Source organism: Apaloderma vittatum, unplaced genomic scaffold (genome assembly GCF_000703405.1).
Source record: "Apaloderma vittatum isolate BGI_N311 unplaced genomic scaffold, ASM70340v1 scaffold11882, whole genome shotgun sequence".
In the NCBI taxonomy this organism is placed as follows: Eukaryota; Metazoa; Chordata; class Aves; order Trogoniformes; family Trogonidae; genus Apaloderma; species Apaloderma vittatum.
In genome coordinates this window covers 1-67,361 of record NW_009704217.1, presented here as the reverse complement: position 1 = coordinate 67,361, position 67,361 = coordinate 1, and the positions used below count along the sequence as shown (strand labels likewise).

Genomic DNA, 67,361 nt, shown 5'->3' with positions numbered 1-67,361 from the left:
GGGAAAGAGACATAAGGGAATATGATTACCAATGCTAAAGTAATTAATTTTATGTATAAAGAAAGCTCTGCATAAACCATACAGTTTCTGAGATAAACAGGCACATGTGATTGTGTTGTAATTTGGAGAGAGGTGGGAGAGGTGAAGCAAGAATTTCTGTCCCTCAGGGAACTGCTCTTGCAGCCCACATCAACAGAGTAGTCATGTGCAACAATGTGTAGCCTGACCCATCAAAGGAATAATTTAATCTTTAGAACTTTCACCTTCTTGTCTGTCTGAACCACTTAAGTTCAATTCTTTTAATTAACATTTAAATGAGTTTACAATTCCCTGTTCGCATTTTCAAAGGTCATAAGGACTTTACTGCACTAGGCAATGTCCCTTTCACATCAAAGGATTTGAGAAATCTTCTCACATGCAGGCTTTTATACTTTCTTAGTACTGTTGATCTGGATTTATTTTGCTTCCTCTTTAACTGCTGATTGTACCTGGGCTTGACAAGTAACACAGCCAGAAAAATGTGCATGGTCCAGATTTCCCCAAAAGTTAAATAAATAGAAATTTCACTGTCAAAATTATTTCCCACATTGCATAAACCAAAGCTTAGAAGTGTTCTTTCTAAACACTCTGATCTTTACCGCTTTTCTCATTTCTCAAAGACTGTTTATGTTTCCCCCATTGCCATCTTTTTATTACATTAGTAATATGCTCTGTGTCCTCATTTGTCTGTTCCTTCATCCTCTGAGCATACATAGTATAGTAATATTTCTAGCTAAGATATAAGCTTGTGCTATATGGTACAAGTTAGCACGTAAGCAAAGAGCTGCACAAAGAGTCGTGGATGCAAAAGCTGTGGGTGGCACTCAGCATTACAGTCAGAGGGTATTCAGCACTGCTGCCCTTGCAAGCCGTCTTTTTACTATCACCCATGTCCTGTCCTGCTAACTGATGTCCATATGGGATAGCTCAATGAATGTGTCTTCTCTGTGCTGCTGGCTCTGATACCCACATGAATTTCAACAGTGAATCAGCAGACATACCTTCCTTACAGGTCATAAGAGAGACTTAACTAAACCTAAATTTTAGTTGACTCAGACAAAAGAAATCAGGAAGTGGTTGCATTGGGTTTGCACAGCAGGGTTTTAGTAGCAGGGTGGTTACAGGTGTGGCTTGTGAGAAGCTGCTAGAAGTCCCCACAATGTCCAACAGCCAATGGCGGCCAGCTATCTACGTCTACCTGAAAGGAGGCTGTAGTAAGGGGGGTGTTGCTCTCTTTGTCCAAGTAACTAGGGATGGGATGAGAGGAAATGTGCTCAAGTTGCACAAGGGGAGGTTCAGATTGGATATTAGGAAAAATCTCTTTGCTGAAAGATTGGATAAGCATTGGAACAGGTTGCCCAGGTGGAGTCAGCATCCCTGGGTGGCACTTTGGGAAATAGTTTAGTGGTCATGGTAGTGTTGAGTTGACAGTTAGACTCGACGATCTTTTCCAACCTTAATGATTCTACAATTATATTCTATAATTAAACTGATCTACAATTATATTCTATGATTAAACTGACTGCAACTTCCATTCCCCATCCCCCTGTACCATTAACTGGGCATAAAGTTAGGATCAGGAAGAAGGAAGAGGTGGAGGAAAGGTAGTTTTAAGATCTGGTTTTACTTCTCATTACCCTTCCCTGGTTTGATTGGTAACAAATCAAACTAATTTCCAAGGTTGAGCCTTGTTTGTCCGTGATGGTGATTGGTGACTGGTCTCTTCCTGCCCGCCCTTATCTCAACCCATGAGCCTTTTGTTCTACTTTCCTTCACCTGTCTTGCTCAGGGGGGGAAGGATAGAGCAGCTTTAGTGGGAACCTGCTGCCCAGCCAAGGCCAACATACCACAGTGGTACACCTGGAAACAGTGTATCTCTGCCTGACACTTGTAAATGGGAGCCTCAGGATTGTCTTTTGCCTGTGTATTGTCCAGTGGTAGTATGCAACTGTAGGACAGTCGGGTGTGTAAGCACATGTCACATATTTAAAGACCAAGAAGCATATGTTGTGCTTCCTTTCCATTTTCTGTTTGTTTTTTTTCTTTATTTTTTTTCTTTATGCTGTTATTCCTGGCAGTCCTGATATACCTCATTTCTTTTTATTGTGTGAGATCTCTAGGAGGTGTTGTTTCCAGCAGCTTTTTCTGTTGTCTGCATCCCTGTTCCCTTAGATGATTGGTGAAAAGGATAAAATTAATGTAACTTACACGTTTTATCAGGAGAAAGAGTCTTAATTTAATTCCCAGAATTAGCTGTCTGTTCAATGGAGAGAGGAAACAACTTCTGAGGGCCACCAGATTATTCAGGTAGAGCCCTTTTGTGGTTACTTTAGGCACAAATTAAGAGCTGCAAATTGGCAATTATGTCCTACACTAGACTTTTAAGGGGCATTTTAGTTCCAGTATCCCAAAATGATTTTCTGATGGACTAGATGAACCCTGGAGGAACTCTAACTTTTCTTTCCTTTTAAGTTTCCTACAGTTCTGATTCTAAACAGTGACTGACTGGTTGTCAGTCAAACAAGACTTGCTGTTGCTCTAACCAAATTGAACTTTTTGTGAACTGTGAAGTTCAGTTTCTTTTTGAATGGAGGTATTTTCAGGACATGCCTTATGCCTAAAAGTGCACGATACATGCATCATACAGAAGGGATGATGCTGTCTTATCCAGTATACCAGAATGATTCCTGGGAATAACTGCCTCCCAGAAGAAAATACAAGTTTTATTTGTAAAAGACCCAGGTAGAGCACTCCAAAAGAAAATCTGCAATGCATGCACACTGTGGACTGACGGGAAGGCAGGACCTGGAAAACATTTGCGAATGAAGTTACTGACACTGTCAGTATTCAAGTACTCTGTATCTTCCTTGTAGAACTAGTCATTCACAGACAATACAATATTTCCTCAAAAAAGAACACCATGAACAGATTCAACCTGCCTCTGTGACTTTAATCAAGGTGTAAGAAAAGACATGCAGTGAGTAAGAAGCTGGCCAGTGTATCAAAGTAGCAACTTCTCTGTGTAGAAATAGGAGAGTGCAGCCACACTTGTCATTTGTTGTGGTGAGAATGTCTGACTGACGCTGAAAATCAAAGCAAAAATTATCTATGAACTGCAACACAGAAGCACAGCACAATGAATCTCCTATCTAGCAAATAGACAGCAAGTGAGCAAGTCATGAATAACAAGGATGCCTCTACATGTCACTTCAGGGGAATATTTAAAATAAGAGAATCCTGGAAAAGTGAAGAAAGGTAATCAACATAGTGATTAATGAAAGTAATTTCACACAAACATCTGGGAAATTAAGCATACTCTTCAGGAGTTGTTTCTTGCAGTGACTTGTGAAGGGATGAATGAGTTGCAAACAAAACTCCACATCAATATATTGAACAGTGTAGCAGCAATGATACTTATTTCAGTTTGGAAACTTCGCAGAAATTAAATACTAACATAAAATCATATTAAAAAAATATCATTTTTTCAAATACTTGTTGTTGTTGTTGTTGTTGTTGTTGTTGTTGTTGTTTTCTCAGATGTTTTACTTTTATAGCTTAGCCAGTCTGGTTCTCCTGAATTATAACTTGAATATTTCAGATTAAAAAAATAATTTCACAGGGCAAGTGGCACTTAAATGAAAATGTCTATATGTGGCATTTAATGTGGGACACACTGAGGTAAAAGAATATGTTTTTTTAAGTCTTGGAAAAGCTTCTTTGCATTCTGAATGTTTGTGCAGAGGATTATAATGAAATTGATCTGAAAGTGACTCAAGTGAACATTGGTCAGGCATTGGTCAGGGTCTAGCTTTCTGTACTGGTGAAACAGAGTTCAGATGCACATCTAAACTTTGTATATCTATTAGCAAAAATCTCTTTACCAATAAAACTCATTTTCACCAAGCAGCAGAGCAAGGCCAATATATTTGGTGAAAAGGCAGTTTGACTCACGTGTAGACTTTAGTACTGAATAATGTTCATTAAAGTGCAATCCTCAACTCATAGTAAGCACTCAAAGTTTTACTGGTTGGCTTGGTAAGTAATCTGTAAAATATTTGGATTTTTATCCTTAGCTTGAGTGAAAAATAAGCATGTTCCATGCTGTTTGGAACTCAAGAAAGTCATATATAATATATTCATAAGTTTTAATTCCATTGACAGCTATTGATGTCCAGATGTTTAGTTAATTTTGTTCACTGTTTGTAATAATTCAAACAAGTAGCATGAAAGTGATTTGTAAGCAGTGATTCAGAATATTTGATATTCATAATCAGTTTTGTCTAATCGGTTAACCTAGTACTGAACATGTTTCTTGATCAGAAAGATTTTTAGAGAAGATAGTTCCAGGATGCTTTATCTTGAATTTAGGCCCAAACATTAAAACAAAAATCTAATTATGTGCTGCACAATTATGTGAAAATAGGTCTGAAAAATATTAAGTTATGGCACCAAATTTCTCATACATTAACTGTGATTGCTAAGCGTTTTCTAGTGAGTCTTCTGCCTGTAGCAACAACTTCACCTATGAAGTGAATAATATTACGAAGATGTATATCAATTTGGAAGTTGTTTTAATTCATATGTTTCAGAAACAACACACTTCCATGAATTTAAGGTGCTAAGACATGTAATACATGCCCCAAACCCTTCCATTCAGAGCTGCTGTTTTTCCCATCACCCACCTGCAGACAAGGCACAGGTTAGAGACCTTTTTCTCTCTTTTAAGAACTGCAATCAGTGACTTCTGTAGCACCTGTTTTATTCAGTTTCTTTCCCTTTCTCCTTTGATAAGTTGAATCATGGAATTTACTTTTTTTTTTTTTTAAAAAAAATAAATCACAGAATAACATGTCAGGGGTTGGAAAGGACCTCTGGAGATCATCTAGTCCAACCTCTCTGCCAGAGTGGGTTCACCTAAAGCAGTTTGCATGGGATGGTGTCCAGGCAGGTTTTGAAAGTCTCCAGAGACAGAGGCTCCACCAGCTCTCTGGGCAGCCTGTTCCAGTGCTCTGCCACTCTCAAAGTAAAGAAGTTCCTCCTCATGTTTAGATAGAACTTCCTGTGTTCAAGTTTGTGCTCATTGCCTCTTGTGTAGGGTGCAGAAAGCCTTTAATCCTCTATAGCCTAAGAAGAATTACATGCTCATTGACGGGATCTTTGTAAAACTGAGCTGGATGGCCAAAGTTTTACTAAACTGTCCTTTGCATCGTAGTCCTGCGGTCTTCTACTGTGATTCAATATCAAGAAAACTATATTTTTTTTTTTGTTTTTATTCTTCATTTATTCTGTAACCTGAATAATTAGAATCACCTTTTCTTTACATTATACTTTTCTCATTTTTTCTTAGAAACGACAAAAGAGGAAATTCAGTCACCTTTTCATCATTCTTGTAGTGACTGTGAAAAAAACCTTTAATGAGTGGCCCTTCAGACACTACTGTCACCCGCTACACCTCTTCTCAATACAAATTAATTTTTTCTTCTATTTTGATTAGGAAAATTAACTAATGTTTCCTTCACCCTGCTCATACCTCGATATATCCATAATATCTCCATATACTGTGATTATCCACTTCTGAGGCTAAAGTCAGCTGTAACGTTTTACATTATATAAAAAGTTGCAGCTATAAATCTTACAGTAATACATACCAATTAAACCACAATGCCTTTATGAAACTTTTTTCCTGTTCTCTTATTTATTGACAGATTTTTTTAATTACAACACAATGAAACGATGGTAAGTACATAAGATGCAATAGTATAAAAAGCCATTTTAACCCTTCCCTTGGTTAAGACACTTACAGCAGACAAGAACTGCCCCACCCCAATTACCCCGTTCTCAAATGAAAACAAAAAATAAATAGAAATTAATAAATATAAAACAAATCACTGCACAGCCCTTAACTCTTTGATTGCCATGGCAAGAACCATAATTATGATTCTAGCATGTGACTTTCTGTGGTTAAAGGTTGCCGCAGCAGTCAAAGGGTTATAGCATTGTAAACATAAGTACTTTGTTGAAAATGCTCAGTCATGTTAATGGTCTACAGCAATGAGATTATTATCATGACCCCTTGACCTTTAATGACACAACATTACAAGGAGTTAAAGAGATAATAGCTTGGTGAGCTGTTACATAGATTAATTAATCCATTTTGTTTAACAATGCACTATGAGGTCTTGATTTACTAATAAAAGACAACTTGTGTATAATAAAACACTGTTCAATGCATTGATCAATAAAATCAATGAAATAATCAGTCTAAGCACCACAAAATTTTGCCTGATTATATCTGACAGTCATAATACACTTTAGCACCATTTAGTCAGCCTTGCATTTGCACACAAACAAGAATTGTGTTTGTCAGTAGAAGCTACCTGAAGGAATAACATATGTCAGTTATAAAAAGGTTACTGTATAGAATGCTGTGTGAGCCAATAAAATAAAATAAAATAACATAAAACAAAACCACTAATAAAATGAAATTTAGTTGTAGAAAACAAATAAATGCTCCAGTTATTTTGTTACTAACACACATCCTGATGAGTCAAATGCGGGCATGAAATGCATATGGGGCTATGCAGAGCAAAGGGAAAAAATGAGAAATTTGCATCACACGCAGCAATCATCAGATCCATATTCTGCCTTATTTATCATGCTTTATAAATTAATGTCGTGTAGTTCAAGAAGCAGAGCTTGAAAAGACTTGATGTTTAACAATGTGTGAGTTTTATGGTCAAGTTATGCATAAAACTACTTTCAGAGATTTCCTAACAACTGGACCAAAATCCTTGTCTCTGCCTGAAACATCGATTTCCTCTTTCTCAGAGATGGAGGATAAACAGGCAAATGACAGTGTGAGAAGAGTCACAATTGTAGTAGCTTCTAGCTAACATGTTGGAACCAGAGGAATTTCTGCTGGAATTACAGGGAGGAAGGAATTGCAGCAAGATAAAAATGGAATCAGCTGCGTAAAATAACACGCAACGAGGTGAACTAAGGAAGGAATCAGGTTCTGGTAGATACGAGAGTACAGCACTTAGAGACAGAAAGCAAGGTGTGTATTATCAGAAAGTAAGAGAAAAAAGAATGTGTGTAAAGCATGGAAAACAATGTGCTCTTCTTGTACACATCCATATCAAACTCTGACTAGACACTAACAAAATGAGCTGTACATGCTTTAACTGCTAACAATAGTAACTACAGCACCGGCATGGAGTAGACATTCCCCTCCCTCAAACAGTTTCTGATCATATAGGAACACTTATCGTATACTATAAACCTAGAGAAGTCAAACGCCCCCATTTTTCTCTGCAAGCTGTGACTGAACCATGCAACGAATCCAATTCCCAGACTACAGCAGCAGATGTCAGAGAGCGGTCTTCATAAATCAGTAAGAAAACTATGCATAATAGCCAAGCATTCTGCCATGCAACAATGCCAGCATATTATGCTATAGAATTAATGTAATGGTAGCTGATGTATGTGTATGAACTGACTTGCGGTAGAGAAAGAAGTCCATCAATGCAATTACTGTCTGAATATTGATGACACACATTATAGGCATCAGAAAGTAAAGGAGAAAGAAAGGAGGTTAAAGATGAGAGCTGGAACCACTAGAAATAACAAACATTTTTGAAATGCAGCTTTCTAGATTGCTCACCTCTCACAGATTGCATAAACCATGCATGAAGTGGTATGCAATGGCTGGCATCAGAAATGATAGGTCTGATGTTGTACCATTGTAGATGTGGCTGGGCAAGTAACTTCGAAATGCAGATAGGGAGTCCATAATGGTCAGTGCTGGCTGTACCATGCCACTTTCATACAAGATTTAAGGAATGGAAGCATCAATGGATGGCAGAAACTTACTAATCTGAAGTAACTGGGAGATCACTGTTAGGAGATTTAGTGAAAGCTATGCATCGAGTTCCTCAAAAGTTTGCAGGAGTCTTTGAGAAGGTACCATCTCTTCACTGTGAACACAAAAAGCTGCATTTCCTAGTGACAAACTGTAAATGACAGAGACAACAAAATTATATTTTCTCTTTTCTCTGTAGAGTGAACAGATCATGTCTCACTTGACTACCAAGAGTATATAAAATTAAATATTGCCTTAATATTGGGCATAATGAAAAAAAAAGAGGTAGAGGGGAATCAGAAGTTTGATCATATTTATCAGTTTATATGCAGAAATAGAAAATCATAGAGATAAAGATGCATGGCCATATTATAGACTGATACAGGAAACGGCTTCTTTATCCTTCAGTGTTTTATCCAGTGGAGTTCTTCAAATGATAGAATTTTTTTTCGAGCTAACTTCTGAAAACAAATATAAGAAGACTTCAGTGTGACAAGTTTTTGCACACAGATTCAGGCCAATGTTACTTTGACTAAATCTCTCTCTTGATTTTTGATTGCAGCAGATAAATAATGCCTTTTCTCTATGTATTTGTATTCAGGTTTAGAGTAGCTATACTGAAGCATCTTTTGACTGACCTCTCTCTGGTGGGTTATGAGACCAAATATAGAATTTAGTAGACATTCTAAAGCCTAACAGGCATCCTTGTTGGAGAGAAATAATACTTTCAAAGCTCTCACCAACTTCCTCATAACATCTCCTTTATTGTTGTGATTTTAGTTGTGCAGTAGTCCTTGGCTTCTTCCCTTTCTGACAAACTAGTTTTGAACTTGCAATTATAAACCTAAGTATTATCATTCCTTTCCTTGTATTCTTCTGGAAATGAAAAATAGAAGTGTGCTTATGCTGCTTTTTCTGTATTTGTCTGTAGTCTTTGACTAAAAGATCTAGTTGGCTTTCCTGAGGATCCTAGAATTTGTGGAAAGTTCACGACTGACTTAGATTTCCTTCAAGAAAGATTTCAGCAGGATGTTCCTTTAAATCTGTATTTGTCATCACCGTGATCCAAGGGCTACCACCTTCAAAGGAATGTATATTGGCAGCAGATCATGATCTGTGTATCAACATGAAGGGTGGACCATATCCTTGATCTCTTCTATAAAATGGCTTTGAACCAGACACAGTAAGACAATACTGTGCATTAATCGACAAGAGATGTCTGCATGGTTTTGGAAACAGAATAAAGATGGATGTTAGGTATATACTTAGTTAACAACGTTTTACCAAGTGCCTTATATGGACTGAGAGTTGGGAAGAGATTATTTGCATCATCACACATTCCCTCAATCCCAGTTTCCTATTCAAGGTTATTTTATTTTTTTTCTGTTACAATAATCTCATGTATTTCTATGAGCTGTGTGAATATTGACACTGGCTATCCTGAAAGAGATTTCTAACAGTTTTCATTTACCTTGTGACACATGATCAGAATTGATAGCACTTTATCATATGAGGTGAAATACAACCATGTAAATACAGGCTGCAGCTATGTCTTGCAGGTATGTATGAACTGCAGTTGTTATGACCATTTAAAACAGTGCTATACGTTGCTGATGATCTCTTCTGAATACATGAAATCACATGTACTATTTCCTAACTTATACAACTCGTATCCAAACAGAAAATCTGCTCCATGCTGACTTCAACACTCTCCCGTAAGATACGAAGATGATCAGTATGTGAGCACTGATAATTTTGTGGCAATAGCCAAGCATAGCATAAACAGCATGTGCATCTCTGTTTAGATTCATTGTATGCCTGATTGTGGGGGCTGTGCACTTCAACTAGAAGTTTTATAATCGTGCTATCAGTTTTATAATAGTGCTTTTTGAGATATATAAAATATTGTGTAATTATGAAGACTGATAAACCATCATTTTACATTATGGAAAAACCTGCTTGCTTTTTTTTTTGAGGTTATAAAATGGTAGTAAGGGAACTAAAATTTGTTCACACCCTATAAAAGAGTTAGCACTGATTATCTGCTGGCCCTAAGAACTCTCAGCTTCCACAAGGCAGACGATTTTACGTATGGCCATGTAAGCTACAAATATGTGTGTAGACTAGGTGTTAAACTATGCCAACACATCAGGACGGAAATGTGGATTAGAAACAATGTTTTTTGACTTAGCACACTACATTTTGCAAGTGGTGAACCCATCTGGCATGAACTGACTGGCGGTGTTCCGCTGCTCTGTTGCCGGAAGGTAAGTAATAAAATACTTCACTAAAACCTCCTCAGACTCCATTGCCATATTGTTAAAGGCTAACCAGGTACGTTAGGAAGTTATTTTATCTAAGCCTTCTGTCACTAATCTCACTTTCCAGAAAGCCAGTTTCCAGAATGATGGATGGGCAAACGGATGATCTAGGACACGTGCATGCACAGGATGAAAATGATTATTTCATGTTTAGTGCCAGATGGCAAGGAGAGAATGATCAGTACATATTTTACTGCAGTTGCAAAACAAAAATAATGGGCATGAAAGGCTAAGAATTAAGATATGCTGCTAGCTCACCAAGGAGATTAAGGTTGTAGTTACAAAAAGGATGTGATGCAATCTCACAGGGTAGAAATCACTATTACCTAAACAGAAAGCTTCGGTTTATGTGGTAGCTACTGTAATTAGCATCTGTGGACAATATCATTCTATAGAAACAGAAGAAACTAAACTGTGTGACTGGAAAGCTTCATGCCATCATAAATGGCTGGCATGTGTAATGACTATTTTTTATGCAGTTTTACTGTGACAGCAAGTAGCACTATGTTGCATGCACATCCAAGAGTAGAAAATTGTCTTTAGCATGCTAGTTTACATCAGCATTTCTCCATTTATGTCTTCTCTGCCTCTGAAATTTATTTCATCTATACAGTGGGCATAAAAAAGCAGTACTTATGGCTCTCTCCTCAGGGCAAACATACTTTATGTACACCTCTCGCAGAATCTCACATTTCAAATGGGCAGCTGCAACTGTAAATGTTAATAAACTGGCTATAATGTGCAGATGATATGCTAAAGCTTATGTATACTGGGAAACAAGATCCGTTTACAATGCTTGTGTTTAATGCTGTCTATGCGCTTTGTTGAAATACACTTTGATTTTAGGAACAGATGTTTGCTGTGGTCACATACTGATGATCCTTCAAAATATGATCTCCTGATTATTACTGAGCTTTCCTAGTTACACATATACATCAAATAATGCCACATCATATAGGATCTATACTGACTAACATTAGAAGCTACCTGAGATCAAGCATCAAATGGAGCCAGTCTGCGCAAGTGATGGTATGCTTTTGATGCTGATCAGACATTTTCAGCATTGATGGCACTGACGACAATTTCTTTCTCTACCAGCCTCGGACATTTGAGATGGCAAGTCACAAGAATGAGTTAGACAGATTTGACTCACACATTACATTTTTTCATGAGACCAGTGGCAGACAATTAATTGATTTACATGCAAAAATCAAAGATCAATTTTATGAGTATATGGTTCATTTACACCTTATTTTGTAACTGACATATGTTTACATGGTCTTATCCTATATGAACCACCTCGTTTGTCTGCAGTCTACATAGTGTGAGCTAAGGAAGTACGCCTGAAGTTACAGCACTGATATATCAGTCACGGCTATACCATTGTGTTCAATAATAGGTTATCTGTTCCTCAGCTCCTCACAATATCATTCGATTTACAGCACAGCTGAGTACCTAAGTGGCCAGCGATATTTCTTCCCTCCACTGATAATAATAACTTTCCTTATAGGTCATATGGCTGCAGTCAATGACACTTCTGGAAGCAGAGTTGTCCAAAGTCTTGACAACAACAAAAGGCAACAGGGAGCTATTGTTCTGTAATGGCTATTTCACATCTCCTAAAGCCACAGTGCATGGATTCCTCCACCTCTGCAACTGGTGATAAAATTTAGGCCATGTTGTGAGAAGATACAGGTGCCAAGACAGAGTAAGCCCCTGCAGAAGTATCCTTGCTCCTCAGCCCAGTCATCTTGTGCTATCTCCAATTTAGGCTGCTAATGGTGTGGTAGTTTGCATTTCTACTTTCTTAAAAATGCAGTGCCTGGCACAATCACTGTTCAATTTGCCATGTGTCTTTTTTAAGGCTTGCCCTAGCGATGGTTCAAATGCAAAAAAACCTAGAATAATAATGTAATGCTTCCATTGCTTATGGGCAGATCTACTTTCTATTCTATTTATGCACTTTTTTCCTAACCAACAAGCTAGAATTTGATTCTGTATAATTTGGTACCAAAAGCTACATTTACTTGACATTAAGCTTGTGAAGTAAGACCTCCCAAAAAAGTTGAAAATTCAAAAATTAAGCATTACACTCTGTTCTTAGCCCACAGTGCTAATGGCACAGGAGTCTTGATCAAACAACTGGGAAGGTGAAGTAGACTTCTAAGAAAAAGAATAAGTCTGCTCCTTATGTTTGAATCTTTTAGATTCTGTTATTTTCATTCACAAAATTAGCCTTAAAAAATCTATTTCTTTAATTATCCCCTCCCTTTGTCCCACTTTGAAAGAAGAAAAAGAACAAAAGTTCATAGGAAGATATAAAATACGTATTACATTTATTCAGGAGACTTGAAAGGGCTCCTTTGGAGCCACTTGAGTCTCTCCACCCCAGCCTATCCAGTAAATACACAGTTACATAGTTTTAAAATTTTTTTTTGATAAAAATTATTTTTTGTCTACAGACAATAACCTGTGCACAGGTTCAAACATTAAAAGGCCAGAGGAAATACTGCCATCGTCTACTCTGGCCTCCTGCATCATACAGATCATAGTATTCTGAAGATACACAACCCTGTATAGTCAGCTTGATAGACTGTAACTTATTAACACAATGCATATTCAGTTTTGTATTGTTCCACAGTACAGATCATGACAATAGCAATATGGAAATGTTTATTAAAAACTTTATGAAAATAGTTGCGGCACATGAGCAGGAACCCAGATTGCAGAACTGAAAATATTTTCAACTTGTTTTTTCTTAATTCTTATAATTATAGGCCCTGGTAGAAAAACAACTGTTTGGAAAAAATAACATTGTCTTAGAATTTTTACTCATTTGAGTTCAAAACTAGATCAGGCAACACCATTAATTTACTCTGAACTTCTATAATTTGAAAGTAGCCAGTATGTATTCCGGAATTACAGTGAACACAATTGCTCCTACATCTTTTACTTAAAGCAAACCTTTATGACTCTGTTATAACCTACTGAAAATAGGAGTACGTAGTAGAAATGCTGACACAATCTTGCTCTGCATGACATAAACATGCCAATATAATATTTTCCTCCCTCTCTCTGTATATAATATATATGCACTTTTAAGTAACAGAAAATAGATTAAACAATCAGCTTACTCATGTATCTATGATGTACCATATACCAAGCACTAGACTTATCACACTTACCTTCCTGCATAATTAAAGTTAAATTCTCCAAATACAAACATTTTTGTTATCTTATCAAAGAACAACAGTCAACATGCTCAGCACTTCATTATTGTCAGGGAAACAGTTGCACAAAAAGTTAAAGCTGCCATGAAAGAAATTTCAAAATTGAGGTGGAATTTTCAAGTGAATAAAAAAACCCAGATGAGATGCTGTTCTGACTAAAAGATAATATAAAATAAGTTCTCCTATTGTAGAGGAGAACTAAATGCAGAATAAGTAGTGCTGTTAGTATTTTCCACCAACTATCCAAGGGACAAAATTGGAACAGCAACACGAATCGTTTTGTTCCGTCTTTAGCAGAACATAAGTTACTAGCTTGTTGAACAACAAAAAAGTCTCAATGAATTAAAATATGCATGTATATGTATGTGTGTGTTTGTTTGCATTTATAAGTATACAAACATGCACACGCAAATTTTAATATGTATGATAAACAGGCATAGAATTCACTAGATGAGTTGATGTGCAGTAAATATCCTATGTTACTTAACCGTCAATTAATCTATATTTTCAGCAACAACTGAACTGGATTTACTAAATAATGCTATGGGCTGATACTGGTGCACTTCTAAACTACAGTATTCAGTTTCTCTACAAAATATCTCCAAAATGCCATCTGCATTGCATATTTGTTGTAAAACTATATCTTTTCCTAATCTTCTTTTTTGTTAGCCATACTTATGTATATCTGTTTATGCTCTAAGTTTGCAATGCTTTATAGCATGCCACATATGTTCATAAAATAAGTTGTCAAATCAATACAAAATCATGTAATCGAACAAAAAGGCATACTATTTTTCATGCTATGCTCAATATAAATATAAATTCAAGGCAGTCAAGCTATCCATTACCAAAATAATAATAACAACCATAATATATATGTATATATACCTACACTCTCTAAAAAGTGATCCAGTTATGTGGTTTAAGAAACCAGTAAGAAATTGGTTGCATGTAGTATAAAAGTTTTGTTTCATGTGAAAGTCAATACTGGCGATTTCAAGTATTTTAATACTTTCCTATAACATTTTCATTAATAACTAACTATTTGTAGGAATGATAATTTTATACTGAAAATTGTATTCAAGTTAAAGAAAAATTAACTTCTACTGTAGCTCATTTTTAGAGTGTGCATGTATACATAGCAAAATACCCTCCTACAGATCTATCATAAATATTTCAGTTTTAAGTTATTTTCTATTAAAACATTTCACTTTTTTTTTTTTCAAATTTTGGATAACGTATATCAGGCCTTTAAAGAAATAAAACTCATCTTAGTTCATTTGCAACACCAGATTCCCTTCAGTTTGTGCCACTTTGCAAGTTAAAGGTCAGAGATCAAAGACATAGGACAGTACACTTTAAGGAAATTCAGACAGTGAAGCTGTTCACAGAAGACAATGTTTAACTTGGTAATGACAGTCAACAGGTCAATAATCAAGTTCAAGGCAAGCTGTTCATTGTTGCAAAAGCTACTCCCCTCAAATCCTGGCTTTCATAAAAAACCAGGTGTCTGACTTTTGGGGTGCATCATTCTGACCATCTTTAATAAGTTCACAGCCCAGTGACTGTAAAGCCTATCACTGCAAGAAGCAGCTCCTTAAATCAATAAAGAGGTCTGTCAGTTGCTGACTTTTCTCTAGGAAAAAAATATTGATACAAACCTGCTCTGCAGGTCACATGAAAATGACAATACTGCTGTTAGCACAAATTACACAGAATGAAAATATGCTTTGGTGGTCCCTTGGCTCTGTCAGTGATATCATATTCGGCTGAAGGCCAGAAATTTGACTAACCCTTTGAGAACTATGGTGAACATGCAAAGGGGTAACACACCGGAGGATACTCATGCAATATCAGAGTCAGTTTTTTTAGCTTCCCTTTGAAACTGTAGCTTTACCTCTGCAGAGGCAAATTGAATTATCATGCAACATAGTTTAAAAGAGAAATTCAAGATGCTTAAGAGAAGAGGCGAAGCTATAAAACTGTCACCAGTTCAGAAATATTCTTGGTAAGTGGTAGAAGTTATTAAAATAGGTTTGGTTCCTTCAACCAGAAAGTAGCTGGTAGATATATTTTGTTTTCTATTTATGTTACAAACATTTTTCTATCAATAATGCAAACAATTAAAAACACTCACTTGCAGTCACAGGAAATCTGTTTTGTAATACTGATTTTCTTTTAAAACCTGGATTACTCAAACACAATCCTATAATTTAATGACAACCAAGATTAACATCCACCAGACTCTGAAAACGGATGCAATAGTTCTCAAAGGGTTACACCACCAATGTAATACCAGTGTCAAGTTTCTCTTTATCATGACTGTTGCTTTAGTTCATTGAAATCCACTTCAGAGACACACTGCTTTTTAGTATGCTTTGGAATGAGTGCTCCTGACAGACCTATAAAAGGCCTGAGGCAGTTGGCTTGGTACAGCTTGGGAAACGTTATGCAGGAAAACCAACCAAAAATCAAACAAAGCAATAAAAAGGTTCTGCTTGAATATAGTAATGAATATAAATGAGTTTAAAACATTGAGGACGTAGCCCAGAGCAGCTGTAAAAAACACAAAATGAATGTATTATTAAGGCTGTTACTATATTGCAGATATTTTGGCCCCTTGTTTGTTGGAAAATGGCTGTCCGAACAGTCTGAAGTCCTGCGTGTCATCCAAGCCTCCCACTTGACAAAACTGAAGTAGGAGTATAGGACTTTATCCATAGCAGACAGAAAGCAATCCTCTTTGGAGACAAAGCTGTTTTGGGTCTTCTCACTTTCCTGAAAGTTTCGTTGTGGGTTGTTGTGTTTTTTTCTAAAAAAATTTACTTTCAGAATAAAATTTTTCAAAGGGGAACAGGCCTTGAGAGAAAAATGTAGAAACACTGGAGATTTTTTTTTTCCTCTTCATTAGTTAATCCTGATAGTTTATAGGGCATTGAGCGTGCAGAGGAAAGGCCTAGAATCGAATGACAAAGAAAGACAAAGGACTGAAGAAACAGCAGATACTGTGTATCATGGAAGCTTCCCAGCTGAGTGAATCACCACTCATGCGCAGGACAGGCAACCCCCTGGGTTTTAGAGATCAGCTTTGTTTCAGACCGACAGATGCCCGCTCCTAGCTAGGAAACTGCATAACAGCTCTCGTGTTGAATCTCAAGTTACCACAAACTCCTGGGAGGGAAAGAAAAAAAAACAACAAAACCCTACATCACACCCACTCTTGCATAGAGCGTTTGCAGTACAGTATGTGGCGGGGTGTTCCTTTCCTTTTGAACTGGAACACAGTGTAAACCAAGACGAGGAGGCACAAGGCCAGGATGCAGGGAATGACGATGGCTATGGCTTTCACAGTGCTGGCTGTGTTGTCCAGTTTGATGACAATGTCAACGTCATCTTGAGGGCTGTGTCGGTCTTTATCTCGATCTGTTGGTCCATCACAACCCATAAAATCCTTGAGGATGGATCTGGGATAGCCAGGTTCCACCCTGAGCATCTGGTTATTAAATTTCCAATACTCTTTTCCTTTGTAGAAATATGTGAAGCCTGAGGAAGAAAATTGCAATTATTCATGGTAATATCAGATCAAATCATGTTATCAACACAACATGACCAAAACTAGTGGTATCAAATTATTTTGTCAATAAAAAATAAAAAGGTCTAAGGAATAGGCTTCCATTATAGGTCTTTCAAATCTTCTTTACAAATTTTGTTTCTTTACTGTTTCCAGAAAATCTAATGTGTGGGCTTGGTTTTTTTCTTGGTTGAGTAACTGGGATTTTATTTTCTTCCATCACTACGAAAAAATAAAGGAATTCCTGTGAATATTATTTTTGACAGACTAAGGTTTAGCTGATTTGTTCATTCACTGAAAATTCAACCAGAGTTGATATTCTCAGGGCCACGACTTCAAAGTATCACAACATCTTCAAAATCGGAAGTCTACTGAAGTAAATTGCAGTGCTATGCTAGCCAGAAATAAGAACTGACCCTCTTTAACATCACATACCCCACTGCTGTACTTCAGAAGAAGGAAACTGGATGAAATAACAGTAGCTTTGCCAAGAGAAAAGAGGTGTAACCTAATTTAAGTTTGCTGCAAAAAGCTAGTATTTGATCAGACACAATCCATTGTTATTACTAAACATGCTGAAATGGAAAAAACAAACAAACAAAACCCAACTTGACTCCTTGCCAAAAATCTACAATACTTTACTATCCCAGCTGAAAAATGGCATTGATTTGATAAGAAGCAAACCTTCAGGATGGGTTAACTTTCTCCTACTATTTGTGAACTGAATGTAGATAGCTGGAGTTTTCCTTATCTGCACTTTATAGACCTCATCTTATTTCCTGCAGTATTAAAGGCCGCTAAGAATACTAAAAGAGATTGGGTACTATTTGTCATTTTAACAATGCTTCCTGAAGAGATTGGTAACTGGCTATCTGGAGGTGGTATCAGTAATCACTTGTTCAAACAGCAGTAAGTCTCCTTCAGTTCTAAAAAAATGACTTGACAGTATATTTTGTAGCTCAAATTGTAACAAAATCATCATGTACTGCCACTTTTAAGAATAGAATATTTGAACATTTGTCTATATTAGCTACTTATTTAATTCTAATGGCTTCCTAGCCACTGGAAAGGTACTATTTTCCTTTCCTTAATCCCTTGCTGTTTTACTTTCTGAGAATGTGTTGATGTATCTATAGAAAGGTACAATACTGGTTAAGAATTAAAAAAGAAAATAAGCGTCCCCATGTTCATGGCAGGGGGGTTGGAACTAGATGATCTTTAAGGTCCCTTCCAACTCAAACCATTCTATGATTCTCTGAAAAACACTGAGCTATATCAAAACAGGAGGTGTGTTCACAAAATGCCTTATATTCTGACTGGAACAAAATGAAAAAGAGGACTGTAATTCTTTAAATACAATGAAGTTTGAAGATTTTATCATATAGGCAGTTCCTTAAAGCACTCTGTAGCTTAAACAAAAAATATTACGGAATGCAAAATTTCAGTATTTCGAGCTACAAATTACCATACCTTTGCATTTTCTATAACAATGTGTATGCAAGACAGCACTGTACGTACTCGCCCTGGATAAATATTTCCAGTGTGGATGTTTGACATATTATCTCTATCAATATTCTAATACATATATATAGAAAATACACAGATATGACATCTCTAGATCTATATTCTTACCTATATACAGAACACATATGTGTATAAATCAGGGGCATATATGTCAGAATACTGGCATTAATTAGCATTGTTATTCTACATTACAATATTAAATTAAAACAGTTAAAATCAAAGCAGCAAAGGAATCATCAGCACCTATGGCTCTAGTAAAAATTCACCAGTCAGAGCATATTTTCCACTGGGAAATTCTGAAAGTAGTTTAAACTTTTCTATCCTTTTGCTGACACAGGAATCAGGATAAGAGTCAGTAGTAGCTGAAGGGTGGAAGTTACCAGCAGAGAAGGGTACTTCTAAAAGACTGAGTAGTTTTTACTCAGAACAAGTGACTTCACACAACTGTTGAAAGAGATTTCATCTAAAGTGCTTGACTTGTTAAGCCTTCTTTGGGAGCTGCTCCTTAAAATTTTCCAGGTGCTTAGTCACTGAGAATAGTGAGAGCAGTGCCTGACCCAGACAGCATGGAAGGGTTTAGCAGTCACTACTGAGTCATACAGAAACTCAAATTAGGAGTGGTAGTAAGCACAGGGCAAAAATAGTTCAGTGGGCTAATAAAGTAGACTACATTTCGTCTTTCTCCTCTCCAAAAATTGCCCAACTTTAGCAGAATTTCTAGTTGGCAGGTGAGATTTTTCTATGCTGCTCTCAAAGCAGAAATATTTCTCCAATCTGGAAAACTTTGTGTGATCTCATGGAGCAAGAGAAAGGAAATTTCTTCTTCAACTCCTGGTAAGAGTTTCTACCCCAGCATTAGAAACCAAGTCACGATATAGGAAATAGCAGGGAGAATTTCAAACATGTTACCTGTACCTTACCAAGCTTCTAGGATAATGAGTCAGGATGTTGACTAGAGCAGTCAACTAGAGTAGTTTTTTTCTCATCTTTCCCAAGCTTCGTACTGCAAGATTACCCAAAATTTTGACAGTGAAGGAAACCCCTTTATGACCAGGCTTATTGCAGGTGTTTATTTGCATGGCTTACACAACAGAAAGACAAGAGAAAGAAGTATTCTTTCAAACAAAGTGGATTAACTGGAAGATATGCTTTCTGATGTTCCCTTCTGCAGCTATATAGTAAAGCTTCATTGTGAACTCAGCTTTGCCCAAACAAAGGAGAATAGTTTCAGGAAATATGTAATCAACTTTCCAGCTAAGCTGTGGTACTTCTTATTTGCATCTCCTCTTGCTTCTTTCTCTCCTCATACAAAAAGCAGTGGAGTTGTAAAGTGTTTCGTAAGATGCCTACTTTCCTGATTTCAGGGAAAACACCTTAGTGGTCTTATTGGGAACTTTATACTGTCATTTTCAGTCCCTCTGTCTGCCCTGGGGCTGTTTTGGGCTTTCTGAGAAGCCCTCCTCCATGATGTCGTGTCCTGCTCAACCTCCCTCCTCATTCAAAGAGTCAGAAAAACTATCAAAGCCACAGGGTTAAAATAGAGGGGTAATTTTGATGCAATCAACAGTCTTTCCTACCTTAAGAATGAGTGTTCTGCCTCTGCAATACTTTCAAACCCACTGCTATTAGTGTTAGAGTAAGATATTTTTTATTTATAATGAGAAACTTATATACCTGAGCTCAGTACAGAAAACTTATGGGGAATGCAATCAAGGTAAGAAAAAAACCACAAACCCTTACGTACACACACATTAAGTTCCTTTTGGATGTAAAGCTTTAAAAATATTCTTTAAAAGTAATGAAGGGAAGAAAACTGAGATTATATCCAGTATGTTTATCTGTTCATACATAATATTTGTGCCCATTTCCACATATACATGCATTTACAGAGTTATTTGGTATGATGTATGCAGAATATCATCCTAAATTACCTACTTTCCAGTTAAAAACAAAACACACACAGACCCCCCCCCCCCCCAAGTCCAATCTAGCCAGAATCCAGAGAGGGTTTCTGCTTCTGGATAAAATGGAGACAAAGCAAGGAAGCAATTAAACATATTCCCGAAAAATACCCCAAACATTTCCATGGTAAATTACTTAATCAAGTTAGAGGTTGAAATAGGAGACTAAAGTGGTTTACACAAGGAAAGAAATCTTTTTATCTGCTTATTAAAAGGAAATTAAAATAATATGTCAGTATATACATGTGCTGTCTATGAAGCAAACAGAATAAGCTCAAAACCTACTAATAAATAAATCATAAATGCCATTCAACAGTTCAACAATAAGTGATAACAAATGTATATTTGTATTCCCTTCTAAGGGATCTAAATTTTGTGCAACTGTAGGCTCTGTTGGCAGCCTTACAGCAGCCCCCCTCCCCGATAGCACTGAACTCTTATAAAATGGAGATTTTGACTGCTCTCATTCATTTGCAGCTGTGGCCAGCTGACATTCTAGGTTCCTTTATGTGATGATGCACCTTAATACGTATAGTAGCAGGTCACAATAGCACCCCACCAATCTGAATTTGTGCATCATGAGCTTATGACATCTTTGGTTCACATAGATTCCTAAGGGTATTTCTGCTTAAGACAAAGATTTTGCTTCACTCTTCTAGCTGTTCTGAATAATAGTAATACCTTCTAAGCTGTTTAAATGGCCAACGCCCTGACAATTTAAACGACGTATACTATGTTCAGGAAGCTTGTTTTAAGAAGTACTATAATTCAGTAGACAAAAAGAAAAAACACAAAGAAAAAAAAACCAAAAAACCCACAAGAAAACAAAAATAAGTTAATTAAGACACAAGAAAAACAAAAGAATGGAAAGTAAGGTTTACAATACTAAATTTGAAACATTTTTCCCCACTGTGTTAAATGATACATGCAAACAGTCATTATCACAATAGCAAGTTCTGTCATAGGAAATGTTCTATTCATAAATCAAGAATTCTTTTGCTATTTAATGCGAACAGTGAATCACCTCTCTATTACTCTTACATAAAGTGTGTTAGTAAATGATTAAAACAGGAATATGTTTGCATACCATTTTCTTTGTGGACAAAGGCTCCCTGAGGAGATTCTGGGATACCTTTCCAAATTGTTATTGGTTTTGGGTAACCAGGGTCCATGGATCTCATTTCTTCACTGTACCTCCAGTACCTGTTTTTTTTTAAAGAAAAAAAAAAAAGAAGAAAAAAAAAGTGTTTATAAGATAGCAGATGAGTAACTACATACTTTTTTCCTTCTAACATTCGTTACACACATTAGCCACAAATGTGAACACTTGACCTCTTTTCTTTGAACATACTACTAGATTACAAGGAAATCTATTTGCTGACTGCACAACAGTTTCATTAAACAGAAAGAAGATAAAAGATTTTTCCACTTTGACAACTAAATCAGCATGCATCTCATAATCACAGCAATTCTGATGTCTAGGACTTCCGCATAGTGACACAGGAAGAAGTAACATATGCAAAAAAGATACACTAATGTTTCATTTTAATAATGAAAATTACAGCAGATTTAGAGTAAAATATTCCCAGAAATTTAACTCCTTATATGTGTGCATTACAGTAGCTTTTCATTGCATTATCATTAAATAGACATGGTATAATACAAAATTCAACTTGCTTTTGTGCCTTTTTGCCACTCCAGTTCAAAAAACTTCAGCATGCAAATTCTAGACAACCTGAACATGTAAGTATTTGCACTTGTGATATTATTTATACTTACAGATAATGTTGATAATTTCTTTGTCCTTATGCAGCTGGCTAGATATCATAAGTTGGTTCTAAGAATTAACATACTGTAGTGTCTTATTGAATCTTGACATAACATTTGGGTTTGTCATTTCATATTTTGATTGGCTTCCTTAATTTAGAACATACCAATTTAAAGCATAGTTTCCTTAGAGAATATTTTTCCAAATCCAGTTTTATTTATGTGAAAAACTACATTACAAGGCAGACACTCACCATTTCAGGACATCAAGACCGTGAGAATAAATCCGTTTCGTTGATAATCCGGTCACTGCTAAAAACCTGACGCTTTTTACGTTTTTCACATTAGAATTCATTTGACTCCAGCTTTTAAAAATCTTTGCTACGATCACTACTGATACATTAAGAAGTCCTTAAGTGGTTGATAGTTTGTCCTTGTGAACGTACTTAAGACACTCTCATCAACACATACCTTAATCTTTTTTAAGAACAAAATTTATAAACTCCTCTGTATTTCTCCCTGTGGAGCATTTCTCTGGCTTTAAATTCTTGATGAAATTAAATCAATAAAAGGTGGCAGATTTCAAGTGGGTTAAAAGTTGGCAAGTTACATTAAAAGACATTTATTTTTTCTCTTTCTTATGCAGAAATTATTTTTATAGCCTGATTTCTTAATCCAGTCACATATGTATCAGTAACCAGCCAACAAAACAATGCTCTTTATTTTGAAATGTAACATCTTTCAGAGTTTACATGGAGAAAAAAACGACACGTAGAAGTAGTAAACAAAGCTCTGGCATCAGTAACGTTGCAACCAGTTCTTGCTCATCTTTTGACTCCATGTTTCTTCATCCTTAATTTTTCTCTTTTCACATTTGCCAATTCTCTCTGTTTTTATTCTTGCTCTTTGCTGAGCTTAATATTGTAATTTTTAATCTACATTTTTATTTGCATTTTTTCTTCATCAGCTACCTTACCTTTTCCTCTAATCCTTTTTTCCCAGAACTCTATTTCCTTCCTGCATACTTTCCACTCATTTTCTTATTTTTTCTACCAACCTTTTCCCCTTCTTTAACTAATTTATGTGTTTTTCCACTAGGCTGCATGATGGAAATAGACAGTCCTATAGGACTTTCAAAAATATCGTCACCATTGTGGCTAGGCTTCGCAAACAAAGACATGGGAAGGGCTCTACCCACACTTGCTACAAGCGCACTGATGGCTAAAAAGGCCGATGCGGGACAGGCAAATCCAGTTGCAAAAGGCACAGAAGAAAGTCTCCTTAGGCGGTATTGGCGAGGCATGGTTCTTTCTGCGCTGTCTTTTCTCTCCGGGGTCAGTCTCGAGTGACCAGTGTCCTGAACCGCCTGCATGCAGGGTTGGGTCTGCGGCTTCCAGTGCACCTTATCACCTGCCATTTCGTCCCTCGCCTGTTGCTACAGGACTTTACAAATGTGGGTGTAACCTTCAAGCCTGCACAATGGATTTTTTAGGTGAGGCTCAGTGTGCGCAGAACTGGCCCCACCTTTTACTCCTAAGCTTCATCTGCCAGGGCCTAGATGGCTTGGATGGTCCTCAGGATGTAGATTTAGAGTATCCTTCTCTTAGATGGATGGCCTTACAGGGATAAACGAGCTCCATCTGCCCTGGTTTGGAGTTAGAGTTGTCCTTCTAGGATAGTTACCGGTAGGCTAGTGAGCCCATCCTACCCATGGACACACTTAGTCTGACCCTTCAGCTGAGATCTGTCTGGCATGGGAGACCCTATCGGAGGCATATGCCACCGCCAGCATAGCTCGCAACCTCATAAGGGCACGCAAGCTTCTCCTCCGCAACAAGGGGGTGTCCGTGGAGACATATATTCAATATATATGCAAGTTATATATAAGTGAGACATATATATTTCAAAAATATAACTTGTCGTTAAAAAGTGTCTTTGAGAACACACCCAGTGCACACTCAGAAGTCCCAAAAAATGTTGTTTTCTCAGCATTGATGAGAAATCCAATGAGGGAGGGGCTGATCATGACACTATCTCAGAAATCTGTGATGGAATAATAAGCATGATAAGCATGCCTACAGGGTAAGGGAAAGCCTAGTGTCATGCCAAATGTGCACAGGCAGACTCCCCAGTGATGATTTGAGTGATCCGAGCTTGAAAACCTATATAAATAGTGTTACTGTATCTCAAAGACTGATAAAGTAGGAGGAAAAATAAATGAAAATGCTCTTTGTGGCTTTAGAAAAAGGGCATTCAGAAAATATTTGCTAAAATGTTCTTTGCCGTATCTAATCCTATTTACTTAATGATATTCTGAACTACTGGATGACTCAGCTTTATGAAGAAAATTTAAACTCTAAAGCACAAAACTCAGTCACACCAGTCAGGGGCATAAACAAGGCCATGTGTCACAAAGTGCTGCAAATCTGTTATTATCTTGTCCTACGCTACTCAGTTCTGTTAGGAGAGGAACGAGAGGCAAAATGCTTTTTTTGTAGTTGTCTTTGTCCCCTCTTTAGCCTTCATGCAATTATTTGGAATAATTATCTTTAGTGTTTAGATGGATCATTTAAAATATTATTAATAATGCTGAATACAACAGCCACTTTAGAGACAGGAAGATTACAATACTATTTAATATTTGTACTTTTAAACCTTCTTACTGTTCTTTCGTTTGTTTTGTGGTTTATTTTTTATATAGCTAATATTTGGTATTCTATTGCTCTAACTTTTTTATGTATACCACTGTTCTGGGACATTTAACTCTGCCTAGATCCTGCCCTTGAGCTCCTTTACTATAGATTATCATCAAACCAAAATAAATATACAGGTTGTTGAGTTACATAAGGAGGAACCTAACGTGTTGTTTTAATGCTAGCACAACTTCTTTCATTCCTATCTTGCAACAATGAGAAGCTACATTTATGTTGCAACATTCCTACAGTAGGCTTATACATACTACTAAAAACAGCAGGAGAATTCAACTCTAACTTTACATTACAAAAAAATTGTGATATAAGCAATAGACACTGAGAAGCTTAGTGGTATATAGGTTTATTCCCACTGGTGGTCAATATCCTGTAATAGCTCAATTATCTCTGCAAGGCCTATGTTGTTCGATCTTCTTCTAACATACTCTTTTTGCATTTATATCCTGCTGAGTTTTATTGTGCTTGTTAGCTCTAAGTAGCAACTTCTCTGTCAACAGGTGTTTTCTCTGATAGTCCTTTTTTTCTTCTGTTATTAGTAGTGTTTTAGGAAAGTCTGGACTATGAGTAACTGCCTGTGCATAGAAATATAAAATGACACTGTTGAATAAAGCCTAAAGGAAGTGCAAGTCACATAAGATTCCTACTCTATCCTCCCAGGAGTGTAGGGGTGGAAGGTTATTACCTGAAAATGAACTTACATTTTTCAAAAAATTTACTCAACCATGGGAAGAAAATTATTTAGGTCACTTTCTTCTTGACTCTGAAAATTGATTGCTTGAAATGATATCTAGTTTTCAAGCAGCACAAAAATTTTACTTAGTTACCTGATTTCCTCATCATGAGTGTTGGAGAATTATTTTTTTTTAAAAAAACAGCTGTAACAATAACATTGTGGCAATCTGTAATGCAATAGTAAGATATGGCCAAAAAATGATCAACTGTAGTGTGCTAAACATATCCTATGATATGCATTACTTTCTTAAGTGATCCATGAACATTGTTAGTGTCTTAGAATCCTAAGCACCACACAGTAATAAAAGTAGTCACCACTTTTAACAATAACACAAATATTACAATTATTAATAACTAATATTTTGTCTCTGAGCACTCAGAATTTGCACAGTGACACATCTATCAACAAAGATAGTAACACTGAAATCCTGTAAAATCCATCATACAGATAACTTGCAGGGTTTCAAAAATTAATGAGCTCTCATGACATTTCTATAGAGCAGACAAACATTTCTGCCTTTATTTTTACAGATGCAGCAACACTATGTGATTAGTGCAAGTCTGTTTCAGGATAGAAAAATAACACAGATTTTACAAAGTTTTGTTTCTTTATTAATCATAAAACAAAGTGTACCTTCTGAAGGAAACTGTAAGATTTGCTAAAAAACAATTCCTGGAGAATTGCTCAAATCTTTCTCTAGCTACTTGGTTTAGCTGTAATTTCCCTTTCTTATCTCATTCTTAAATACTAGCAGGGAAGTAATTTTCACTGACCTTAAAAAGCTTTGCAACATGCCTTGCCTATTTATGTGCCAGGGCTTAGAAATGTGTATAAAAAGGAGCAGGTCAGACTGTACATAACCATCACTTTGAATATTTAAGTTCAAATTTGCCACAACTTTGACTTGATTTCCAACACATAGATTTTCCACTAGGTATACATACAGTCATTTTGGTATATTCACACAAATATAATTTGAGTTAAAAGGAAAGTAAAAATATTATAGCTCTCTATGCAGGAGGAGTTAATTTCATCCATAGAAAATGAATGGTTTAAGTCACTTGACCTTTTGGGTTTTTTTGAGAAACAGAAGAAAATATTAGCATGCTTAGCTCATATCCGCTGAATTGTCTCCTTGCTGAATTCCTATACCAACCTATCTCCTTTGAAGAAGTAGGTCTTCCCAACATCTTCCCACCAAATTGCTGAATCAATGCCATGGGAAGGAATTCCACTTCCAAGTGTTATCAAATCATGAGGATAACCTGGCTGGAGAGTAGTGTCCTTGAAAACCCAGAACTTGTTACCTGCACAAAAGCATATATATACACATACATATATGTGTGTTAGTCTTCAGTACTCTCAGTATCAATACACTCCTAAAAATACAAAAGAATCCCAAAGGGCTATAGTTATTCTGACAAACATAAAGAAATAAAAAATGTTTAATCCCTGTAGATAATCCAAAATTAAATACACTTTATAGATACCTTGCATTTATAAAGCACCTTTTATTCAGTAAGCCCACAGAATATTTTGCTATCGGCTATATAGGGATTAAAGCCAGAATGAAAACAAAGTAATCTCAAGAGGCTCTGTAGTTTATGATGTAACACATTTACAGCAATACTACACAACAGTTTTATGTTTCCTGAGGAAAGAAGTGTGAATTTTAAGACAAAATTTTGCAAGACTACATATTAATAAATAAAAAATAAAAATTCCCATCTTCATAGAGACAATATACTTTTATTACTCCGTACTCTTCTTCTCCTCAAGAACTTGAATTACTTCCGAAGGATGTACAGATTATTTCAGAAGTGACCATAGAATTTAAAATATATTTGTTTTCTCACATTTTCTTTAAGATGGCAAACTGAAGTCTGTAATTTCCACAGATGAAAACTTTGTGCTTCTGAAATTAATGGGGGGTTGCCTTTAGTTCCAGTCACAGTAAGATTTAACCTTTTGTTGTGGGTGACAAATCATTCAAAATCGTCCAATTGACTTATTACATGCCGACAGAAGAAGGCAGTTGTACAATTCTAGCTGGTGTTGGCTCTTGTGTCTACACAAACCTCAGGTTACCTGAAGTGTCTTAAATATGAGTAATAGCCTAGGGCCTCCTGGACAAAAATGCTCAGTGGTTGAACCCCTGCTGCTACAGTTACTAGCTAAATATGTTGTCTTTATAGGGCTATGCAGGCCTACAGAAGCAGCAGCTGCATCAGTGTTTTTTGCTATAGCCTCCGCCGTACCTGTTTTTGGAGAGGATGCTTTATATGCTCTCTCTTGTAATTGGATAGCTTACCTCACAAGTCCACAACCACAGTTCCCAGCTTTAGTTTGCTCTAGCTTCCTAGCCAAGCTCTTCTTTCTCACTGAACATCTCATAATCACCTCATGTGGTTCATCATTTCATGTTAAGCTTTTGGTCTAACATCTTCCCCAATAACTGTGATTTCGTCTTGACTCTTTACTAAGGTTTTCTCAAAATACTGTGCCTCCTGTCCTATTCTTGCAGCCACCTTCTCCCTTTTACACTTTTGCTTTCTTCTAGTTCTTCTTCTCACTTGTGCCTTTTCAGTAGAGACTTTTCTTTCAAATAGACAGCTTTGGCTGAAAAAAGGGAATAAAGATCCTCATATGCCCCCTAGAAACAGGGAAAAGGGAGCATAATTTGCATTTTAGTACATATATGAGGAGCTTTCTTTGAAGTCTGTCTTCTCCTTGCATTATGCCATTTGGGACACAGGGACACTCCTTCTGAGTTAGACTATAGACTCCACCATTTAGGAATGATGTGTTTACTTTCTCCTCAAAGCACTACCTTCATCTGCATTTCCAAAAAGCTTTTCTATTTTTATTAATAATAATACTGAAGAAGTAGGTGCTCATGTAGACCCTTCTGAGTCACATACATAAAAAATGTTGAGAGAGGATCCATGAACATATATATTGAATTGACCTATTGGATAATTCACTTTGGTCTACTCATTGCTATTTATGATGATGAGATCTAAAAAAGTAAGGGGAAAAATTGAAAATATATTTTGCTGAAACAGATTTGAAAAGAGGTCCTGAGAAATTAAATCATGGCTGTTCATTTTAGCCATTGCCCCTACCCATAAGGCTAGGCAGGCTGTTACACAGACTTATGAGGTTAAGGCACTGTGCTGTATAAATATTTTATAAGGAAATGTAATGTAACTCAAAAGATCTAGGATCAGGTGCATGCCAGAGTCAGAAAGAGTGAAAAATCCAGAGAGTTGTTTTGCAGTTGGATTTATATCTCAGTGATATTAAACATTTGTTTAAAGGGAAGGGTTTTGTAATCTCCCTGTTTGCACTTTAGTGATTTTAAGTGTGCTTTCATTTTATCACAGTTTTAATTAGGAGAAGGTGATATAGTTTCAGTCCTTTCCATGCTGGGTTTCCAGAGTAATTTTTTTATCAGCTTCTTTACAGCTGCGCATCACCCACTTCCAAGCACAGACACCACAGTTTACTCAACAAATCAATCTTCTCCCCCCTGCCAGTTGAAGGAAGAAAGGGCTCAAAGGATGAGTATGTACAGAGCCATGTGAAGTACTAAAAATAACAGAGACACAGAGATCTATGAAGAAAGCTGAGGTCTTTGTTGACCTGGGATTAAGGTCTGTGCTAACCTGACATTTACCATCACTGAGATTCCTTACAAAAAAATCAGTTACAGGGTTTGATCATGTCACGGCTGAGCATCTTCAGTCATTCACTGTCCCTCTTCCCATGTGAGTAATCCCTTTGTCAATGCACATGACTGGACACAGAAGGCTTCAGATGGCAATGGCAGTTTCAAACGCAATGATAAGAGAAGTCATGCGTTTTGGACCTTACTAGTTGATACTTATGGTGTGAACAACAGATGGTACCCAGAAAACGATACTGAGCCAGTTCATTTCTATTTCAGAAGAACATTCAAAGTGACAGCTGTTGCACAGCATTGAGAGGTGTATGCTGTGATGTATGCCTCTACCTTTCTCTGTGCCTCACAAGGAATAAAAGTGGTGGCAATTGTTAGGAACAGATCATTATCAGACATACTCGATGAGTCAAATTTAGCTATTAACATGATCAGGTCATACCAAAATAAACAAGGGTCGAGCACACACCATTAGAAGTAACAGCAACGCTGAGCCAGGTATTTGTTGCATATTCAGATATACTTAAGTAGAAGGAAGGTGTAGATGTGGAAACACAAGACTTAAGAAACTAAATTCTTCGTGGAATTTCTTACTTAGAAGCAAATTCTGTCTGGGTAAAGAGAGAAAAGGTAAATTTAACTGTATTTTATGGATAGAATAAGGCATTGAGAGCTCTAACACATGTAGGCAAGACTTCTATTGATTCTAACTAGACGGAACTGTATTTAATATTTACTTTAGAAGGCATGTTTAGTCTGTTACAACTGTGTTGACTGTTAATAGGACGGACCTATATAAGAAATCCAAATTTTCCATCTGGCTCACAGTTTACATTTTGACTTTTTGTTTGTTTGATTCAGGGGACTTTAGGTGTTTTGTTGTTTTGTATTATTTTTCTCTTTAGCTTCTTTCCCTCAGCTGGAGGAAAGTGGGTGGCTGTTGATCAGAGCATTTCTGAAAAGTCAGAAAAAATGAGAAGCTTTTAAACTCAGACCCAAATATTAGGACGAATTAAAGCTGAAAATCAGCGCGAAAGATGCCCAACTGTGATGAGAATTAGCTCCTTTTATTTCTCTTACATTTATGTATCTTAAAATGTATTAAAAAAGAATGCTTAAGTCAGTGTGCTTTTGTATAGCTCATGTTCCTCTTTCATAAGCAAAATCTATACACATCATTAATTGTGATTATAATGGAAATAAAAAATATATGACAAAACTAGAATAGTTATAGCTTGATTCTTCTTATAGACAATTAACTAATGCTTGTTCAGAGCCCTAGCCTATGCCCTTGACAGAAATAACCAATGTATTTAATTTTATGAAGTGTGGGGTTTTTTAAGGTCTGGTTGGTGGCTTTGTTATTCTCACAGAGAATAAAGCACCACATGTTTCATGAAGTCTGGCCAGCCTTCAGAATGTTTCATCTCTCTGCTTTTATTCCCTAATGTAAGATCTAATATAATATCAAGCAGAATGCTAAGGTCACAAGCTGAGAATTAAGCAAGTGATAAAAAAGTCAAAATGTCTTATTTTTTGCAATAATGCTTTGTCAAATATCATCACTGTTTAATTGAGAAGGATGAACCATAACTGCAAATATTTGAAGTCTCTCAACATCTATCTTTGACATTATAGAAAAAAATACGGGAAGTAAAGGGTATCTGTATTGCTATGCTTCACTTAAAATACTGGATATATAACTTCAGATATTCCTGAGACTATTTAACTAGCTACTGACTACTGCAAGGAATTACGCAGTTTTTAGCAACTGTGGATCTTCCTCTGTAGAACCAGCATGCCGAATAGTTGTGCTCCTGGGTTGTCAGGAACCGAGTTTTTCATTCATGTCATGTACAATTGTGATATGTGCGTAGTGCAAGACCTACATAGGATATAGCATATAATCACTGTGTTATAGCGATGAGACAAATTTTCAAAACTGTTGAGAATTACATTAGTTTGAAACCAGTTAAAATTTTAATATCTAATTCTGAAGGTTTCTTTTCCTCCAGACACCCTTGCTTTTAATTTTGGTCTTTCAAGCCAGTATCAAGTGTCTTCTTACTAATATCCCAAATTACTATTAATGCTTCCCTTTTTCTCATTCTCTGTTTCCCACAATAAGTTTCTGTCATTTCCCTGCACCATGATCTGACCCTGTAGTAAATCTATTTTTCAGAATCAAACTGTTAAGCGGTGGGATAAGTGCAGTTGGAAGTTATGATGGTGGCACCAGTAGCACAAGTTTTACAGCAGCCTTTCTATTGCTACATTTGGTTTACCATAATATTCAACAGCACAGATGGCTTGATTATTTCATTTTTAGCACCATATAAATTCCTACAGGTATATAAAATAAATTTAACTACTCAGATTTCCTCATTAAAAAAAACCCCAAACCCAGTATCATTCTGGTGCCATCTTCCTATTATCATTCAGCACGGACACCAGCAGTGAATAGTAACAAGAATGTAAGCATCTGTTTTTCATAAGCAGCCATCCACCAGATCGCTATGTACTTTATGAGCATAATAAGGCGCAAGGAGTCATGCCAAGTATCTTAAGCCACTCACAATGAGCATGCATCACTTTGCACTACAAACATGTTACTAAATTTTCACAATTGTTTTTCCTTGCATAAATAAATATTAATGCATAAAAAAGTTAAAATGGTAAAATTAAAAAATCAAAATCAATGAAATTTCAAAACCAACAAAGACATTTGATCAAAGAATCTTAAACTTGATTCAGCTTGGTTTTCTATAGACATCGAACACATTATGTACAATCCCACAGGTTGCTCAAGTATTCTCTTGCGAGTAATGTCAAATAGGTATAAACATGCCAATAGATTTTATTCGCACAAGTTAAGAATAACTATAATTCTCATAGCAAAAGTGCAAGCTTTAAAGGCATTTCAAAATTTCATAAATAAATGTTCCATCCTGAAATGACATCTTATATCATTTGCATATGGCTTATATTTTACCAAGATAGCTCCTATTTTAAAAAAATGTTAAATTGTAAAATACTTTTATACCTTGACTAATCTGTATTTCTATATTGTAAGGAAGCCTATTAATATCATGAATCCAAGTGTATACATGAAGGGAGGAAAAATCTAACGTTAATTAAAAAAAGTAATAAAGATCTAAATCTGCTTTATATTTTAAATCAACTATTTCAAATTTAATGTTTGCTGTCCTGAAAGACAAAGATTGAAACAAATCAAATGGAGTACAGTTTATTTTTTAAAAAAATTACATTTATGGATTTCTAAAGAGATAAACAGAATGTTTCAATCCAAGGTGGTTCACAAGGTCTATTCTCAGTGCATCTGAAAAATGTCACTTGCCTAACAGAATATTGTTAATCTTGAACTTAATGTCAGCGTAGGCATGTGAGGAGAAGTAAGGTGTTGATTACTCACTAGTAATCATAGATGAGTAAATTGGCTTACTCCTTTCGTCACCTTCCTCAGAGAGTAGAGATACTGCTCCACAAGTGTGAAAAGAGTGAAAAAAACAGTCAGTCACAGGAGGCCCTGTACTGCACTAGTTGCTTCCACATGGCTTCCAAAGTGAGTGAAAGAGAGCAACGGATATGAAAGGTACGCTAGGAACCTTCCTTTGAGTATCTGCGGAAGAAGTCGTGGCTGTTCTGAAGGGAGGATATTTAGACACTGACCTGTTTCTCCAGCACACGTCGGAGATCCAAGACTCTACCTTACAGGTTGCTGGATGTCACTGCTACCTTGAGAAGCTCTATGTTAGCACTCACTCCACCTTTTCTACTTTTTTTCTGCATGATGGACATGTTGGCTTAGGTATGTGCTTTTTGAACGCATCTGTATGCCAAACTTCAGATTTGAAGCTGCTTCTAGAACTTGGTTTCACCAGTTTTACATGGGTAAAGCACACTACCTGGACAATATGTTCTACTTGCTTGTCATCTTAGCAACAATCAACTTGACTATTTCTAGCACCTTTGGGAGGAAGACATATACTCTTTTCCCAAGAAGAACTTTTGTGATGGAATGGAAGAAATGCGACAATGACTGTTACCTATAGTTTATTTACACAGACTTCTACTATCATGTTGCACATGGCAGCTGAGATTCCTGGTTAACAGAAATTTCCAAGGACACACATACAAAAGACTCAGCTGAAACTACTGGTTTTGTGACAGTGGATGAACGTGAATTACACTGATACAAAAACACTAACAGATATCGGAAACCATGAAGAGGAAGTGGCAGAGAAGCAAAAAGAAAAGAAGATCACACAAGGAAGTGCAATGACTTTTGACCCTGGCAAACAAAGGGACAACACAAATGTCACTGGAAAAATAATGGAAGCAACTCTGAAAAGAAAGCAGGTTAAAAAATACCTGTAACAGGAAATGCAAGTATCATATGATATAAACTAGAAAGCACAAAACTAGCTTATTTGAAATCAGAAAGTGTAAGTTGGGGCTGAATAGGAAGAAAAAATCTTTACATTCTGAATTCCAGGAGCAAAATCCTGCTGCTTCTGATTGCTTTAATTAATCCTGATTATTTAATTTCTCAGGGAGAAAGTAGAGAAATCTCCCTCTGTCTGCTACGTGTTATTTCTAATGTGCAAACTACTGAATCAACCCATTCCTGTAAGACATAAGAGGACTCAGCACTGAGTGAAGAATTAAAGATAAAACATATTTTGAGGTCGCTGGGAAGGAAAGAAAGCAGGTATACGATCAAGCTTGATAATTTCTTTGTGAGGTTTAGGTAATGGACTGCAGCATTATCAAGGTAGAGGTCCGGAATGCACATGGTAACTCCTTTGCTCGATGTACCAGGAATGAGCAAAGCAGTACCTACAGAGTAATATTTGTATCCTCCCATGTCCCAGAGGGATGGAGATTTGGATGTACCTTGATCATGAGACCTAATCTTATCAATCTTCCAGAGTTTATGATATGAAGCTTATTGCATGGTAACAGAAGTAAGAACATATGCTATATATTGAAGCCATGTAAACAGAAAATGCACTACATAGGATGTAATTTTCCTTAGGACTTGCACAAAAATATACAATTTCTGTAGTAGTAAAACACAAACTTCATCTTCATTGTACTGTCATGCATTGTTTCTGCATGTTATTAAACATTTTCCATTTAGCATTCTCAAGTTGACAGTGTTTCCATGGTGAAAGAAATATTGTTTCTACCTCCCTGCTAATGATTCCACTGTAAAAATTCATTTTTGATACAGAAACTTAATTTTTTTCTGCTTTTTTGTGATGAGTTAACAAGTGAATCACGCACAACACTAAATAGCTGAATAATTTTTCACATATCTGTGAAGTTTCTTCTTTCTTCTTCCAAATTATTGTCTTACAAACATACTTTACACGGTTTTCACTCTTTTCATCCTTTTGTTGCTAAATGGGTATTTAGTTAACATATAGGATAATTTTCTCATTAAATTTTGACTAGATGCATGTTCAAGAATTTTAATTTTGAAGAATGGATGATGTCTGGAGTGAAACTTTAAAAAGAATGATTAGCAACAATTCAATCCATACAACCTATTTTCTATAGTTTATGCTCCTTTAAAAATACAAAGTACACATCTATGAGAAAGACATTTATTTCTCCTACCTGAAATCCCTAATATGACAGCTCTCAGATTAAGTAAGTACAGTGAAATACAGTGACATATATATATAGCACAGATACTATTTGAATATATGCAAATTTAATTTGTAAAAATGAATAGCAGAGGATCACAAAATAAATAAAAAAGGAACTGTGCTCATTCTTGCTTCCTAATGCACATTTTTCAAAAAAGATGTCACAGTAGATCATTGCATTGCTACGTCTCTTATTTATACTTCCAAATTTTACACTGAATATGTAAGAGTAAATTATCTGATACTCTGAAGGGTAATCATAAATTAAAGCTGCAGTTGCCAAAATGAGAAAACATAACTCATATACCCTTCATTTAGCTACCAGTTTGCAGCATGACTTACAAATTATTTGTAAAAATAAGCAAGATATGTTCCCAGAAAGCATCACAGCTGAAAGTATCACACAAAAAGCTTACTTTTCTTCTTTTCTTACCTTTAAAGAAGACAAAATTCCCCTCACTGTTTTCATAAACTGCATCAATGCTGGGAGGCAGTCCCCTCCAGAAGTAGGTAATCTGCATGGGGTATCCATCCATCACCCTGTTGTTTCTGACTCGCCAAAACCACTGATCCTGGAAACCAAATATACGTCTCTTACTATGCTTTGAGGCATTTATATGTGTTCAGTTGCTGTCTTGAAAATACTGAACAGCCTATCCTAGCATTCTTAAAGCATGACCTTTCACTGTTTGCATAACCATAGTCGTGTTTGCATTCGTGTCACATGCGCACATTAAAAATGTGTCAGAACTAGTTGTTCCCTGAGGTGGGAATAAGCTACCCACGTGAACTGTGTGTTCCGTATAGATAGCCTTCAGCACAACATACAGCGTGCTCCATGAGACCATGTAACTCTCTCAAGGACATTCCTGTAAGTCCACATTTGTGGACTATGAGTGCTTTTAGACCAAACCACATGCATATGGGTAAGCCTAATATAATGGGACTAGATAGGCTTTGAAGATCAACTAATTCTGCAAGCCATCTTTTTGCAGTGGGTGCTAACAGTGAAAGGTTGATAGATACAGCTTTAACATTACCACATCAGTCTGGTAAGAACTGCACTTTGATGACAACTTTACTGTAGTGAAGATTTGCAATGTTTCTGTGTAATATTGAATAGAACGATTATTATTATAGCCAGTTATAGGTGCTAAATCCAGTGTCCTAGTAAATGCCTTTTAGCTTGTTTCCATTTAAAATGGCTTCTCCCCATGGGATACGCTATTGCTTTAAGTGAGAGTCATAAGGAAGTTGCATTGGTGAGGAATGAGGAATGTTCAAACTGAGAAATGAGTATGTGACACATTACGTGGGTGTTGATAAGGATGTCATTGTTGTACTTCTTCAGCTCTTCGAATAACAACGGCTCCAGTTCACCCAATATTTAGAGATGAAGGATGGGGTAAGCAAGTATTTAACTTTTTACACGTTTGCACATTTTTACAGCATTAATATATACGTATAAAAATATCCCAAACCTTAAATGATAAAGGAAGTGCCATTCTGTCAGATATCTGTCACAGTTTCACATGGCACTTAAGCCTTCTATCTGTATAGGTCAACTTGCCAAGCAAAAGAGAACCATGCTCTTATGGAAACTGGCACAGCTTAGAGAGGAGGTTAATACTTCGCAGGAGGAGGCTTACGATGAACTTTATTCATCATCTTTCCAAACCTGAGATCACAGCTTATCTTTAATTGTTTATCTTTCCAATGACTCAACAATTCATAAATCTCCACAAAAAGTATTAGCTATAAAAATGCAACACAGCACAATATACAAAAACACATCTTAATCATGTGCATAAATGAGTCTAAAATTGAAAGAGTCATTTTGAGCCCCAGATTTCTGACAACTTCAATATTAAAAAAGTTCAAATAGATTACACAATCTGAAAAATATCATATTGAAAAGCTGCAATTTTCTGGAAATAATACTACTAAAATCGCTCACATTTTTTCATGTCTACTATTTCACTTCTAGTGTAACACAGTTGCACCATTCTCATCTTATATTCTTGTTTTCAGCTTTCATTTTTGTCTATTGTAAGACATATTTTAACATGTAAGGAAGGTCAGCACATCAATTTTTTAGGATTAATTTACTAAATTCTGGTAAAAGAACTGAAAAAAAAAGGGGAAATAATAGAGATACAAGTATTTAGGAAGACCTAAATAAAGCATGTTTTTTTTATGCTGGAACAGATTATGACAACCTCTGTTATTTTTTATTAAAGCATGTAGCTAAGACATCAGGGCTCTGAAAAAAAAAAAAATTAGGGTGAATATCACGAAAGCAGACATCTGGCAGTACCTTTTCATTGAAATAGTAACAAATGCTTGAAATAGATTTTCAAGTCAGATTTATTAGGCATCATCAATCTAGGAATGACTTAGGGGAGGAATGATGTAATAGCAAGTCTCAGTAAGCTAAACAGTTCTTTGTCCTCCCCAAATGTCTATAAAACCCTCAGAAGCCAAGTACTATCTCAGAGATCAGTTATCAAAGTTTTAAAAAAGGACAAACAAGTTGCAAGCTGCACCGATTTAAAATTGCTCTCTCTATGATAGGTAACATCTTCCGTACAACGGAATATTTCAGTATTGTCTTTCTTCACTCCACAACAGACACCCCTTTTCATTTGTTTGAATTTAGTTGCAAAAGCACATCTTAGAAAACTCAGAAAAAACTCAGTTGCAGGAAAGAACATACCCATCTCTCATAAGATGTCCACTGACTCAGAAGGACGTTGATCAAGTTGTGGGTACAAAATAAGCAAGATGTTTAAAGCTGAACAGAGGCTGACTACTCAGCTGAATAGAAAAGGACATAGGTGTACATAATCATTTCACTGGACAAAGGTTGCAAATTTAATGTTCAGGCTTTCAGGAGTTTCCCAATACAACACATAGACTCCAGGAAGTCTGGACACCAGTGCTATAGGCAAAGCTTATAACATTCTATGTTGGTTAATGAATCTTATCTTTCAACTGCTACACCAAAGCAGATCTTGCAAATCTTGCTAATATCTTACAGAGAATGATTTCTGTGGCTCTAATGACAGGAATAATCTTCTTTTCATCAAGGCTACTTGATCAACTACACTGTTAAACAGTGAATCAATTCCACTGATTTTTTTTTTAAAAAAAACAAATAAAAAACCTCAAAATAAAATATTAAACAATATTCCAAACTTTAAATAGTCATGGCTAAATTCAGTACTTCTGGGGTTGCTCAGCCTGGAGAAAAGGAGGCCGAGGGGAGATCTTATCACCCTTTACAACTACCTCAAAGGTGGCTGTAGTGAGTTGGGAGTTGGTCTCTTCTCTCATGCAACAAGCAATAGAAAAAAAGGAAACAGCCTCAAGTTGCTCCTGAGGATTGGATATTAGGAAAATATTGTTCACTGAAAGGGTTGTCAAGCACTGGAACAGGCTGCCCAGGGAAGTGTTTGAGTAAGCATCCCTGGAGATATTTAAAAGGCATGTAAATGTGGTGTGCAGGGACATGGTTTAGTGGTGGACCTGGCACTGCTAGGCTAACAGTTGAATTTGATGATCTTAAAGGTCTTTTCCAACCTAAACAATTATATGTTTCATAAACTTCCAAGCGCTAAGGCAAATGTGAATAGAGTAGCAACCAGTCCTTTTAGTTTGGGCAGTTTGCACTGCTGGTTGGCTAGTACTATCCCATAAGGGTGATTTCTGGTATCAAAGCGTCAGTGGAATGACCTCAGTAAAGAGATTTAACATGCATTCTTGAAAAGAAACAGACTCTGCAACGAACAGAGATTTCACACAAAATCTGAAAAAACAACAAGTCAAAGGTCCTCTTCTTTAGAATGTTTTGTTATAGCCTTAATGCTTTCTGGAATATTTGCAATAATTCATTTTGATAACAAGACCAGTAATACTATCCTCTGCAAATTTGGTATTGAGTGGTATGCCAAATGATGTATTTAACATTTAATATTAGCTATTTGCAACATAATAGTTAGACTATTTTTTTTCCCCTCAAATTCCTTAGCAAACTAATAATTTGCCCTGCTATACCATGATTAAAATCTCCACAATAAGACAATGATGGCAAAGCTGGAATGCTTGATTCATCCATTTGAACATCTGTTTAGAAATGAATCACTGAACCTAGCACAATAATGATCCTTCACATGAACATTATAAGGTAAGCTTTACTTGTTTTTTTACTTCTTTACACTGATTATAAAGGGAATCTAGAAACCTGGCTCTTGTTTAGATGTCTGCAAAGTACAAAGTGGGCAACTAAATGCAAGTGAGATAAATTCCATCCATTTTCTACCTTTTTTCTCCTGAGTTCAACCTGACATAATCCAAAGACCATAAAACCATAATGATAACGACACAGGGTCAGATCAGGGTTCATCTTGGCCTGTATTCCATTTCTGCTGGAGTCAATAGCAAATTACCAGTAAGGCTTCAACCCCGAAGTTCTCAGGCAGTTGGACTAGATTATCACTGTAGGGTGATAATACCGTATTCTATGATATGCTATTCCTATTCCTATAAAAAGAAAAGGAATATGCAATGACAACTCCCTGATACACTCTCCTCATCACCCACCACTTGTTTTCCAGGGACCTCCTGAACAAAAGTAAATAATTAATAGAACTTGATAGACGTTTAATCTTTTGGACTCCTTCACAAACACATTCATCCACAGCTATCTGCAGAAATGTGTACGACAATTTAACATCCGAGGGTGTATGAAAGAACATAAGCAATCATCAGCAGCCACAGCTGCTCACTGGTGTTCAGTCTTCATTCACCTTTTTTCTTCATAACCAAGAATAGTCACACTTTGATTGCAAAGTCTAATCTAAGAACATTGTTGCTTCAAATTAAAACTGTCTTGTAGAATAAATCCTCTGCTTGTTTTCAGGAAATCTTTCTATACTCTAACACACCTGTCCAATACTAAGGATAAAGGATCTGTGGCTTGAAATAAGATCCTCCTCTTCCATTGCCTTTAATGTCTAAATCCTCCATTTCAAAGCATAATTGTGAACATAAAATACTATAGTCTCTCTTCTGCTGATGGAATCCTACAGGTTTCCACAGAAATAAAATTTGGAAAACGTGTAATTTTAGCATTTTTATGGCCTTATTTAAACAGACAGAAGCAGGCACATGATCTGCCAATAGATGCATTTTTAGAGATAGCGAGACCAACAAGAATCAGCAATTATCTGGAAATGTCTGAGAGCAGAACTGGAAGCTTGGATCATTTATAACATTGGGCAAGGTAGCTGTTGGCAGAGGTTGATAGAATAATTTGTTTATGTAAATTTAATTTTCCTGGCTGACTTTCCTATGAACATACTGGACTCAACCATTTTAGACTGCCAGAGTTCAAAGTCTGGAACTCAATAAAGAAACTTTGGCATGTGGCTGTAAAGTATGCCAAGGATCTTTCTGAGGTATTAAATGGGATCAGCTTTGCTTATAGAAAGAGTGGATCATTTTGGCACATATAACTAAATTAATTTATCTTAACCAAAGTTATATTTACCAGCAATTTTATCACCTTCACTTTTATAAACAGGTGCAACTACTGAAAACGCATTTTCAACACAGTTCAGCTATCAGTGAAATTCAAAAGCAGCACTGTCCAAGAGAAAGAGTATTCACTCTAGGAAAGCTCTTTAACACACTTAGTAAATAGCTTGAAATAGTTTCTCTGACAAAACACCTCAGTATATTTGGTTATAATGAATAAACACTAATTTTTCCTCTTTTAAGGAACAGTGTATATTAAAATTTTCCCACTATATTGGTTAAACATATTTTCAATAATTTTATTTCCCCAATACACATTATCTCCTGCAGACAAGTTGAATATATGAATTGTCACATGCACGCCAGTTCCAAGCCTGACAAACCCGTACATTGAATGCACAGCTTTTAGTTCCTTTCCTTGACGGCTAGCAAATGCTTTTTGGTAAACATCTTTAGTTACCCAGTAACTCCAAACATATGAAACATTCCTATGTAAATGGAATTTTGCATAATAATGGATCATTAAATATTATGACCATAGACATTCTAAGTAAATTGGACAATTTTCCCAGTTCAGAAAACATAACTGAAACAAACAAACAAACAAAAATAATTGAAAAGTGAGCAGTACATACAGGAAGCAGAAAAAAGGCATCAAATAGTGGAATGTAAGGAGTTTCAGAAACACTGTTACAGATCAAGATTAATAATAGGGTGAAGAAGCAGGGGCAGTCACTCTGAGTGTTATGAAATTTGTTTTATTTAGAAGGTGGGCTACTTCTGAGGAAAAAATATAATAAAGCTTTTTAGAGAAAACAGAACTAAACAGAGTTTATACATAACTCATTCTGCACGGTCAGTAAACGCTCCAGTTACTTTTTCCTGTGCATATGTAACTCAGTGATCAGATGATTTTCATAATTTTTTGTTAGGTATAGTCTCCCCTTACTTTTACAATAAACCAATTTTTGCTTTTTAGTGACGTGTTAAATTGTTCTTCCTGTCTGATTCTATGAACTGTTTCAGCTAAGTTAGTAAGCATTGCAGTCACCTCCTTTTTCTTTTTCTTTTGTTTTCTTTTTTTGTTTTATTGCCAATGAATGTTTAAATCTGTACTCCTATGAATAATTAATTTAAATTTTGGTACATATTCTCAGCTTAAACATCTTTTGGCTTCCTTAAGGGACACAACTGATGGGTAAGAGTATTAAAAAAAACGTCCAGATATTTCAGTTCATTCATAACACACAAACTAGTGGAGGTTTCAGTGCAAAATTAATGGAGCTTTCCTCTCTCCAGACCTCATTTTCTTTTGAGTCTCTGGACCAACAATCATTGCCAACAATAAAACATTAATTTGGTACAAAATCTCTAGTGCTCTGCCCTTTATTTTATGCTTAATGAACTCTGTCTGCAATCCTGTAATGACATGTGACACTCTGAGTCAAAGGTCTGAGTGATGCCCACTAAAAATAGAAAGACTGTCCAACGTGATAGACATTCTAAAAAATGTACAGAGAGCTAGAAAGAAGAAAAAAATTGGAAATCTTTCAAGTGGTAACTTTTGTAACTACTTGAAGACAAAGATTAAGCTGACTAGCAGAAATTAGGTTTTGTGCTGGAATCTTATAACTTGTTGTGGTTACACAAGGTGGGAAAAGATTTAAGGCAGACAGTGGGAGAGGTGAAAAAAAAGAACAAATCACAACTGTAAATTATAATATTTTGTCTTTGACTACAAAATGTGTGTGAAACCCCCAGTAATCTGTGAAATACCCTTGCATTGTACAGCAAATATCTGTGTGAATTTCTGTCAGTCAATGCCGAGATTCTGACTTGTTAAAGTATATGTATAGTTCTGTTCAGGGTATTACACCACCAAAAGATGGAATTAGATGCAACCCCCCCCCAAAAAATACCTAGAGCTGCTAGAGAAGGAAGTTTAACTATTGCTAGCTTCCAGAGGATCACTGCCTGGCCAATTTAATTTCACCCCAAAAAGGCAAATAAACACAATACTTCTGCCCTAAATCAATGTTAATCAAATGATGAATTCCAATTAATACTGTAGTTTAACATTGTTCACAAAACACATCAAGGTTTCACACTGGGTCATGTCTTCACAAGCTACCTCTGATTATGTGCAAAAGCAAGTCTTTGCCCAAGGAAGATTAAACATACCCAGCAGTCATGCAAAGCAGGAGGAGCAGACTGAAATACTCAGGTAAATAAGTATCCTTCTAACTTTTCCCATTTGAGTACTGCAAAAAAGAAGCCATTGGTAAATAATATGCTAAGCTGTTTAGTAAATTTACATTACTCTCTTCCAGAGAAAGAAGAGTTTCAGTTAGGCACAGAGAAACTTACTAGAGGACAGAACCTGCAGAGTCTGTATTTCAAGACTGTGATCCAGAAGACAATGAAGTTCAACTACTACACACCTTTATGGGAGAATTCAGAATTCCTGAGTATGGGAAATGTAAAGTATATTTATTGTATCTAAGTCAAAATAAGCTGGGAACAACCCATTAAAAATATTGATCTAATCTCAAAAAGGCACTTTTCCACATCTACTTCATTAGTTCATGTGATTTCACCAGGGGATCTCAATGACGGTAATACTAGGCCTGCAGCATGTGGGACCAAAAGGCTTTATTCCTCCTCATTTGGGGAATTACATTATTTCTTTAACAGCACCCATTTTCAACATTCCAATTTTAGAATTCATCATATTTAAGTCAAAGAATACCACTGCACAGAATAGGAAAAAAAAGAATAAAATGTTTTTGAGCAACTTTCTGTGATTCATGGAGCAGAAAAGAGAAGTTACAGTCTACAGAAATTAAATGTATAAAAAATAGCACAATTCAGCTATGAGAATGATTGTTGAAATTATTTGTCATTTCTGTTTTGCATTTTTTTTTCAATATGGAATTTGCAGGGAAACTTATAGACTAGCCCTACTTTAGTTCCTACTTAATTCCACAGCAGAAAACAATTGGCCCTAGTGAGACTTGAATTAGACATTAAATAGATGCTACCAATCTAGCCGATTTTAGGAAACAATTACCTAAATGGGCTATTCTATACACACACAGAATACTTTAGCTCATCTTATTATTAAGCTGATTCACATTATGAACAAACAAAGCTCCTTTAAAATTACAAAGGACTGTTATCTGTTCATTAACAGATGAATGTATAACGCATTTAAGATGATTTATTTGAACTTCTAGAAGCAATTAATCTTTCCTAATGCATGTGAGACAACAGCGTGGTTGTAATGGGGTAAAAATGTGGTCTGAGAACGACTGTGAGAAGTCAGAGCACTTAAAACTGCTCAGGAAAACCTTGGCACCTCTAGGCAGAGATCCCGAACCTCCCGATCATCTCCTCATTGGAGATGAGACCAACTTACCAGATTCAAAACAAAGGGATGAAAAGGATCACCAAATGCTATTGCTAGTTCTGTTGCTTTCTTACATTCTCAAATAAGGCAAGTACTTCCTTGATGCAATTTATTAACCACTGTTAATTACCACTTGTTATTGGCATTTAGTCAGACACTGAAGCACTCCTCCAGACAAATTAAAGCCATTGTTTACTATGATCTTATTCTTTTTCTTAATAACTTTAGTACTAACCAATGTTATGACCAACCACATCACTGCTGTGACCCAGGCTAGGAGTAAGTAAAACACAAGTAAACTTACCATTTGTGGTTTATGGGAAGTACAACAGTGAGCTTGCTTTAAAATGGGTATCTGGAGCTAAGGCACTGACATGAAAATTTCACTGCTGTAAACACATTTTCAAGCAGAAAAAAACATCTAGCTATTTTATTTATGAAATCTTTGTTCAGGGGCAGCATATATATTTTTCCAGTATCTATTTTTATGTGTTTTTCTATGTAACTGACAAAGTAAAGTAAAGTCAAGTAATTTATTCAAGGTCAAAAATCGCTCTTTTTATCTACCTTCTTGGCTTCACATTCTGACTCCTAACTATTGACCTGAACAGCCCCTTTTACTCATCTGAGATACATGCAGACCCGTTTTTCACTGCTCATGCTGAAATCTATAGCTATGTCAATTTTTTTTAAAAAAAGAAAACAAACCTAGAGTAATCCAGAAACTAGGCTTCAAAGATTAGGGAAATTTTGAAAAATAACTTTTTGTTTTCCAAATGAGTTAGAGGACTACAGCACATCATACACACTCTGACTCTTTATAAGAGAAACCTCTCTTTCCCCCCCAATCCCCCCTCCTTGTTTATTAATTGCTGTATAGATCTCTTTCATTGACATTACATACATAAAAATTGTAACGTCCACTCTTGATCACTCAAGGTCAGATTCTGGTTGATGCATCACCAGGATGACAGGATGTAACAAGAGGAACTATGACTGAAGCCAGGGAAAAAATACCTCCTTTATGTCCAACACCAAATTCTTTAGTCCAGTTGATTAGCCAAAATGGTAATCCCTCTCTGAAACATTTTTGTAGTACTTCCAATAAAGTACTACCAGCTGCATCCCAGTTTTCCCACTTCTAGTGCTGCACAGTGGTAGATCCCAGATGCAGAGTTTCTCCTCCTTTATTTTATTTTATTTTTTCTTTTCTTCTCTCTATAAGCTTCCTTCTTTTACTCTTATTCTACTGTATACTTTGGCCTCTGTAGTAACGTATTTAAGAAAGGGCAAAAACATTGCTCCCACTCAGAGATTTTTTTATGTTCAAAATGCTTTCACGTTCAGTAGCAGATATAAGGCATTTCTGATTTTATTTCCAATACACAGAGTCATACTGAACACCCGACAACAAGCTATATGAGAATATTCTGCAGTTCTTCAACAAGTTTTCAAAACCCCTATTCATATTTAGACTCAACTCTGCAAATCACTCTTTCATGCTAGATTTTTCTCATTTGCAAGACAACATCCATCGTTCAACTATTTCAAATAGGTGTCATTTTGTCTAAAATCAACATAAAAGGAATATAAGACTATTACTATTTTTAGAATATAACTGCGAAATCTATTTTGGGTATTGTATGACAAAATTTTGCTAGATATCTTTCCTATTACACGGAAATTATGAAAAAAGCGGCAATACTGTGAACTTATATTACCTTTTCCTAAATGTAACAAAATATTCGGCCAAGTGCCTCAGGCAGTTTGGTCATTTGCTGTGCAGAAATGGTTTTAGACATCTATTTGGTCAACTATTAGTATATCCAAATACTCTGTGCTCTTTCTTGAATACTGACTGTATAGAAGTACATAGAAGTACACACAAAGAATAACAGCTTTTAAAAATAGATCTTAGGCTTAAAAAAATGCCCAAAGAGACCAGTAATATTGGTTTAATTATTTATTTATTTTTAGGAAACAGGCTTGGTATAATTCAGAGTGAACTGCCAGGAAACAACCTCTCTATATTAATGTAGTGAACATAGCCTACTTGCACACGCATCCACAACTATGGCTATAACTCTCCTCTGGAAGACAAGCCTTAATTTAAATTCTAGCCCTCCCCTGTCTCTGCTCAGCTGATTGCAGTAACTAACTTACTTTCATCTGCATTGCAAAGGGCACATGATTGCTGTAGCCCTTTTCAGTGCAGGTGAAAACAGTTTAAAAAATCTTGTCTCCTTTTCAAACTAATATATTTAAATCACTGCATATGAAAAAATTATATTCTAAAATAAACACATCTTAAGACTGCTGTTAGGATTTTGTGATCCATAGAAGTAATTAAGAACACTTTGAGGTACATTTGATTAATATTTAGTTTCGAAACACTGTATACTCGTTTTGTTACCACTTTGTTCTTATGAGTGATTCTTTCATTATATCCTTTATTTTAATTCTTTGTCTCGTTCAAACATGTATTTTGTAATTTCTTGATTATCAAACTGTATGATCTTGTTATAAAATTTTCGATCCATATCCTTCTGTCCTCTATTTTTCTTGTGTAAACAGTAGCATTTATCCATTTCTTTTCTCTGTATGCATTAACCTTTCAAAAGTACTCTGAAGCAATCAAAACCTGTAAATAACTACAGAGCACTTGCAGTTCATGAAAAACTGTTATGCAGAGTACTTTTAAAATGCGATATGGAGTGTCTGGTTACCATTAGCAGAGAGTGACGTCAGATCTGACATAATAGATGAAGCTCAGCAATTTTGAAGACCTGCAATAACACCATGGCTTGATTAGGGCCTTATGTGGAATATTACTACATACTAGATCACTGTCTTTTACTTCCAAGAGCACTTGGCTCTTCCTGGAAAATCTTCCACATCAGAACCTGTCCAGTGCATCTATTTGGATTACAAGTCTGACAGCTACAGACCTTGCACTGTGGTGCAACTGGAGATGATACTGTGCAGTGCTATTGCTTTTCTGACTTGTCCCAGAACATATTAATAGTAACCACTCAGGTGTGAGAGTTATGTCATCAATGCTTTATCTTCGCCAACCCATCATTCAATTAAAGAAAATAAAATAAAAGAAAAAGAATAACTATGTCCTTTGGGTGGGATTTTGTATCCCTAACTGAATTCAGCATTTCAATTTGTTCTGATTTTGTCCAAATAACAAAAATGACTGAGACTCTATAAAATGTTCCCATTGCCACATGGTGATGATCCAACATGAAGAAACAAACAGACAGCCATAAAGGAGGCACAATAAAGACCTCTAAAGACATCAAATCTAGGCTTGCAGCCAGGAATCTCTGGAATGCTCACATTCCCTCTAATGCTCTGTAGGTAACAGGATACGCACATGAAGTATTGCACAAAACCTTTCATCCACAGAAGGAAAATTAGGCCTTTACAGAGCAGTTGACTGTTTATTTCCCCAGCAGTGATTGCACTTTGAGCCTACAAAACCATCTGCAAATTTTCTTGAAGTCAGCTCTGCTGCCTGCACCCATAGGGAGTTCACATAAAAATCAATGAGTTCCACAGAAAGATAAGAAAATTGTGCATTTTTTTAATTATAAAAAAATACTAATTTTCTTGATTAAAACAGAAAAACTTTCTCCTGCGATTTGGGAAGAAAACATATTGTGGTGTGATACATGTTAAATTTAAACTGCAAATATTCTAACAATGATGACCATATGGAAAGAAGTTTTCATTAATACATGCGCCTGTCTATGTAACATAATTCAAACAAGGGATCAAGGGATTCTTGATAGATCTACCTTTGAAACCAGGCAGGTACATGGTAGAGGCTAAACAATGAAAAAAGGTGAACAGATTTAATAAGTAGTCGCATAACAGTATGCGGCGAACATGCTCGCTTGGCAGTAGCCATCCTTGTCTCTTTATAAATAATAGTGTTCAACTAAGTTGCAATGATGATCGTGGGATATATGATTAACATAACTTTCAGATTAGTTAAATTTCATTTTCCATTTACCAAAATCTACTTCTTCACAGTCTTACATTAACACATTCCCCTCTTGATGAACTCCACGGAAAACTAAATAACCAATAATTTTCTGACAGTTCCCTATCTTAAATCTGACAAACATGTGAGCTTCTATTCTATTTGAAAGCTCAGTAATACTAATTTTACAATTTCTTTCATTCTTCAAATAATCACTGATACTATATGTCATACTCTCCACCCTTTTACAGACTCTTTTAGTGTTTTGTTAAAAAAAAAAAGCCTATCAGGAACTACCTTTTTCTCTTTAATAAAATTGTCAAGACGATTTGAAAACGTGCAGTTCCCTAGAAATAGACAGAATATCAACATAAAAGTATTTTCAAGATTCTTTTCCTAGGTGCACATTTATTTCTTTCCACTATACTATACTGGCCTTATGAATAGGACAGACCTTAGAACAGAAATCTCCTTCCTGTAGAAGACTAAGTGTATGGCTCAGGATCCTATAGAAAAAATTAAGGATTCTTTTCACAGTTAGTTGCAATTTATTTTTTCTCTCCATCCTGAGCCATAAGAATAAGGAAAATTTGTTTCTGTGTACCTACATTTTTTTTCTGTAACTTTCACTCCCCACTTCAAGTTACACTCTATCTATTTCTCCTCAGTCTGAAATTGTTGACTTCAAATTTGTAGACAAATATGTGAAAATGGCCCAGGATAGGTTTATCTTTGTCCAGGCAAAACACACCAACCATTCTAATGAAATCAGAATAATTGTGTTTTCTATACTTGTCTGCCCTTATCACTTTATCACTTGTAATATGTTGCTTCACCATCTGCCTGAGGGGTGAGTAGACTATTTTAACAACTGCTACAAATATGTCTGAGTCATCAGGCTCTCTCCAATGACTTGGGCACTCCCTGAAAATCAAAAAGGCCAGAAGAGGGCAAACTCAACTCCCTTTATTTTTACCCTCAAAAGACAGGGATTAAATCAGCACGGAATGGAGGCTATGGGCTTAGATTGAAAGAAGTCAAATGGAGAAACTATGATTAATCCAAAGCCATAAATACTTGTTTCTAGCTTCTTTAACTCAGCTAGATACCACTGGCAAATCAAGAAGACTACAAAACTCTAAGCAGAGCACAGAAGGATTCACTCAGTAAAAATTAATGTTCACCTATGTGAATAAGCCTGTGGTTTATGAACTGTGTCATGTCTAGATTATTTACACTATTTCGAGCTACTGGAAGCTTCTAAGTCTTTTTCACTGTGGAAATAAAATATGAGTCATTATCATGCACTCCATTGGCTAAATCTTGTGAAGACAAGGGAATAACAAACTATGTCCACCAAGATTAGCCAAAACCAACTATCAAAAATCTATTCTCAGTATTGTAAGAACACAGAAATTGCTACTCCAATAATTTTTCCTAGATGCAATACAGTTTTCATTTCCTTTAAGCAGTGACTTTTTTACTGTGGCATGAATTGTAATGTGTTACTATTTATAGGACTTATCACTGTATTACTCGTCTTTTCATACTTCTGTCGTATCCATAAATTCATACACATCTGTGTTTCTCTTTGAATGCATATGTATGTCTGTGCCCATGACAGGGGGAGTTGGAATAGATAATCTCTGAAGGTCCCTTCCATCCCAAACCATATATAATTCTAATGATTCTATGCCATGACTAACAATAGGACAGCATTAATAAGAAAGTAAAAGAAAAAAATATTTAAAGAATAAATGAAAACTTAGTAAAATGTTCCTAGCAGAAGAGTAATATAACAAGTTGCAAAGAAAGATTGCTGTCAGTGGGTGAGGACATAGCATGAGGTGATGGAAACCACAAGGTATGTGTCATACACACATGCATAAGTATGATGCACGAAAAGAGCCATGTTGGTAACTCTCACACTGACATTTGTTACCACTCTGAAGTCCTCATGTCCCTCCCCTAAAGCTTCATAACCACTGACGCCAAATTTCATAGTTTTGCAATACAGATGCAGTTCAACATGATCCTAAGATGCAGAATGTGCTCATCCTACCACTTACCTGTCTTCCCCACACTGAATATTGCATGGATTCTCTGAGAAGACTAAATGATGATGCAGTTGTCTGATGAGAACCACAGGTGGGAGCAACAAACAGTAAGTAATTTAAGTATTTCCTCCTGGCTGCAGTAGGTTAGGACAGTCCATGCATAAACAAGAGACTGAAGCTGCCCTAAATCAGGCTGAGGCTCTCAAGAGCAGTTACACACTCTGTACTACACTGTGTAGGGGCAATTTAAAAGGATCTACTCAGGGCCAGGTGAGAGTTGTGGTTGCTTTTCACCAGGAACTAGACACTTGTAAACAATCAAAGAATGTATTTAATTTTATACATACCAACTTTTTAAAATGCAAATAAGTATGTGTTTCTGTTAAGCTTCCCTTTTTCTTCCTGTATTATCCTCAATGGCCACAGAAGACAACTAATGTAATACTCCAAAAGCCAAAATCATATCATAGAATGGCCTAGGCTGGAAGGAACTTTAGAGATCATCTAGTCCAACCTCCCTGTCATGGGCAGGGACGCCTCCCAACTAGATCAGGCAACATATGGGGACCAAACGGGGATGTCCCAGTCTTTTGCCCCAAAATCTACTTATTGTATTGTGCAATTGAGAGTTTAAGTGTTCAGAGATAGATTGAAACGAAATAAACTAGCTAACTAAACACTGAGGTAATAGACTAACAAGAGGCTCTTTGTAAATTGTCAAATGGCTGACAAAAGTCCACCCAAGTCACTTGTAAAAAGCAAGATGTGCAGACCTAAGCATGAACAAATTCAAACTGTAAAAATATACAGCATGAGTTAAATATTTGTTGCTGATAACTCAATCCTTCCTGCTGTTTAATGTGTGAATTAAGCAATAAGTTCTGATAAACTGGTAACACGTGAAAATAGAGGGAGACATGACATAAGAAACTCTGTAATTGAGTGTATGGGGCTTTTTTTGGATTCAAGCTGCTGCAAGCTAAGACACTAATAAATGCTGTTTGATCTCAGTTTAATTCTTGTGATCTATGAAATAGTGCTGACAAGAAAAGTAAAAAAATATGGGTACCAAATCTAGTTTTGAGTAGCATGGGGTAAGGCTAAGAAAATCCACTCCATGGAAGTGTCAGGGTTAGGAAAAAAACTGTAAAAGTTCCCACTGTGGGTGAACAGCAGTATTCTTGGAGTGACTCAGCTTGGAGCACTGACAGCAATGGCCAAAGAAAAAAATAGGCAATCAAGAGTGTTATATCCAGCAAACAGCAGCCAAGAGTGACACCTGTCATGACAACACAAATATGAAAATGGTGGAGATTCAACTGCCTTTACTCACTGTCTCTGTCACTCAGATACAGGGATTAGATCATGAAGAAAGTGAAGGAATTTCTAGCAGTGAATATGAAATATTGTAAATTACATGTGATTACAGATAAGCTGGGAATGTACAATATGAAGCAGTAAATAACTGTGCGTCCTATAATGGGCTGGCCAGACATCAATCCAAAACATCAGCAAAAACTCCATCATGACGAGATTAAGGAAAAATGCAAGTGAACTGTTCAGGAGAATAGGAAAGCATTGAACTCTGTCATTATCAAGTATAAACTTTGACCTAACAGAGTCTATTCTCAGTGAAGATATTCTCACTGGACAGATACGTCAAATTATTAATTAAAATGATCCCTATCTCATTTTGATTTATAGACTGGATAGGCAGTATAATCAAATTTGATTTTGTGTAGGAAAAGCAAGTTTTGATTTCTTATGTTTGATATAACAAGCTAATATGCTGTTTCTTATGTTATTTTACAGAATATATATTACTCAAAATAGATAGTCTCCTTGTCATGTGAAAGGTACTTAATACAGAATGAAATCTTCAATCTTTTACAGTCAATGGAATTTTTTTCCCATTACTTTCAACTGGGCTATTTTCACTCAATAGCCAAGGAAGACAACAGGTTAAAAATATATTTAAGTTATAGCTACTGAAAAAGAAGAAAATACAATATTTAAATATATACCTATTACAAATTCAAAATATTTTTCGACAGATTTTCAGTAGTGTGAATATGATTTCACTGATTTTTTTAAAAAATATGAGTGTTCTAAGTTATTTAAGACCTCAACTGTTTAGTAGTGTAGTGTGTTGCATAGGAAAAGACTAATTCAGAGATTATTTCCTTTTCACTTAAATTCCTGCCAAACTTCTGCATTGTGGACCCTCAACCCCTTGAAAGGAAAAGAAATAAGAATCAAAGAAAATTACTCAAATGCTTCTGAAACTAAAGCTTTAGTGGTAAACGAAGATTAAGCAAATATTTCCAAGACTGATCAATACCACTGCTTGAAAAAGCTTACATTACAAGTCATTTCAATTGTCTCCCAAAATGTTTACCTAAATTAGTTGAAAGGCCACAATTTTATACAACAAGAATTTTAATTAAGTCTTGTGCTTGAAGTGTTTCGGCAATTATTCCCTTTGGTTCCATTAGGATGTAGCCCCAATTAAAATGTATTGTTAACATTACAAGATAACACTTGCTGGTGGTACCATTTGAAGATATGCCTCCATATAATTTTGGATTATTCGCTGCTTTGAGTTTTCACAATTATTTTGTGTCAAGAATGCTTTTTTTTTATGCTCTTGCCAATGAAGTATTTTTAATCAGTTCACTCAAATACCATGTCTCTGAAAACAGGAAAATTCCACAAAACTAAATACCTTTTGTACTCCAGTATTTAGTTACAGCTTTTTGTTAGACACTTTTGTTGTAGTAAAATTACTAGTGAAAAATTAGTAGGGTCACAGGATTCTCTGACTTTAGCCAGCAGATACTGCAACTGAAGGAAAAAATCCCAGGGTTTTATCCTTTAATTCACATTGTTAGTCCTTACTCAAGTGATTACGCCAACTGAGGATTATGTTCATGTATTTTCCCCATTGAGAGTCTCTGTCTAGGCTTGAGTTATTCATAAGAAGTAAATCTGCCAAATCAAAGTCTTCCATGTGCATTTGCTTATCTGTATTTTTAATATCTTTCACTTATTTAATAGTAACTATAATTGTTTGGTGTTTCTTACATCTGACAGTATGTAAAACATTCTGATTGAAGCACAATTATGTTAATGGTCAACTGGATTTCAGAACAATCTATTAACATACGGGGCAAACAAAGGAACAGTTATATTTAATGACTAAGAAAAACCAGCAATCCTAAATACACAAGTAACACCATATATGCATGGTATCATTTGTTGGAGGATCCTGTGAATTACATTTTTTTGGATCAAGAAAAGGTTGTAATTCTATTTTTTATTCAGTATTGTTACAAGTACTTTCCTAAGAAGATATAAAAACATGACTCACTCCATCCTTTTCCATAGAGAAAGAGATCTTCAGATTTCACCACTTCCACTCTATTAAAAAATCCCCCAAAACAAAACCCAAACTCAAACTAACACAAAACCCAATTAAAAAAAACTTTTAAAGAATGGCTAATTCTTGGAATTTTGGCCTATAATTTACAAATACCTAGTATCACATTTTCCAGTATTTATTAGATTAAATCAGAAATAAGAATTTATTAAGATTCATGTTTCAAACCTCTATTATCATTGTCCCAAATCCACATTTATATATGGGTTCACACAAGTACTTGAGTATTTCTGTTGAAGTCAGTCTGTCCACCCCTTTGTTAAAACTCTTGAAGACTCGGAAGTACCTCTTTTTAACCTGTGAAGACTCTCTAGGGTAGGGAGAGCACCCTGTAGTTATTAACAGAACAGCTCATGAAATGGTGAGAAACTCAAAGAGACAGAAATGGGTCAGCTTTTGAATAAAATGTTTTAGCTCAGAGACTGACCCTAGAAAGGAGGGTGATTTCCCCTAAAAGCTCAGGCACGTGAAGGAGGCAGCAGAGGATCTGTCTCGCACAGCTAGAAGGGGTGGACATTCCCTCCTCTGCAGTCCCTTTGTTAGTGCTTTATGAGCAGCAGCCACACACCCCCATCTCCATTTGGTCTCTTCTTCTGAGCTGAACACTGAAGTCACAAAACAGTCTCCTGACCAAATTTCACGAGCTATTGCCTGTGAGGGCCATATCCCAAAAGAGATGATGAATCAAATGATACTGGGAAATGAGTGGGATAAGCAGTCAAATTTCAGTGGATTCAGAAAATCACACAATGTCTGAGATTAGAGGGGACCTCTGCAGATTTCAGTGGAGTATGAAGAAATACTTGAACCCTCTTTGGAGGAAAGTGGGGAACACAGGCAACACTGAAAGATTTTTTGAGGCTATGTCTTTTTAGTGCTCATATCTCAATTGCTACACAAAAATCACTGCGGGGTTGAGGATGGAAGGCACCTCTGGATATCCAACCCCCTCCTCTGCTCAAAGCAGTCAGCTGACAATGTCTATGTCCAGTCAGCTTTTGAGTATCACCAAGGATGGAGACTCCACAACCTCTCTGAACAAGCTGTTGCAGTGCTTAGTCTGTAAGTGTTTACAATGAAAAAAGCTTTTTCTTATGTTTAAATTTACTTTAAACAAGGAATTCTGCCTTGTTTTTGTCTCAGTGAGAAGAAAATTCAAAAGGATATTGGTCTGTAAGGTCAAGGTGATGTCTCAGCACAGCTGTTATATCTACCTCTTCTCCCTGGGCTGTACTGCAATGCAAATCATTCAAAGTCACAGCAGGGAGGTAATCAAGCAAAAGGTACCACCGTGCCATGCAAAAAATGGTATGAGGAGGAATAATAATATCTATTTTGCATGTGAGGATTTATTTAGGTCAAGATAGTGAGAGCAATTACATGTTAACAAGAGGGTAGCATCAGTTATATCAAGTGAAACACTTGTGTGGTACACTCTCACAAAGATGCCAGTGTCTAAGGGATAGCTACCCTTCAGAAAAATCCAAACCATGTGTATAGTGAGACTGTTTGGCCTCAGAGGACAGACTGTATCTAATTAAAAGCAAAACACACAGGATGGACACGAGAAGGGCTCTATACCATCTGCTCTGCTACTGATCAAATCCTTTCACACTACATTGTTTGCCAATGAAAACACAGCCTTTCAGGAAAAAATGGTACTCTTTTTCTGACAAATCTAAAGCCCTGCTGAAGATATTGTGTCACACACCCTGTTAAGGTTATGCTTTTTAATGGTCTAGTATATGAATAATAGGAATTTTACTAGTTAGATAGTACAGATTGCTAATCAGTTGAAGTTGACATCAAGCTTCCATAACTTATATCCATTACACAGATGCTCTTGTAAATAAAGCCCTATTAATATAGTTGCGATTTCATGGAACTTATGCACACAAATATACCTGTAGGTTAGTAGATGTTAGATAATAAGTACAGCTGTGACTGGGTTGCCTTCTTTCAAATGGACATAAAACTGGAACAGAGTCCAAGATAGTTTTTTAAAAGATGAGAGAGTAGAAAGACTTGTAACTGAATTATTATTCTGGTGTAATTATTACTCAAGTGACTACATTCTTCTTTAAATTGCTCTGCAGCTGGCTGAAATATACTACCTACTTCAAATACAGTGATGAATAGATGGTGCTTCCCATTTAAAACCTGTGAAACATGTTAGCTAAAACCCTTAGTGTGTGTAGAAACGTTCAGGTAATGTTTGGAAAACATTTTTACATCTCTCAGTGGAAGTATCCTTTTGTTAAAAATATACAAATTATGACTTCTTATTATTCTAGCATGTCCCTGTTATTTTCTTTTCTGACATCCTGCAATTTGTTTTTGTGCCACAAAACATCCATCCTGTACATTTCCAATGGGCTTGGTCTGTGATAATACAAGTCCTCACTGAGTTTTTGCTGCTTTTCTCCTTCCTTTTCAAAATATAACCTGAATTAAAGCAGCCCTCCTCCCTGAAGAGTTCAAAGATGGTAAATTCCACGAGATTGTTCTTCCTAACATCATGATATAAAAAGTAGGGTGAAAGGAGTCCACTCTGCAGACTTAGCTCCTCCTGAACTCCTGTTCCCAGTCTTTTACAGCTGACATGTTAAGTGGTTTTCCCTCTCAGACCCTAGTGTGTCTACTTCCACATCTGAACTTTCCCAGGCTGCAGCTGACAGCCCAGACGTCTACAGCATCATGCGACAAAAAACAGCTACACAAACAGACCAGAAGAGCTGTGGAAAAATGTCTGCTTTCAAATACAGTGGAGTCAAGTCTCACACTATAGCTGTTTCTTTGTCTCTACTTCTTACTATTAACAATTTCCCTTGATCTCACAATTTTTTTACTAGACCTATCAGTTATGATTAAAGAGCCAATGCTAAAATGCTTTAAAAATTCCTCATGTGTTTAGCACTTATCAAGAGACACAGTTGTGTTTTCTTTTCCTTTTGTGTTTAACAGTATACTCTATATAAATACACAATTCTGAAAGGGATATTAAATGGCATCTATACAGTTATGTATAAAAGCAACTGCAGTCTAAACTAATGCCAAGGGGTAACGACAGCCTAATTGGCTTGGCTTGTTTGGCACGTCATAAATGTTTTTACAATGGTTCTTAGCAGAAGAAGAATCAGAAAACAAATTTCTCCAAGTTGTGGAGAAATAACTATAAAATAGTAAAACAAAGCCTGCTAAGGCCTTCCTAAAATTGGTTCCATATTCTACCATCTGTAATGTTAACATTTCAGGAGCATTTTTTCTGAGCCGTAAGTTCTGTTTGTTTGATGGACAAGCTTCTTTCTCTTATACTTAGGTTACATTTCAACAAACACCTTAGTATACAACAGTGGTTAAAAACATTGTTCTTCAAGGAGTGAGTTACCTTCTCCAACCTGAAAACTAAAATCACTCTAGATTATATAGGAACCATTTGTTTGTTTCTTAAGGATCTAGTATTAAAGAAATAAAGGACCAGTGGCAACCTCTATGAGATGTTCTTTTGTGAAGCAAAAACCTGTGTCACAAAGAGCAGTGACCTGTCCCTCCAACCTGCTGATTACTCAGGACAAGTTCTACACATTTAGTGCTTATTTTCCTCAAGGTAACCTGTTCAAAAAACTAAGGCTTTTGTTAAAGTCTTTGAAACTGAAAAGGATAGAAAGAAAAAGGATAGTAACAAAAGTAACACACATTGTTGAAGCAGAGCTAGAGGTAATTTTGTTGCCAATGAACAATCAAACAGGAGATATACACACCTCAAAAATAACAGAATAAGCTACCAATGTTACTTAATCTGCGTCCCTTGAGAGACAATACATTCAGTGCAACTATTGTCTCCCTTGAACATTTTCCAAAGTGTGTAAAAGATTAAGAAGTTGTTAACATAAGTATATTTCTGGATGCGATATCCTAGGTTATCTTCAAAACTGTTGCTACAGAAGACTGGAAAAGCAGTGTGAATTGCACTGAACACAAGGGAAAAAAAGGAGAAATACTTGCTGTAAAATCCTTACTAATGGATTTTTTTTTTGGTGACCTTAGAAAATGGGGTTCCTTTTCATGACACAGTACCCCTGGAGGTGCTCTCAGGAGACTTTAAGGAGAAGATAGTATTGTTGGATACCACGTACTGCTATATACAATGGCTGAGACGTTTTTCCATTAGAGGCAGACAGTGTCATACCATGCAGCACAACCTTCCCAGAAAAGGAAGACCAATTTGTTTTTTCTCCATTTTTAGTGATTTCTTGTGTCGCAAGGGAGTTCTAACTAAACAGAGAGAGAAAATAGCTGGAGAAAAGATTGGAAATGAGAGTGACAGCTAAATACTAATTGCATTCAGTATAAATACAGAAGCTAACTGGAATCCCAAGATAAAAACTTGGCACTCATGAATTTTGGCATAGAAATTATTCTGTCCTGATGGTTGCTTATGCCAGTTCAAGTATGTATTAAATGATAGCAGTAATTAAAAAAAAAATTATTCAGTTAAGACAAACTTCATACACTTTAAAATATGAGTTGATGACAACTGAAACCAATAGTTACAATACATTGATTTCAACTAACATTTTTCTTCTACGATGTACTGTGTCCCCAAGCCTTACGGCTAGGTAGCAGAGGCCTTTTAAGGGCATCTAATTTAAAGAATTCACAAAGAAGTCATTTTGGGACAATACATTTATATGCCAGTAATATATGTATATTTCATGAAAAAAAAATTTGTTTTCCTTAAAATCTAATCATTTCTACCAAAACAACTGGACTGCAAAATTCTAATTTTATTCAATGATCTTTAGGGAATCTTTAACAAGTTGATTGCTTTACTTTTGGGTTTATTGTTCATGTTATATACCAATAATTTTTAACAAGTCTTGCTAGGATTGTTAGTTTGTTAAAGTGATGGCAAAACAAAAAGAAGGGATGGATAAATGTGAAGATTTTTCTGTAAGTTTACTCTTACTCAGTTTTACTCTGGACATATCCATCTGAGAATGCCAGGTAGTCTTAAAAGCACAGACAAGGCTCATCAACTTAACTGAACACAGAAATTGTTTCTAATATTCTGATACTCTTAAGTACACCTAATAGCTCAACAGCCAAGAGAAAACAATCTTCTTGAAATTACTATTGTTTGTCATCTACTATGAAAATCCACAGCGTATCTCAAACTGTTATCTTCTGTGCGTCAGTTTTATGTTTAAATTAGGATTTAATAATTCAAAAAGGGCTCACATTCTTCAACTCTGTGGCCAGGGTAGCAAGCAATTTCAAGGATTATTTAAGCAAATTGAGCTCCTGAACCTGAGATTTGCCCACGAGATAAAAAAGTGTCTATTTTCCATTTGAAATCGGTACATGGCATATTCGGAAGTGAGCAAAATCTGCCACTACACAATCATTACAGACCTGTGGATAAAGACAAAGAAAGGAAAGGATATAATTTGAAGAGCCTCCAACTTTATTAATTTAATTCATCTGGGAACTACCTAGGCAATAATTCTTCCAATGAAGGTCATAATTCTTTAATTGTTTCCACCTGGTACAGTATTGCCATCAATTCCCTCTTCTCCACCTCTCTGTACTTGGCTCCAGCCCATCACTCCTGCTTTCCCAGTCTATCTTTGTGCTAGCATTAAGGGGCAAAGGCCAAGAGGTTTGGTTTTTTTACTATGCCAGACCATAGAACCTCCAGCTTCACTTCCTCTATTTCTGGATGCTTTCTTTGTATTCAGTCCCTATTCCTATTTATACCTTCTGATAGTTAATTCCTGCCCTGCTCTTGCTACAGTCTGTCATGCTGAGCTTTTCCTTATAACTTGCCTTTCAGATTCTGCTAAGTAAGTTAAAAATTACCAACAACATCTGCCTTTTCTATTCTTTCTCCCTTTTTCTCCTCCTTTCATACTCCTCCCCAAACACAAAAAACCACTCCTTTCCCCCCAAAGGGGGGAAAGCAGGTAACCAAACTCCTTTAGCAGACAAAAATCCTAACTAGCAAATTAATATACAAAATAGAAAGGCCTACAAACTCAAGCATTCAAAGAAACTCGGACTACGAAGTCAACATTCGTATACTTAAGTAAACTCTGTTGCTTTGCATCATAACCCAAGTTGTGGCTTGCCATGCTCCCATGTACCCTGAAAAGGGAGCTCTGGGACCCTTAAAGAAATCAATCAAGACAAAGGTCATCTCTTTTTTTCCTTGCCAACATGTTGCTTTTATGATTCCAGCAACTTTGTTTTAGAGAATCAGACTCCAAACATGAAATCTGTAAGCAGTCTGCTACTGGTCATTTTTCTCTGACAAAGTTTTACTGTGTTCCATCATTAGAGTGTGGATCACGAATGGAACTTTAATTTTGAAACACAGTTTGCACACTACTAAGAATACAAACTCTACAGTAAATATGTTAAGGCAGTAAGGAGTAAACATTTTTTTGAGAAAGCTTATTTTGTATTTTCAGTCAGAATAGGTAAGAGTGATTAGTAATGGTGGTGCATCTATTTATCCAGGAACAGAGACTTGGCCAGACAGGAAATTTTGTATTAGTGGGATAGCATTTCACTATTTATTGATTTATGTATAAAATAAATGAGAATATGTTCCACTGCTCTTGAGGTGGATGACATGAGATTGAAGTAGGTATTTTAATATCCTGTTTAATGTCAGGTTAGAAAATTAGATTCTTCCTTAACCTTTGATTTTTCGTCATAAAAAGACTGATGGTTCAGGACCTCCCAGTGTTTGAAGATATACCATCTATTCAAATGGAAAGAGCTGATACCCCAGGGCTGGCAAAATCCTTAGTTGTTTATGGGAAAAACATTTTCTGCCCATTGAGTTGTGAAGGTAGCTCGATAATTTTGAATGAATTCATGTAAAGTTATTTGTACATATTTTTTTCAGGTATGCTAAAGAAAGTGAAAGCCTGGGTAGCATAGCTATTTTTTATCTGGAGTGATAGATTACATAAAAAGAAAACATATAAGGAAGAAATGGGTCCTATCAGAAAGGACAAGAGAAGCCATTGAACTGGGAGCTTTATGTTTGGGGACAAATTCATTGCACTTCCCTTGTGCTTGAATTACTGATGAAGGGAAAATCATTATCTATTCATGTGAAAGACCTTTCCTCTCTACCTACAATGTTGAAGTTAAAAAGAATCATATTATATATTTATAAAACATAGATCCCGTGCTTCCTAATGCTTAAGCAAATTTGACACACCAGTAGTTCAAAATAATAGATCGTCCTGTTGCTTGTTTCTAGAACATTTGCACAGCGTTACCTGTGAGCAAATTGGTTTAAGCTTTAAGAGTTTGAATAATAACGATTCTGTAATTATTCTTCAACATTCAGTGCCTTTTAAGATAGCTTTGATGTGCATGAGTCTTATCAAAGTCCTTCTGTCAAATGATTGCCTTACAGTTCAGTTTGGTTATTTCGATTTGTTGTATATATACCACATTTTCAGCTCAGAGCAAGAAGATGGATGGAAATAAGCAATGACACAATTTCAATAAGATTTTTGTGGTAAAAACCTGCACTTAGATATTGTGGTTTGAATGCAACCGCAACACAATGACAAACTTCATTTTTAAATGACAGATCTAATTGTAAAGTTAAAATTATAGCTCCATGGGAAAAAAAAGAAGGGTTGAAGACACAATATGTACTGCATGTCTGGAAGTGGCTGTATTCCCAACAAAATCATTCCTATTACTCATGAGTTGATTTACACTTTTTACCTCTCTATAACATGCAGCATTTATTTACCCTCACATTTTGAGGCATTACAGTTTCTGCTGATATGGGTATTTTCCCAAAACAGAACATTACAGCAGACCTCTGCTAGATGTTTAAGCCATGTGTATGTTTGTTTTTTAATTTCTTTCTTGAACTTTCTAACTGTGAGCAGGCTGGGAAAGTGGAGTCATGATGAATGAGAGTGCTTTAAAAATAAAAAGAAAAAAAAAAGGAGAAATGCAGACATTCGCAGTAGCACTAAAAAATTCACAGCCTCCTACCTTGAAAACAAACATTTCTCGGCGAAGAATAGCCAGAGTGTTGAAGTTCCCATCACAGATGTTAGGCTTGGCTCCGGGATAGGAAGGTTTGTCACCAGTGGGTGGCCGGGGAGGTTTAGGTTGCCTGTCATTCTTCCGCGGGTCTGCTGGAGGGACTGAACGATGTGGGGGCACTGTTGGCAGAGGTCTTGTTGGTGGTGGGATCCTGTCAGGTGGACCTTTAAAAATACAGCACCAGGATGTAATTTACATGCCCACCACTGGCACTCAAAGAAGAAATGTACAACAAATACCTGCTGCAAGCAGTGCAAATCCCACAGTGGAAGGGGAATGGAAAATGTGACCTAACATACCTTTCCTGCATTGATAAAGGATATAATGAATTACTACCATAAGACCAAATCACAAATGAAGAAAATAATTACTTTTCATTATTCAGAATCTTCTTTCCTTATTGGAACAATGTTCCAGTAAAACCTGCAAAGGACGTATAGCCCAGCATCATTTGTAGCACATACCTTACCAACTGAATACAAACTTATAAAACAGAATCATTATTATACAAATAAGCAAAAACAATAAATCTGTGTCTTATAAGATCATTAGCAGCTGACAGAATTTCAACCCATATTATTAGCTTCCACTCATCAACTCACATAAACACATGTGTAGCATACCTCATATTTCCTCCTGACCCAATTTGTAGGTCAAGTAGTGTCATGTGCACTAGTGACAAGACATTCCCAGCTTTCCGCAATGTCCTTTGCTATGTATAGGAGCTCTTGAAACTGGACTTCAAACTCTATACATCCATATAAACAAAACTCACAATTCACATGTTGTCTCCAATATTCAAAAATTAATCAATTCTTATTTTTATTTTCCATTAAGTCTTTAAAAGCTAGATATCTGGTAATTAAAGGAACTGTTGTGAGGATAAAGGGGTTAAAAAGAACTACAGTGAAAAACTAGAACTCTGTACCTCAGTTTTAAAATGTTTTCCTTATGTCATACCAAATGACTTGCAATGGGTATACTAAAAATGTCTTTACCTTTCTACATACTACGTCTACTTATATTTTCCATGTTAAAAAAGATAAGAAGTTTCAATTGGATCAGTAATATTTCCAGAAACAAGATGAACACTTCAATTTTGCTCATTCTATTTAGGCCTTTCTCCAAATCATTTAAATGCATAATCAATTTTGACTTAAAAGAAAATAAATTGTTTGCATGACCAGCTTCAGAAATACTTTTGAATAGCGAGATAACTCTAAAACTGCATAAAAGGCACTTGAATTTCTAATACTTTTCCAAAAATTATACTTTTTAAAGATCAACATGGACTATGTAAGGAAATATTAAACTCACCGAATGGTTGTCATACAATTTAACAAGGCATTAATTTAATTCAAAATTTTAAAGCTTTGACATTTATAATTTACAGTTAATAATAGTGTTTCAAGGAATACTACAGACCAAAGTAATTATTTTAATAGGTGTGACATTTTTATTGAGGCATATGATTCCAGATCACCATTTGATTTTAAAGGGAGCAAAGGAATCAGTGTGCAGCAGTTCATGTTGGAAAATTTTTCAACCCCAAACTGAAGTTTTCACATGCCATTTGGTGGTGATGTCAGATATTACTTCCCAGGGGTAACACATTTCTCTTAATGTATAGCCCACAGCTGTTAGAACTTAGCAGTCAGTTTTCAGCAAAGTATTCTTGTCTAGCCCTTAAGTCTAGACTACCAACTTATGAGATCATGAGAAAAAACCTTACTTCCAACTAATCACACAGGAAAAAAATCAACCAAATAAAAATTGATCAGTCGATCATGTTGAAATTGCTATTTATGCTCTCTAAAAACATATACCAGTACTTCAAAATATAACATTTTTAAAACTTGTTAATATAAAACACCACGGATGCTGCAGAGTTCTAGTTAGCAGTACATTAATTCTACATGATCACAGCTGTCCTTTCCCGTAGTAAAGATAACCAGAAATTGCTCTGATAATAGTCAGTATAAAACTGGCAAATCTTTAAACTGAAAATAATTTTGAGTACAAAATGAATCCAATATTGAATTAACTGGAGAATATTAAGCAAGGCAGTTCCAAACTGTATGTTTTGGATACACAATATCAACATACAGATACCACAGATTGCTCACTGTAGGAGAGAAAAAATAAAATTTATTTTTAAAGAAAAAAAGGACAGAATACCAATAGAATCATAGTATTTAAAATGAAAACCAAAACCAAGTCCTTGGAAATGTAAGGAACAATAATAGGGGATTTAGTGTTACATTCAACCCATAATCAGAATAATGTGGTTTTTTTGCTTCTATTAAAAAAAAATCAGTTACCTTCCCTTGTCAAACTGAATTCAGTACATGCAGAATTTATTTACAATGTATGTGCCTTTTATATCGGCCACAAAAAAAAGTAAACAGACATATTTTAAAGAAGTGAGTCTGTTTTTCCCCCAGGTAGCTCAAAATCTTTGGCTTGTAATAACATTTTTCAGAGATCAATTTGCTATATTTATCAGAAGAAAGAGTTTCTGTAAGACCACAAATTTTGTACACCTAGGGACCTTTTTAGTATTATAACTGATAAATTGAGAAGCAATCAATTAATCCAGTTGCATGAGATTAGACTACTCTGGAAATAAGGTCGTTATGGTTAAAGGACTGCATTTCTTGGGACTTTCATAGTTTTGAATCTTTCTGCAGATATTTTCATTACGGCTTTTCAAAGCATTTAAAATTACTATTCCAGCTGAGTGCAAATTTGAATGCAAGTTGTGAACAGTGAGAACTAAAAGAGTTTCATCAAAATCTTTGGGCTACTCTCAAGAAGGCCTCTGGCATAACAACTGGTAGAGTCTACACTAATAAACTCTTTTGGAGAGGTGGTATGGATGGGAGGACATCAAATGTATTAAAAAGTGAAAAACTTATATTGCTTATTTAGAGTATGACATACCATATATCTTCTGAATGCCCTGTAAATCATCATTAGGTAGTTTGAAGTTGTCAGTTTCCATATACTGGTAAAATGGAGCCATGATTGCAGTGGGATCATTAGAGTGCTCCAAGCCCAGAGCATGTCCCAGTTCATGCACTGCAACTAGAAACAGATCATTACCTATGAAGAGAAGAAAGGGAAAAAAAAGATCTTTGAAACCATAAGCATGGTAACAGAAATAACACACATGGAAGAATATGCACTTGAAAGACATTTTCACTGGATTTGAAGTTTTCAAGGTAATGCTTAATAATGAATCATAAGGATAATGTGGTAGCAAAGGCAGTTTTCCCTTTTTTTAAAGAAGGAAACCATTTTTGTTTTATACAATATACAATACTGTTACAGACACCATAAGCATAATCCTTTTTAATTGATACATGTGGTTAGTTTAGGGTTGAAGTGTCATACCTCATGCCTAGGCTTGTGTTAAATTTCTGACTTCAAGCTGATGTCACAGTGAGCTCGACTGAAAATGCTTGCATCAAGACATAGTTCCAAAAGGAAAGTATTCTTGCTGTGTGTGCTAAACTGGACAAATAGAGGACCAACTATTTAAGGACAATTCCCACAGGGAACTTAAGTCATCCAAGTGCTTGTAATCAGACCCTTACTGATTATTTGTAAATCTTGTCCCATTTCTGAATCACCGTAACTGAAAATCTATTGAGGAAAATCTGGATATTGTGCTATCTTTCTCAAAACAAGATGCCCTTATTTATCTCACTGCATAATTCCCTTACAGGTTCAGTTCCTTACCAATGAATTAGAAGTTGTTGATTTTTTGTAGGTCTAGAAAATAAAACAACACACTCATGTTATAGATCGATTTAACTTTTTTGTTATTCCCTTCTAAAAATGATCTTTTCATTTTTTATTACAGGGTATTAGACACAAGTAGAAGTTTTGGCACTCAAAGCCAATGGGATTATTTCTATAAAAATTTCAGATCTAGACATCAGTGGTATTAATTTTGTCTAATTTTATTCATCTAGGACTTAGTTTAGCACATCTTTCTAAGAGTCTTTTGCACAGATTCTGTCTGTAGTCAGCCTGTCACTATATAATGAGACTTTGGAAAAATGTTTTACATCAGGAGAAAGATTTCAGTCACTTGGAGAGGGTCATATACATGATGTTGCGCATTTTCACCACCTGGAGATGGGAACAATCACCCTCTGGAAGTGTCACCCTGTCCGAATGACAAGAGGAGTCTTCTAGATCAGCAGCTTATGCTCAGCAAATAACTTTTAGAAGGCTGGACTCAGTCAAACAGGTGTCAGCTACAGTAAGTCGTTTCTTGTTGGAAGAGTATTATAAATAACAAAAAGTCTATACTATGGCCTAATAGACAGTTGTATATTAGAACAAGAAAATGCTCAATATTAACTCTTATCCTATATTTTGCAAATTCTTTATGGGTAGACAGGTATTTTCCACTACTGGCACTTGATCTTGAATTCTAAGTACTACCATAATATTAATACTACTACTACTACTACTAAGTTGAATTTAGTAAAAAAAAATATTTACATATATGTATGTAATTACAAAAGTTTGAGCACACAGCTGAAGGCATTTCAGTTTTTTAAGTGTTTCCTCTTGATGACATAAAGAAATAAACTTTCTCCCAAGTACATATGAAAGGGGAAATATTTGGCAGTAGATGTTTTCATGATGTATGAAGCCATGCTGGTATTTGTAAAATAAGTGATTGGAAGCAGGGAAACAGTCAAAACTAACACTATGTGCTTAGCTCACACAGTCTTTTCACATCTTTCTGGTTCTTAATCCAGAAATACGAAAACAAAAAGCTCTTGCTGTTTATTCATTATAACTGCAGAAAAAACACATCTTTCAAAAATTAATGTGACATAATATGCTTTAAAAATGAGTTTATCCTATCATTTATAATTATGTCGTTTCCAGACAAAATATTTTCATGACTATGTTTTCCTGAATGCAATTCTTTTCATAGTAAAGCAGATTCTTAATGAGCTGTTGTAAAAGGACTGATAAGCTTGAATGTCCTAGTGACGAATGCTTTTGCTATATGAATCTGCCCTTCTATACGCAATCAAAGCTGATCTTGACATTAGCTCATATGAATAATCCACAGCTTCTATACCTTAACCCCAACTTTGGATGTGATGCACAGGAGTCACTCTGTCAAACTTTTCATTCTGCACTCATCATGGGATAATAAATACAACTTTTAAAAACTGTATTAATTATGGATTAAGATGAAAAGTCATGAAGAAGATGTGACCGTAGTATAACTATTGTACTGTGACATCTCACATTATTTTTCAAATCTTTTATGTGTTTTATGGAAGTTAGAGTGCTAACGAGAGGTTCATTAGAATTACATATTTCTTTGTGTGGCATTAACTCATACATTTAAGACAGAATCACAGAATCACAGAATGTCAGGGGTTGGAAGTGACCTCAAAAGATTATCTAGTCCAGCCCCCCTGCCAGAGCTTGATCACGTACAGTAGGTCACACAGGATACATCCAGGCGGGTTTTGAAAGTCTCCGGAGAAGGAGACTCCCCAACCTCCCTGGGCAGCCTGTGCCAGTGCTCTGTCACCCTCACTGAGAAGAAGTTTTTTCTAATATTTTTGTGGAACCCTCTGTGTTCCAGCTTGTATCCATTGCCCCTTGTCCTGTCATTGGACATCACTGAAAAGAGCCTGGCTCCGTCCTCCTGACACTCTCTGTTGACATATTTATAAAGTTGACATATTTATAAACATTTATGAGGTCA

General features: G+C 35.9%; 1 protein-coding gene across 1 annotated transcript; it reads right to left on the bottom strand.

The window, feature by feature from the left end:
- Window positions 1-16,086: 16,086 nt before the first annotated feature.
- Window positions 16,087-64,711, bottom strand: MMP16 (matrix metallopeptidase 16 (membrane-inserted); the record flags this gene model as incomplete). The annotated part of the gene is made up of 6 exons (XM_009864971.1): window positions 16,087-16,994; window positions 21,595-21,710; window positions 26,875-27,025; window positions 35,512-35,650; window positions 61,553-61,770; window positions 64,550-64,711. Coding segments are annotated over 6 exons (1,121 nt in total), but the record flags the coding sequence as incomplete, so codon positions are not given.
- Between the last annotated feature and the right edge of the window lie 2,650 nt (window positions 64,712-67,361).